At 30.3% G+C, this 72,089-nt stretch overlaps 5 protein-coding genes across 8 annotated transcripts in view; 3 read left to right on the top strand and 2 right to left on the bottom strand.

Moving 5' to 3' along the window:
* The window catches only part of SPC98 (spindle pole body component 98), a 3,548-nt gene extending 477 nt beyond the window's left edge, over positions 1 to 3,071 (bottom strand). For both annotated transcript variants that reach the window (XM_020356401.3, XM_020356400.3), the window contains exons 1-3: positions 676 to 3,071; positions 102 to 567; positions 1 to 20 (exon numbers count right to left, since the gene is read on the bottom strand). The exon at positions 1 to 20 is cut by the window's left edge. In XM_020356401.3, coding sequence (XP_020211990.1) covers positions 267 to 567; positions 676 to 2,906 — 2,532 coding nt within the window. In that variant the 5' untranslated portion in view covers positions 2,907 to 3,071 and the 3' untranslated portion in view covers positions 1 to 20; positions 102 to 266. The remainder of the gene's footprint in view (positions 21 to 101; positions 568 to 675) is intronic.
* A 12,194-nt stretch (positions 3,072 to 15,265) lies between these two features.
* LOC109796788 (E3 ubiquitin-protein ligase SINAT2) lies at positions 15,266 to 20,697 on the top strand. 2 transcript variants are annotated; one of them, XM_020356582.3, is made up of 4 exons: positions 15,266 to 15,573; positions 17,063 to 17,358; positions 19,082 to 19,468; positions 20,130 to 20,697. In XM_020356582.3, the coding sequence occupies exons 2-4, from the start codon at positions 17,137 to 17,139 to the stop codon at positions 20,448 to 20,450; spliced, it is 930 nt and encodes a 309-aa protein (XP_020212171.1). In that variant the 5' UTR covers positions 15,266 to 15,573; positions 17,063 to 17,136; the 3' UTR covers positions 20,451 to 20,697. The 2 variants fall into 2 exon arrangements, with proteins under 2 accessions (XP_020212171.1, XP_020212170.1); XM_020356581.3 differs by having other exon boundaries at positions 15,267 to 15,564.
* A 5,582-nt stretch (positions 20,698 to 26,279) lies between these two features.
* On the top strand, positions 26,280 to 29,819 carry LOC109797470 (protein CYTOSOLIC ABA RECEPTOR KINASE 4). Its single transcript, XM_020357520.3, has 8 exons — positions 26,280 to 26,689; positions 27,234 to 27,399; positions 27,901 to 28,157; positions 28,244 to 28,370; positions 28,451 to 28,724; positions 29,034 to 29,166; positions 29,248 to 29,334; positions 29,443 to 29,819. The coding sequence occupies exons 2-8, from the start codon at positions 27,300 to 27,302 to the stop codon at positions 29,569 to 29,571; spliced, it is 1,107 nt and encodes a 368-aa protein (XP_020213109.1). The 5' UTR covers positions 26,280 to 26,689; positions 27,234 to 27,299; the 3' UTR covers positions 29,572 to 29,819.
* A 9,920-nt stretch (positions 29,820 to 39,739) lies between these two features.
* LOC109796045 (uncharacterized) lies at positions 39,740 to 48,308 on the top strand. Of its 2 annotated transcripts, none has more exons than XM_020355652.3 (9): positions 39,740 to 39,915; positions 39,997 to 40,185; positions 41,628 to 41,996; positions 42,073 to 42,332; positions 44,156 to 44,297; positions 44,712 to 45,083; positions 45,208 to 45,339; positions 45,417 to 45,545; positions 45,655 to 48,308. In XM_020355652.3, exons 2-9 carry the CDS (start codon positions 40,057 to 40,059, stop codon positions 47,929 to 47,931), a joined length of 3,810 nt encoding a protein of 1,269 aa, XP_020211241.1. In that variant the 5' UTR covers positions 39,740 to 39,915; positions 39,997 to 40,056; the 3' UTR covers positions 47,932 to 48,308. The 2 variants fall into 2 exon arrangements, with proteins under 2 accessions (XP_020211241.1, XP_020211240.1); XM_020355651.3 differs by having other exon boundaries at positions 39,740 to 39,923.
* Positions 48,309 to 51,691: 3,383 nt separating this feature from the next.
* Positions 51,692 to 53,723, bottom strand: LOC109797028 (DNA-directed RNA polymerase subunit beta). Its single transcript, XM_020356915.3, has 2 exons — positions 53,064 to 53,723; positions 51,692 to 52,013 (listed from the first exon to the last, which is right to left on the bottom strand). Exons 1-2 carry the CDS (start codon positions 53,629 to 53,631, stop codon positions 51,814 to 51,816), a joined length of 768 nt encoding a protein of 255 aa, XP_020212504.1. The 5' UTR covers positions 53,632 to 53,723; the 3' UTR covers positions 51,692 to 51,813.
* Positions 53,724 to 72,089: the final 18,366 nt, after the last annotated feature.

Raw genomic sequence — 72,089 nt, 5'->3', positions numbered from 1 at the left:
AAATCACAAAATGTGACTACCTGTAGAGAAGGAAGAGGTCACATTCTCCATAGAAAACATAAGGAACAAAGAAATTGAGAATGTCAAGGTATCCTGCATACCTATGGTCAATCAATGACCCATGGAATGGTTGGTCCAAAGGAAGTTAGCAGCAATAGAATCACTCAAACACGCAATGGAAGTTAGCTGGCTGCAAAGCTTTTAATGCCTTGTCTTTTTGAAGAAACAATGCCTCAGCCTGAGCTTCAGCCTTATTCACAAATTGCCTACATGCTAGGACACAACCGCCTATAAAATTCGTTGAAATCAAGGCGGAAAAAGAGAAATTTTAGATCAACATGCTGCTGTACAGGCAACTGAGAAATGAATTCCTCTTGCAATGATGAGTACTCCTTGGCAATTGCATCCAGATCTTGTCCCATATTCCTTAGAAATTCACCAGCTCGTTGTGTTAGGGCTTTCCTCCCATCAGCAATCCAGGATCCTTGTTCTGCAGATTTATCTGTCAGTTGCTTTCGTGTTCTTGATTTATTCTGGTCTCGAGAGGATGAGGAGGACTCTGTCATTCTGAAACAGACACATGATCAAATGTCAAACGTGGCAATATATTTTTGTTTCTCAGGGGTGGGGGGATAGGTAGGGGAAGGTTTACAAATGAAAAAATAAGATCAATACCTTGCTTGCAACTCATGAATACCTTCATACAACCGATCCGCACGGCTCCGAAAACGTAATATAAGATCAAAAATTACAAATAGTGACTTGGAAAGAGACTGGGAAAGCTCTCCAAGGAGAGATTTCTCTACAATTGAATGCAGATATTTCTCATGGGCTGCAAGTAGGTCATCAAGATCCTCAGCTACTTCCATCTCACTCACAAAATTTGACCATGATACCTCCAAAACTTCAAACATTATATAATATTGCAAGTTTGAAATGAAGTGATTAATTTCGACCCAAAGAACCTGACAGCGCCTCAATGTTGAAACCAACTGCATCTTTACTGCATGCTGTAATCTGGTGAAGGAATTAGAAGTAATGCAGTTTGGTTTCATAGTCTTCCAGGTTCCAGTAAGTGCATGTTCCACTCTTCTAAGCTTCCACAGAAAATTAAAAATTCTTAAATACCTTGCCATCACAGACTCTGTGAACACAGTATCCAGTGGAACTCTTGCATCATATTCTAGTGAAAATACATCCCAGCCCCTGTCACCGCTTTCATGTGGCATCATCTTAACCCTGAGCCTATCCAAAATGTCAGGATCATCATACTGAGCATTAGATGCCCGAATTGCAGTTTCCAGCAATCCCGAGAGTTTGAAAGAGCTGATAGTGTTAGCCGGCTCAGAAAGCTCAGGCCCAACAATATCCATCAGATACTGCACAAAATCACCTTGTCCAAGCAACAAATACCGCTTAATCGCAAGACAGTGTTCTTTAAACTTGTACCTCTTGAAAATCACATCCAATAGATGCTTGTCGATCCTTTTTGCAGCTTCATCCACCAAAAACTCAAGCGTATCTGTTTCACCATATCCAAAACCACCTCTTCTCGATGCTGCTCCCTTATCATCGACAACCTCAGTAGCAGCATCCGCCCAACCACGATCCTCACAACAAACGCGAAGAAAATTAATTGACTTGCCAGTCCTCAAGATCCTCTGTGCAAGAGAAGGCGATATGAACAAAGGAAGCATCGCATCATGGAGTCTATACCCTTCTCTCCAAAGAGACTCTGCCTTCACCGGCTGCCCAACAATGAAAAACTCAGCAAAGATATCCTCCAACTCCCCTTCCAAAACCCACCTCCTCACCATCTCAAACAGCGAAGAACACACCCGCTGCAACAACCTCCTCATGAACTCATGCACCAAGGGATCACCATGCTGCGCGTGCAAATGAATCGCCCCCGCCATGGCGCCGCCGCGCAAAACCCTACACTTCTCAACCAAATCAGCCATCAGCCTCATCTTGACCATGGGCTCAGCAAGCCAAACCGCCAACCTCCGCAGGGAAAGATAGTTCCCGGAGGTGGCGGATTCAGACACCAAGGGAATGGGGTTGGAAGACTGAGCTTCAAGAACCGCCAACAACTTATAATACTCACTAAGCTCATCCTGCAAAGCAGAGCAAAAAGCCTGCCCTACAGTTCCCACATCCTCAGCGGGAAACCGATCCATGCTCTGCGAAATGTAACCACTAACATTCCTAAACAAAACCCCTAATTCACAGAGGCTGTGAACAATACTCCTAGTGGCTCTCGGAACCCTAACAGAATCGGGTACCGCGTAACGCTTACTCTCGCTCTCGAATTTGACGAACTTACCGTCGACGCCTTGGCACGCGTAGAGCACGTCCCTGACGAGAGCCTCCTCGGAGACCTCGTTCTCTTCTCTGACGAAAGCGACGAAGTCGCGAAACGCGACGTCGCGGCGGTTGTCGGGATCCTTGGAGATTAAGAGGGCGCCGTTGGTCCAGGGTTTGTGGTGGTGTGTGGCGGGTTGGGAGAAGGCGAGGTTGGGGAGGAGAGGGGGCGGTTGGTGGTGGCTGTGGTGGCGGTCTTCGGAGATGATTTTGAGGAGGTAAATGACGGCCCATTTGTTGTTGACGCTTTGGGCCTTGTGGGCGAATTTGGAGAAGAGGTCCGCGAAGGAGAGGGCCTCGGAGGAGCGGGCGTGGGCGGCGAGGCGGCGCTTGATGGAGTCGGCGATGGCGGCGGCGTCGGGGGCGACGGAGGGGGTGAGGCGGCTGGAGAGGATGCGGTGGGCGTAGCGGAGGGAGTTGATGAATTCGGGGGAGTTAGGGTTTAGGGGAGGGGAGTTTGGAGGGAGGTTTTGCGATAGTAAGCGTTGGACGAGTTCCTTCACCAGATCTGGAAGCTTCTGTTGGTCTTCTTCTTCCTCCATCGTCGCAACTCGCAACGCAACTACCACTTTTTCTTTTTCTTTTTCTTTTTTTTTTCTTCTGTTAATTGTCAATGGAGTGGAGTGAGACTGAGGAGTGCTTTTTTGATTTGGTGTGGGCGCGGAAATGATGTGCCTCGCTGAGGCCCTTCATTTTTTGAAAAGGCCTCTCTCACTGTGACTGTCTATGCAACCATCCAATTACAAATGTCCAATGCACTGCCGTTTTCACTTTTTTTTTCTTTTTTTTTTTTCTGGTGGGTGGATCTGGATCGTGTGCTTTCTTTCACTGCCTTTTTTCTCTTGCGTTCATCAAACAGGAATTAACTTGCTATTCAATTTTAATTATGGTTTTTGAATTTAATTGTAATATTTTTTGTTAAAAAAATTCACGCCGTTAATTAAATTTTTTAATTTTTATCATAATCATTGTAAGAAGACGATTGATGTGAATGAAGTTTTTTTTAGTTTTCTTTTAGAAATCATAAATAAGAAATATTTTTTTTTTATGTTTGATTTATTATTATTTAAAGAAAGTTTAATTATTTTTTATAATTAAAAAATTATTTTAATTATTATATATCCCTTTCTTTTTAGTCATTATTGTCTATTTTTATAGAGACTAAAAAAAAGTTTATACAATTATATGAATCAAAAGAAAGAAAAAAAAAGTTATACAGACTAAAAGTGGAAGATTATGTGACAATAACGACTAAAAAGAAAAGATAAAAATAATAATAATATGTTTAAGGATTAAAATGAAAAATTAATTATAGGACAAAAATATAAATAAACAATTATCCTAAAATTTTATTTCCTATATAAAAAAATTTCTTCTAAATTGTTTCTTTGTTAGATAAGAATTCAACTTTTTCAAATTGAAAGAAAACAACTACCTCGATAAAATAAAAAATAAAAATAAAAATAAAACAGTGTACTCTTAATTAAAATATATACTATGGTAAATAATTAATGTTTTCAGAAAAGTTCTATTAAAATCAAACATAAAATTTCATTTTTTTAAAAACATACATAAAAAAATATTCTCAGTAGAGGTACTGAGTTAGAATTATAGGTAAATTAGTACATTACTAATTGAATCCTATATAATTGAATGGATAAAATATTATTTAATATATTATAGTTATATATTATATTTGGTAAGAATATACACAAAAGTATTTGTGGCACAACTTGAATCCAAATTGTTATACTTTTAAGAAGAAAGTTTAAAGGATATTGATATAACTTTTACTAAGTATTATACCGCTCAATAACTTTATATTAAATGTGAATTTTATAAATTCAATCGTTAAATTGAAAATTCTTTACTCTTAGATTATATATACAAAATTTTATAGTAATTCAATATGATTTGATACTTCATTCTTATAAAACAAAATTGACATAATATATTTATTTCAAAATATACTAAAATATGAACATTTTGATTACCCTCAAGTTATTGTTCAATTTTAATAAAATTTGACATATACATATAAATTGATATGATAACTTTTAATCTAACAGTTAGATTTATAAAATTCACATTTAATATAAAATTATTGAACAGTGTAACACTTAGTAAAAGTTACATCTAGGGGTGAGCATTAAACCGACACCCGAACCGAACCCGAAAAACCCGATAAAAAATATTGTTTTTGGGTGGGTTCGGGCGGGTGTTATGGGTAAATCGGGTTAAAATTTTGATTTTATACGGGTTATATTGGGCGGGTTCGGTTTTGAATTTTTAAACCGGCCAAAAACCGAACCCAACCGAAAATGAGATAAGTTTAAATTTTTATTACTTTTGTATAACTAAATAACAATGGTCTAAACTTAAAAGTCTTTATTTCAAGTATAATATAGCCATCAATTTGTAACTTATTTTTTTCCTTTTTCTCATAACTTAGATATTTATTTTGTCTTCTCCTTCCTCATTCAACTTCTCAACACACTAGTCCATTTTTAGAGTTATCTTTTTGCTTCTTTCTTTGTCTTTCTTTTCCATCTTCTTATCTCCATTTTGAGTACATTTTGTGTGACTGTGATTTCTTATGATTTTGTAATCTAACTTTATATTTCTTTTCCATGTAACAACTATGAATTTTGTTATCTTTTATTTTTGCTTCTTTAGTTTGTAAATGTTTCAACTACGAATCTACTTACACCATCTATTGTCACCTTCATTCTATTTTTATACACTATTTTAAAAATATTTTTTATCGTTTTAAGCTTCATCTTCCTTAAGATAAATTGGTTTACAAAAAAATTCAAACACGATTATACCCACTCGCTTAAATCCGAATCCGTTTCAACCCGAACCGCCTCAAATCGAAAGCTCAGTCGGTCGGATATGGGTCACATTTTTTCAAAATCGGTTTACAATGGGTTGGACATTTTTCACCCGAACCCGACCAAACCCACCCGTTGCTCACCCCTAGTTACATCAATATCATTTGAATCTTTCTCTATTTTTAATATAGTTTTATTAAATTCTTAAATCTGAAAAACATGTTACAAGTGTGTCACGTCATTCTCGAGGTTGCAGCAGAGCACGAATTTAGAAAAGGGAGAAGAAATGCATGTCTCAATGTTGCAACACAGCTTGTGTGCGAATTTAGAAAAGGAGAATGAATCCAAAAAAAAAGTGTAACCATTTAGAAAAAAGAAAAATGAATTGTTGTTCAACTTGAACCAATCCTGGTCATCAACCCACGGTTCCCTGGTTTAATTGAAAAATCAGCTGAGTCATACCGATTTATATCGAGTTGATGACATATAGAATTCAACATGTTTAAACAGTTCGTATAATCGAGTCTTGGTCCAATCGGTTCCACCGATCGATTTGAGTTTGATTTGAGTTGATTTTTAAAATTATGATGACATCTCTACTTATTTTGTGACTACATTTTTGTCTAACTTGTTATACATTAAAAATTCAACAAAGGTTTCGAACGTGAGAAACTCGGGACATGTGTTCCTACATATTATGAGAGAACTTAACAACAATGACAAATATTTTCATCTAAGGAATGATGCATTTAAAAGAATGGGTGTTCCATCATTGCATAAATATGATAGTATAATTTTTATGTTGGCTTATGGATCAGCAACTTATATCCTATGGGAGTATGTCATCATAAGTGAAAGTATTTGAGTATAAATCGAAGACAATTTTGTCAAAGGAGTGAATGAACTATTTACGATAAAAAACTTAAGAATGCTTAACAATAATAACATTGGAGTTTTGCTAAAAATAAAAGATGTATGTGGTTGTTCATGTATGGTAGGTGGTATTGATTATAAGCATTTAGAATGAAAAAATTTGTCCCACAACGTGAAAATGACAATTTTGTCAAGGATATTGTGACAAACTCACTATCACTCTTAAAATAGTGGTGTTGCGAGACTTATGGATCTAACATGCAGTCTTAGATGTTGATTTAAATAACATCAATAATGTGCTCAACTTATGTATTTTTTTTTTTTTTTTATGTTTTAGATAAGGGAATATTGTGAAAAACATTTTACGTCAAATGGAATCACATACATTGGGTGCTATTTAGTAGATGGCATTTTATCCGACATGGGTTAAGTTTGTAAAAATTACCTCAATGTCATTAGTTAAACAAAAATGAAACACAATGTGAAAATAAAAGGAAAACGTACAAAATTATCAAAATATTTTCTCAAGTAATAAAAGTCTTATTAGATTAAAAAACGATTTTAAATTTCACGAGATATAAGTTTTTATAATAACAAACTCAAACGTTTTTCAAGAAAAAAAGTTTTTCAGATCATATTATAAGATGAATAATGATAAATGATTGGTTATTTTGACATTAAATCTCTCAGACGAATTACTTCATTTGTAATCAAATTATATTTGTTTGTGTTATTCCTTAACATATTGAAAGAAATATAAAACTTGTTCTTTGTACTCACATAACAAAAAAAAAGGTACACATACATGTGAAGACTAAAAAAAATTATTTATAACTGACACACGCAATAATTAGGGGTGGGCAAAAAAAACTGAACTGAACTGAACTGGTGGTGAACTGAACTGTACTGTACTATAAAAAATTGAACTATTTGTAAAAAAACTAAACTGAACTATTTAAAAAAAAACTGAACTGAACTGAACTGTTGGAAAGTTAACTGTACTAAACTATAAAACTGAATTGAATTATAAAAATTGAACTATTTTTATAAAAGGATAAAAATTAAATGTGTCTAACATGTTATGTCTTAATAGATTAACTTGATAGTCCAATAACCAAAACTTTAGAAGAAAAAAAAAGTGATCCAAAAAAAATTATATCAATTTTGTCGAATCTAACGGATCAATTGAGCTATGTTGGACTACTTCTTTTTAGGCTTAAAATTTACTGAGTTTGTTTGACTTAATTTTATATTTTTTTTCTTTGAAAAATTTAAATAAAATGGAAAATAAAGTAATGTTGGCAAATGTGTCCTATTTTGATAGATCAATGAGTCAAAATTGTTCAATTCAAAATATCATAACAGTTCAGTGCAGTTTAAATTGTAGTTCAGTTCAAGTTTTTATAGTATAGTTCAGTTCAGTTCAATGATACAAAAAAATAGTTCAGTTCAGTTCGTCTGAACTAATATTTAGTTTAGTTCAGTTCATGAAAACTATTTTTAAGTTCAGTACAGTTTTTATAAGTTCAGTTCAGTTCAGTTCATTTTGCCCACCCCTAGCAATAATTAATCTCTTTTGAAATCTTAAAAGGTGATAAGTAGTATTTTTTATCAGGTAAAAAGTGATGATTTTGTGAAACACATTTATTGCCCACATTTAATACACCAATGAATATTTCCCTCCAAAAAGAATGAAAATGGAGACAAATGGAACAAACTTGTTAAAGGTGCTTAAGGATTTGCAACAGTCATCTTCTTAAAACACCTATATAAAGAAGTTTGAATATTCAAAGAAAGAGAGAACAACAGTTGTAAACTTTATATGCATTCTTTTTGTAAAAGCATTATAATTAATTAGTCGTGTCACGTATTGATAGTAAGATAAAACAACAAAGTGATTTTCTAACTTTAGTATTGTGTTATTGCTTTGAGCCTAAAGAGACATAATTGTAAAATAATATTTGATTATTGAGGCTTAAAAAGGCTTTGTGTTCAAAGAATAATTTGGTAGTTGCTTAAAATGATAACTTAAAAAGCACTTAGATTTAGTCAAAAATGGATTGTGAAATAATATTTATATTTTTGTAAAAGATAATGAAACTTGATTGAGTTGATAAAAAATTATACGTAGTCTTAATGGTTGAAACGAATCAATATAAAAATATTGTATATTTTTTTCTCTTTACTCTTCAACTACACTCACAAGGCTTTGTAACTACTTCATTTTTTTCGAAAAAAAAATGTTAAGTTTTTTATTGACACTATTCAACCCTTTTTTAGTATTTTTTTTTCTCCACACGTACATTCTCAACTTAAATTCAATTTCAATATTTGAATAAAAAAAATTAATAACAATAGATAAAGTTTTGACACTTCAAAAATCATACAAATGTTTTCAAGGTCAAAATTAACTAGATTATAAAAAGACAAGTAATGTATCTCAACGAACATAACAAACTAAAAATAACTCCATTGTCTTAATGCCATGTCCTAATATAGTACAATAATAAAGACTCAACACAAATTGAGGATTAAGCCTTTTTTTCAAGTATCAATATTGAATTGATCCTTGCTTACAAGTAGTATTCAACTTAAGCACAAACAAAACAAATAAGCAATGAGTGAGATACATTTCACTCATGCTCTCGATGTGAAATAGAGGCCAACTAGTTCAAACCCTAAACATATAAACAAAAACATAAACAATTATGGTCATACACATAGTTAGATTATAACTCATGCTATACAATGTTTTTTTTAAAGGATTTAATACACTTATGTAGGTTATGCCAAATTCAAAATATCAAGTTGCTCATAAAGTAGTTTAGGAGTAGAAGATAGGTGAAATGAAACACCTCACCATGGGTGTTTGATATCACTTTCCACCATGTTGAGATAGTAGTTCATTTGGGACTTAAAGTCCTATAAGGTTACTACATCCACATGGAACTAGCATGGGCCACACAAAGATCCCAAATTAAGCTCACCTTTGAGGTCAATATCATATGATCATTAAGTGACATCCCTAATATTATATTCATAACATGTACCCCAAAAGTATTAGTTTTCAAATACTTAAGATGCACATCACATACAACAATGCTAATGCATTCTCAATTAATCTTGGTCTTCTTAATTGTTCTTGATATTCCTATGTCACGTTAATTGTTCACAAGTATCTCATGTTGTATCATATCATGTTGAGTTTGATTTTCTCAAAATGTCTCAGTATTATTAAGACATGTATCATTTCTCTAAAACAAGTTTTCTCAAAAAATGAACCTCAAATGCCTTGAGATTCTTAAGATAATTAATTATAATCTAATTGTTGTAAAGGGATTATTTCACAATTACGAGTTATACATGTCCTGAGTCTTACAGGGGGCTCACCCTTTGCCCCAATTAACCCACACTCAATGCATAAAGGACAAAGAACAATGCTTACTTTGTATGACTTTCTCACTTAGCATTGAAGCCCTCACACTACATCAAAAGCATTATGGATCTCATGCTTAGAGTGACTCATCCCACGCTTAATATCAAAATTTTTAGAACACACTGTCGTGATGGAGCTTGACAAGACTCACTCTCTCTTAGTGCCTAAACTCATAGGATTCTTACAAAAAAAAAGGAACTTAGTGATATCAAACTTGCTTAGAGTTCATTTAGAGTGATGGGGATGAAGCCTGACAAAATAATAATAATAATAATAATTCAATAGCAGAGTAATAAGTAGCGAAAATAAAATTTCACAACTTACAAAAATTATTAAAGAGTACCAATATAAATAGAGAAAAAATCACAAAATGCACAAAAATACAAAGATTTTTAATGTAAAAACCTCTTTAATATAAGATATAATCACAAGTTGATTAGACCAAGGAAATAACTTCACTATGATCAATAAAAGATACCAAAAACTTCAAGCGTGTAGTTTAGTGGTAAAGGTTGATTCACGCTTAAGCAAGGTCAGGGGTTTGAATCCTGCCTTGTGTATGCAGCCGCGTTAAATCTTGGGGCCAACTATCCCACCATTTGAGGTACCTCCAACGTAGCGATGAGATTAGCTACCACTATCGACAGTGGATACTCCAGGGAAGAAAAAAAAAATACCAAAAACTTTCCAACAAGTTCACAATTAATCTCCCACTTCAAATCTTCTTTCCCCAACTCGGTCATTGAAAATGAAAAACTACTTTTGATGTTTAATAAAAATATGGGATGACCTTTATTCTTTTATACTCTATCTAATTATTGTTGTTCTCACTAAAAATAATGAATTTCTCTCTAATTTAATATTAAATATAATATAATATATTTAATATAAAACATTATATTTTCTATACACATATCAAATCGTTTAAATAGTTTAGTAATTTTCATTTAAAAAAAAAGAAGTATTGAATTTGAACCAATTCTAAACTTTCACATTCACAATTATTTCTAGCAACTTGGTTGATATTAAAATAAATTGAAATATTTTATTTATGCATTAAAAATGAGAAGAAGAAAATTACATAATTATAATAATTAACTAGAATAAACATTTTTTTTTAATTTTTTTATTATAAATTAGCTACATCGTGAAATGCATAAAGTGCAAATGAATGAAGAAATGTGTACTGATCATGCCGTTTGCCTTTGGTGAGAAAGGGTGGTTATGATAAGGTCTATCTATAATTAAATTAGCCTTAAATGTTCAGACTTCCTTTAGAAACGAATCGAATGATATTCCATTTTAAAAATCCTACTAGTTGTCAACTTATGCGGACAAATGCAACTAATCATATTGTATTGATTCGAATTGAAATTGAGGTTAAGTATTTCTATTTTGAGGAGATTAAGACATTTTAGACGAGTATACCTTTTTCTTTTACAGATTTAGATGAATGTACTTACAAAATTTGACTTATTTATTTTTTCATTATATATATAATAGTTTATTTCTATTAAAAAAATTGATTATTTTCGAATTTACACATTAAGATATGCAATAGTTACTAATGACTAGTTGTTTTTGTTTTTGTTTTTCCTACAACAATGATAAAATAGGTTAAATTTTTTTACTCTTACTAACTATGATTTAGGATAGGGATGGCAAAAATACCCGCACCCGCGGGTATCTGTGGATAAAATCCGCTACGGATAATAAATGGATAGGCTAATTGGGTACCCGCGGATAATGGGAACGGATAATTTTTTACCTGTTTATAAATGGGGCGGGGGCGGGTGATGATATCCATACCGCGGGTACCCGTTTAATATTATTTCTTAAATATCCTAATTATCCTTGTACTACATAACCCTAAAACTACACTCTCTCATCTTATTTTCTTACAAAAGTGAGGTTGATGAAGTTATCGACATGTGTTAAGCATGTTATAAAATTATGTTGAATGTAATTTGATTAATTTTCTAGCTTTGATTGGACCAATAAGATTTATGTATTTTAAGTTGTTTATTTTCATTTGGAATTATGAGATTAAATTATTGTAGTTTTGTAACGAGACTTTAACTTACTTGTGAGATTGATGTATTTTAAGTTATTGATTATCTTGAATTTTTATTATTATTTTAACAAAATTAACGTTAAATAAAAGTTCAAAATTAACATTGAATTTTTATTTTTAATATTTCAATGACATTAAAATATAAACTTAAAATTATTTGTAATATAATTTTTTTAATTTCTTAAAAATTTATAAATATCTATGGATATCCGTGGATATCCGTGTATATTCAAGAAATTCATGGATACCCGCGCGGATATGGGGTGAGTATGAGACCAATTTTTATTCAGTGGGGCGGGGCAGGTTTACTATTACCCGCCCCCATGGGCCCCATTGCCATCCCTAATTTAAGATGAGATTTAATTTTTCTATATTTTATATTCTTAAATTTGTGTTAAAATAAAATAAGTGATTTATAATTTTCAAAGTCGTTGATTCAAGGCTTGTATGAAAATTTGTTTTATCCTAATGTAAACTTTTTTATATATATTTTTTTAAAAAATTGCCCATGTTTTTTCTTTTTTCCAATACCTTTATCTTACTGAAATGAAACAAATAAGTAAATTAAATTTTAATAAATGTATATTTGTTGTCCATTGTTGCTATCATTTTATTTGAGGAACGTTGAAAGCAATGCATCGATTAATTTATTTTTTTCCTCATTTTTTTTTTCAAACGAACACACGATTGCGAACGACCTAACCTAACACACTTATTGGCTCCTGGTTGGGAAAAAGACTTTGTCTAACTGCTGCACCATAAAGTATGAGAAAGAAAACACACACATTCACATGCTCTGTTAGTCCATTTTTTAGATGAAGTGTGAAATAATTGAAAAAAGAAAAATAAAATAAAATAATGTTGTTTAGATAAATAAAAATAAAATAAAAAATTTACTTGTTTAAAAAATTAAAATAGAGAGTATAAATAAATAAATAAATTGTATAATTCTTTTTTACCAATTAAAGAATTAAATTTAACTTTAAGTTTTTACTTTTACATATTTCTCTTAATGTAAACTGTTTATTTTTTTTTATACTTTTTTTATATTAAAAAATGCTTTATTTTCAAACAATTAAAGTAGCAAAAATAAAAATAAAAATAAAGAGCCACCAAATTCGTGAATGAAAATGTGAAGCGTTGATAAGTTAGTATCTGGAAGAAGAAATTTTGGGAAAAAGTATCTCGACATGCATTTATTAAGTTTTACTAACTAGAGGTGGACGTTAATGACATTGTTAATTAGGATTGAACATAAGTCTAAACCAATTTAATTATCTAATGAATTTCAACCAAAGGAAAAAAAAAAGTTTAAACTATTGGATTGATTGAAATTAAAAATATACAAATTTGGAAAGTTATAATTGGATCTCATTATAGTGGAGTCAATTTGATTTCAAATGAAGACTACAAAATAAAAACACTAATCCGATTAAAATTGATCGATTCAAATGAGAATAAGTTTGATAATTTTATTATTATTGACTTCATATTACTCATAACTATTTGAATATAATGTTTAAATATTTTGTCAAAGTCATTTTGATCATATAATGACTTATCGAAAATGTAAACTCGGTCATAAATATTATCGAGTTAATATATTGATATGAATTTTGGTCACATAAATTATCAATAATATTGGTATAACACATTGATCATAAGGCTTAAATAAAAAAGATAGTTCAATTATGTAATAATCACGACATGATAATCATGATAATTATCTTATGAAAAATGAGCATCTAATTACGATTTAGAAGGAAAATATGTGTAATATAATATAAGAAAAAAAAAACATGTCAAACTAATTTGATCATTGAAATCTTTTTTGTAGGTAGTAAGTACCTTCCCAACGCGGAATCAAGAGAAAAGATCATATTTTTTAACATCATATTATAAGAAGAAAAATGAGTCTTACTTAACTACCTCAATAACTAAGCTAACCCCTAATAAAAACACGTTTTTTTTTATATATAGTAATCTTTTATGGACATGATATTTAATGTGTCATATTGTCATTAGTTAATAAATCCTTAATTTCTATTATTATTCATCCAAACTTGACCAAAAAGTAAATACAAATTTAGAAATTGTTTGTATTATTGTTATAATTATTTTGCCAATTTTCCTTCTTTGAGAGATTAACTTGTTGGTACCTCACACTTTCGGTAGAAAGAAATTTTTTTATAAAAATTATTATGATAACTATAGTATTCAAATCAAGAATATTAGGTATGCTATTTCAATCTTAAAATATTTATAATACAATAAAATTAACTTTTTAACATGTATTTTTTTTCCAATACACAAAATTCAAAATTGTAACCTTATTTGTCCTATAAAATATTAAATATAGGACCATATTTAAAAAAAATTAAAATCTAACATTTCAACTATTAATTCTTAACCTTATTCGTCCTATAAACTATTAAATATAGGGCCATATTTAAAAAAAAAAATCTAATATTTTAACTATTAATTCCTATATATTAAACTTATTCATGCGAGAATTTTTTTAAGAATTTTTATTCGATGAGAAAGTCTTTAAATTTTTTTAATTTATTATCTAATTTAAATTTTATTTATCATAATTATTTATAAATTAATTTTTAATATTTTAAAATAAATCATAAATAAATAAAAATAATTTTGTGTTGCAATTTAAATTATTTATTATAAATTTAAGATATAATTTATAAATTTAAATATGTTATTTATTTGTATATATAACTTATTATGAACTAGTATTTTAATACGTGAAATGTATATATTAAAATATTATCACTTATACTTCTATATATAAGACTTAAATACTTAATTTATTAAAATTATAAAAAAATCATTAATTTAGTTAATAATAATTAATATATTTTATATTATTTTTTCAAAATTGTCTTCATCAAAATTCTTTTAATTAATATTTTTCTTTTTATTTAACTAATTAAAATGCATGTGATTATTATTTCTCTCTCATATTTAACGTTTCTTACTTTTTTAATCAATGAAAAAAATAAATAAATAAATAAATAAATATATATATATTTAAAGAGATTATAATTAATATATTCTATTACATTAAAAGAATATATTTTAATTATAAATATTTTAATATAAAAATAATTAATACATAAAGTATTATGAATTAAATAACAAATAATTGATTTGAGTCGGTCTTCTACATAGGTATGAAAGTATTAATCACCCCACAGCCTCTTAGTTCAGGTTTCACCATTTACCCTTTCAATCACAGGAAACAGGTACTACAATACAAGCAAATTCAAGAGGAGCATATTAACTAAAAGGGGGCAAGAAAAACGACCTCAACGGATAAATTCACAAGTAAAAAATTTAAAAAGGTTAAAATAGATTTATAATTCTTTATTTAAATTTAAATTTAAAAATTTCACTTCAATTCCTGAAGTATCATGTTAGAACAACTAGATCCTTTGTTAAGACACATTGAGACACATGGTGAACCAAAATTAACCCTATTAGTATAGAAACTGGGAAAAAAAACTAATTTAAGGAAGATAAACAATTTAAAGAAATGAAAGTAAAGATTTTAAAAAAAATTAAGAAAGAAAGTAAAACCAATAATTAAAAAAAGACAAGAAAAATCTATTTTAGCGGAGATAAAAAGCACCCAGAAAATGAAAAAGTGTGTGTTTTAACTTTTAAACGTCGCGTGCGGGAAGGGTCACTGGACCACCTTGTTGTCTTGGCAACGTATCGTTAGGAACGAGACCAGACAACAGAGAGGAAGACCCCAAAATATATTTTTTATTTCCCAAAACTCAAAACAATAAATAAATAAATAAATAAATAATAAACGAGAAATCAAGGAAAGGAACAGAGCACAATACAAGGGAAAATCCTGCGATTTCGAAGCAGAAGAAGGACAAGAACAAAAAGCGTTGGTATTCAGCATCCTTATGCATACCAACAAGACACGCTTTTTTGTTCAATCTCCATAGCGGGTGGTAATTCCCGTAACTCCCGGAGCCCTTTCTCCGATGCGTTTCTCGTCGCTACTTTCATTTCTATTGTGTTTTCTTATTTTCCCTATTCTGTTTTCTTATGCCCCAATTTGTTTTCTTTTTGCCACACGCACGCAATTAGGCTCGGAATTCTCAACTGGGTTTTCTTTTTTTAATTTTGTTCTATTTGTTTATTTGCGTGGTTTCAAATTTTCACATCTTGTATTTTTTGTTTCCTCCCTCTGATTGGTGATGGTTTTGAACGTATTTGTTCAGATTCGTCTGCATTTGCCCGTCATGTGCTTGATTTTTGTTGCTCTGTGGATTGGTTTTTGCATATAATAAATTGGTATATGGTTGTTGTTTGAGATGTTGCTATTATTTTTTTTCCTTTTTATAATGTTTAGTTCTGGGTTTTGATTGGATGGATTGAGTAGATAAGGTAGGCAAAGCCAACCTAACTACTTATGCAGCTTAATTCAATTTCTGGGTTCATCTTTTATATCTGTAATTTTCTGTCTTTTTTTTTATTTTATTTTTTTAATCTGTTTGATGGATAATTTAAATGAGGGAAGAGGTAAGGGACGGTGATCTCTATCATGATTCAGTTTTGTGAAAAATTTAAGGCGCAGGAACTGCAAAATGCCATTTAGCAATAGAATTCGTTTGCTTTAACAACATTGCATTAGAAAACAAAGAGCAAGATGAGGGTCAATGTTAGTGAATAGGGAGAGATGTCCAATTCTGCAACAGGTCTGCAAAGTTATCTGGGTATGGATTTTCCTAGATACGCAGTAAAATGAGCCTCCTGTGGCCTTGGGGGCTCCAAGAAGAAATTATTGTTTCTTTGTTGTATCTACTCTCCTCAAGCTCGAGCAATTTTGAGCTTTCAACATATAATTTAACAATTTCTTGTTAATTTAGCAGTTGGACTGACAGATTGTTTGGTAACAAATATATGACATACTTTTCTTCCTATAAACATGTAGTGATTTGGCATACGTTTCTTTTATGTTTTAATGACGATAAATACTGACTTCTTTTAATTTTTATAATATATGGAAATTGTCATTTATTCTTCTTATAGTGGGATAAGACTTTGTTGTTGTTGTGAAAACTGTCGTTTATTAATTAATTTATCCATGTTAGCATGTATTGCATTTGGCAGTGAAGGTCCTGTTTGCTGATATGCATTTTGGTGTAATTGTCTAACATGTTCTTTTCATGTTTTAGACATATCTTTTCTTGATTCACAAATCATGATTGATACTGCTAAAAGAAAATTACTATTTACATGATGTTTTCCAAGAATATTAAAACAGTCAAATTTGCACTTAATCTAGTTACTATTGCATGTGAAAATAGCAATCACATCTTGATTGGTCTTGCATGTTTCTTTCTCTCTCTTCTCTCCCATTTGGACTAAAGAATATCAAAGTTTGATTACAATAGTATCTACTATGCAAGTTCTTATGCATTGACCATTTAACCGTAATAACAGATGTAGCAGGCCATAAAAGTAAGAACTCTGCTTCCTTGTCATCTGGAAAGAAATACTGTATACCTGGGTTAGGAATGGCTCCTGGAAGCAGTGTTTTCAAAGAAGTTCTTGAATTTCACCTGATGTCTTCAGATTATGAGACAGGCAAGGCTAAATCTGAGGCCAAGAGTAATGGTGCATCTACAAAATCTAGCGTTGGCTTGAATGGAAAGAGCGGAGTTAATTCAAATAATGGCGTGTACGAATTACTTGGATGTCCTGTTTGCAAGAATTTAATGTATCCCCCAATTCATCAGGTGCAGTGCTTGCAATTTCTTATTTTGGGGGTCTGTGTTTGAAAAACTTTTCTTGTAATTAAGTATGAGAATTGGTTAGATCAAGCTAGACTTTGAATATAAAGGTCAGACTTATTTTATAAAATTAAAGCCTAAACTTGATTTATTATCTTTCATAGATTTTTTTTGTAAGTCTGGTTTGACATTTTTAAAAGCCTAGCTTGACCTATTAATCTATTTAAAAGTCCATTTTACATTAATAATATTAAATAGGCTAATAAATTTGATTTTAAATAACCCAACAATTATACTTTTAAATACATGTGTGATTTTTTTATTTGCATTATACAAAATAGTTTACTCTATTATTAAAATTTAGAGTTTAAAATAAAAATAGAAAACTAACTTAAGAGATGCATACCCTTGTACATTAAACATACACTCATGCATAGGCTGTAATGAAAAAAGATAGTCTTATAAAATAAAAAAAAAAACTTTCTAATTATTCTCTGTATTTCATTTGAAGTATTCTATATAACCAACTATAAGTTGAAGGAAAGTAGTGGAAATGTCAAAAATATTGATAATTTGATTTTTTGTATTACAAATTTATTAATTTAATTATATTGTTAATAATGTAATATATATATATATATATATTATTTTTTATTAGATTGCATAGATAAATAAGTTAACCTATTAGACTTAACAGACTTTTTTTTTATAAGCTCAAATCCAGTCATTTTAAATAAATAGACTTTTTTAAAAGTCTAAACTTGGACCTTTTTATTAAATAGGCTAGATCAGGTCATACTTTAAACAGACTAGGTCGTAAGCTGTTGATTAAGGTGTGACATTCTCATCACTACTTGTAACATGATGCACACATGAAATAGATATAGACATGTGAATTGTGGCATTGTGATTTTTATCTCCATAGTCCTTAGGATGATTGCATTTGAAGAGAATATCACTTGTGTACATATCTTTCACTGCAAAGGCTGCACGTTGCAGCTTAAAGCTTGTGCACTTAACTTTAGTATCCTTAACTTCCTGGACAATGTGGGATAAGTTTAATTATTGATCTCGATGGAGAGACATGATGCAGTGATCAGCATGAACAAATTTAATATCTTGAATCTTTGTGGTTGGTTGTAATTATCATAGTTATCTATTTAATTTTTTTGCAATGTGAGTTTCATGATACTTATCCATCCAAATTTGCTCTGTATGTTCTGTTGTTAATTTTCTCATTAACGTAAGTGAATATTTTGGAGTATACCAAGCAATGACTAGTAGATAAAAACCTTAAGTTTATAGCCTGTTGCAGTCACTTTCTTTTGAGTTTGATTTGGATACCCTGCCCGTCCTGCTAAAGCAAAGGTCAGGAATGAGACTTGCTGATTCTAAGCCTATATTTATAAATTACAGTTGGATGGCTTATGCTAAGGACATTTTAGTTGAGATTGACACTCAAGTGGGTAAGAACTAAGAAAGAGACGTAAGAAGACAATGTGAAAAACATTGACTTTAGGTTGTTCTAATGTAGTATTCCTCATATATTGTGCTGTCTATTCTATTGAGAGGAATGTTGGATTATTATAGATGGTTATTAAAACCTGCTGAAAGTCTGAAACTCTTTAATAATTATTTTCACTTCACATGCTTCTTGTGAATTTATCCTGTCTTGTAATTTTCTTCTAAATTTCTAATATTTCGCACATGGCTGCATTGTGTTTTTCAGTGCCCAAATGGCCATACACTCTGTTCCAATTGTAAAATTGAAGTCCATAATCTTTGCCCATCCTGCCATCATGATCTTGGGAATATAAGGTGTCTGGCTTTGGAGAAAGTTGCAGAATCTCTGGAGCTTCCTTGCAGATATCAGAGTCTAGGTTGTCATGATATATTTCCGTACTATACTAAGTTAAAGCATGAACAAAGTTGTGGATTTCGTCCATACAATTGCCCCTATGCTGGATCTGAGTGCTCTGTGATGGGTGACATTCCAACTCTTGTTGCCCATCTCAAGGATGATCACAAGGTTGACATGCATGACGGGTGCACCTTTAATCATCGATATGTCAAAGCAAACCCACATGAAGTTGAAAATGCCACATGGATGCTAACTGTAAGTTATTTAATGAATTTATAATCGCTGGACTGTATGATGATTTGATGTACTATTTCTCATGGATTGGGATTTTTATACGTTTTTTTTTTATTTAATCAGTAAAGTTTGATGTCCTATCTCCTGATGTGCAACATTTAATGTTATGTCTGCACATGGCCATGCGTTTGTTTTAAATAAGAAATCTACTCATTGACTATTTTTAATTCTCTGCAAGTAATGTTGAGAATCGGTTACTTAGTTACATTTTCTAAGAAGCAGCTCACAAAGTATAATCATGGGTCACATGACTGACACGTAAGCATATACTCTGTTGACTTTTGATGAATAATTTGAACACATGGAATTTAGTTGCCGGAAGGGATTTTTCTTCTATGATTTGTTTTTGAGCATTTCTTCAAGTCTAAGCTAATATATGGATCCACCTTTCGCTTTGTGAATACATGCACGTCTTGACAAATTTTATCGTGACCTCATGATGTTAGTTTCTAGCACATGTCTAGTTTTCTTTTATTGATAGGATTACAATGACACCAACATGGTTAAACATAAGACTCTACATACTACTACTTAAATCTCCCACCACTAAATCGACTCTAGTGGTTCAGACATGTCTAATATAATGAACCCTACTTGAAATGTCGAAGTTTCTTGCTTGCAGGTTTTTAATAGTTTTGGAAGGCATTTCTGCTTGCACTTTGAGGCGTACCAGCTTGGCACAGCTCCAGTTTACATGGCTTTCTTACGGTTCATGGGTGATGACAATGAAGCCAAGAAATTCAGCTACAGCTTGGAAGTTGGTGCAAATGGCCGGAAACTTATATGGCAAGGAATTCCAAGGAGCATTCGGGATAGTCATAGAAAAGTTCGAGATAGTCAAGATGGACTAATAATTCAGAGGAACCTAGCACTTTATTTTTCTGGTGGAGAAAAACAAGAGTTGAAGCTGAGAATCACTGGTCGTATATGGAGAGAAGATTGAGAGATGTAAATATAAAATATTAGAGAAGTAACGTTTGTTTTGAGATTTTTGCTCTCTGGCAAAGATAGCAGCACCATGTATGTCTGTCTGCTTATCTCTCAATAGTTTTCTTTTTCATCTCCGTATAGCTTGTGTCTTAGTCGTGGGGGTTACTTTCAATTTGCCTCGGCCTTCTTTTGTTCTTGGACAAAATTATGTGCTTCTGAATATTGAAAATCAAACTTACCCTGGTAAGTTTTTTATGTTACTTTGGTGCACTGAAGTTATTCTCTAGTTAATACTGAAGAGACTATTAACTTTCAAACCTAAAGGTCAATATTCCGGGAAAGAATCAAGAAATTGCGTAAAGGTGAATCAGACTAATAACTTTCTTGCATGGTTGTCAAAGTATTTTTTCTACCGAAAAAAAAAAATCAACTTTTAAAAGCTCAAGATGAAGTGGCATTGTGGTGAAGTAAAACTAGAATAAACATAACAAAATCTGATGAATGCCTCGGAGTGATTATCCGAAAAATAGTATTTTAAACTAGTATCATATATGGATAATAATGATATTAGTATAATTTACCAATATTGAAAATAATGATTAATCTTTTTGGAGAGTCTGATCGCTTATAAAGTGAGATAAATACATACTTTTACATGATTGAATTATATAATAAATAAATGATTTTGAAAATATAATTTATATTATAATTAAAATTTCTAATAAATAAGTACTTCTGAATAAAGAAATTATACTTTGAATTTATAACACATAATATACAGTTTGATATAAGGTTATTTTTGGCTACAATATACAAGGTTAATTTTATCTATTATTAATTTTAAAAAAGTTATTGAAATTTAATTTAAAAATAGACATTAAAATAGAGATTTTTTTTTACTAGTTAGCTGGATATATATGAAATGTGCTTCCAAGTAGAGAAATATACAATACCGGGAATGTATATATAAGGGAGTGAAGGATCAAAATCTCACTTTTGAAGTTATATATTCTAATTTATAATATTAAACTTTTACTGTCTTTTAAATTATATATATATATATATATAAATGATTATATTATTATTAAATACTATTTATCAATATTACGTTAAGTTAAATACTTTGGAATTATAACTAAAGAGTTGGATATAAGTGTGATTAATGTGTTATACAAAAGCTCAATTCTTGATAAAAATAATTCTTAATCAGGTTTTACTTATCTCATGATCAACCAAATTAGTTTAAAGTAAATTCTTAAGAGATCGATGCAAAATAAAAAAAAAATTTGCATCTATAATTTTATAACATTTACCATCCATCATAAATTACTTTTATATGACTTTTAAAATAAATAATAATTATAAAAGTCAATAAACCTATCAAACATAATATTATATAACACAAGTAGAAAATCTTATAAAGAGGATCTAGTAGATACTTAATTAACTTTAATCCTAACTAATCAACTCCAACTTTTGCTAATTTGAGTATTTGAGTTATTACAAATATCCTCTCTAATCTTATCTCACTTGTAAACTATCATAAAAATGATTAGTCTTTACTTGATTTACATATAGAGTTATAAGACTCAACCCAATTCAACTCAGTTACTTACCCAAATCTATCTTAATTTAATTCATAAGCTATTAACTTTATTTAGGTTTAAAGATTATTTAAGGCCTAAAAAATTGACATGATCAAAATTTAAGGTTAGGTCAAACATAACCCTATTCCAATCTCGTCCTACTTACGTTTAACTTTATACTCATTATTATGTGTGTTTAGAAGTGCATTGGAACAACGTTGAACAAATATTTTGCAATTTTCAATGTACAAGCTGAAACACATTTTATATCTTTGTAGTACTTATTAATTTCTATGTGAGTTATGAATTGAATAAAACATTTTAGTTTAGTTGGATACAACTTTAATCCAAACACCCTTTTATGTCTTTGTAGTACATTTCATTTTTTTTATGTTTTACCGAAAAACTCTAGCCTATTAATTTTTTTGCCTATATTTTCGAAATTAATGTAATTTTTTTTGTGAGATTATGAGTAACTGTCATTTAATTTTATATAATATCATGTTTAATGTTAACAAAAATAAATTATTCTTGAAATTCTAATTATGTTTAGAGAGAAACAAATTATATACTGGTAATATAAAATGATTTTACTATGTTATTTAATTACAATGATTATCTTAAAAGTCATACCAAAGATGACTTTTAATTGGTTGTTAACGTAATTTTTTTTCTTACATTATATTAATAGAAAGTGAAAATTTATATTACATATGTTTTGATTTAATCCAGTTCTATGTTAAATAGTCTCGTCCTTCTATGTTAAATAGTCTCGTCCTAGTTTAACTAATAATCATCTTATTTGAGTTGAAGGACAAATTTAAATATAAAAATAAGCCCAATCGAAATTTGGAGTTGGTTAGTGTCAAACATAACGTAACTCAACATGTTACTTGTTCACCCTTATTTGGAAGTTGGTAAAAGGCAAATGGTTCATTGTCTTCGGCCCAAATGAATAAATATACACCGATTATGTAAAATGTATGACTGTAAAAAGAATCATCATATATACACTTCCTTTTTTTTTTATAAGTACACCTTTTTTTTAATAAATTTTAAAAAATTCTTAATTTTTATTATTTTTAATTTTTTTTAATTTTACACTCCTAATATTTAATTTAACATTTTTTTACATACCTCTTTTCCTTATTTTCATATGCATTCCCTTAATTTTTCTTCATCTCCACCTATTTTGGTAGGTAATTTTAATTTTTTAAATTTTATATTATTCTTTTTCCCTTCCTCCTTCAAATTTCTCACTGATTTCACTATCTCATAGTACTCTAGAATAGTAAAAATGTCTTTTTCATAACACTAAACTTAATGTTAAGATTTTTAGAGGGGTGAAAGGAAAGAAAGTGTTGGAGGAAAAAATGTGTCTAGTTTCGAGGAAGCTACACGTACCTATAATGTTGTCGCCTACCAGTTCTATGATTTGAGTGCATGTGAAAAAGTGAAAGAGGTGAGAAAATAAGAGAGTAATTTAAAAATCGAGAGAACTAAAACTATCCACTGAAAAAGGTGAAGAATTAGAGGAAGACAAAATGGTGCATATGAAAACTGGAAAAGAGAAGGAATGAGGTGTGTGAAAAGAAAAAATAGTAAATTAAAAATTATAAATATAAAATTAAAAATTTTAAAAATAAAAAAAAATTATAGATATTTTAGGTTTTTTTTAGAAAAATAAAAGAAGAGTATTTATATGTAAAAAAAAGAGGTATATATATCATTAGCCATGTAAAAAATGGTCAAGAGCAATGAGTCCACTTGGGTTACATAAAAAAAAACTTACAAAAATAATTGAGGGCGGATGATATATACACTTCCATTTTTTTATACATACACCTCCTTTTTTAAAAAAATATTAAATTTCTAAATTATCCTTAATATTATTTGAAATAAAAAAATTATCCTGGAAATTTTTTTTCGGAGGTTTATTTGTACATAATTATGGAAAGTTCTTTCCGGAATACTAAAATTACTATTCTGGAAATAACTTTCCGTCAGAATAATTCTGGAAAGTACTTTCCGTAACACTAAAATTATTATTGTGGAAAGTTCTTTCCGGAATTATGGTAACAAATACACACACTGTTAATATTCCGGAAAGAATTTTTCGCAATAGTAATTCTAGTGTTACGGAAAGTATTTTCCATAATTATTTTGACGGAAAGTTATTTCCGGAATAGTAATTTTAGTATTCTGGAAAGTACTTTCTGTAATTATTCTGACGGAAAGTTCTTTTGGGAAGGCTCATGATATATACACCTCGTGTTTTTTTTTTATAAGTACACCTTCTTTATTTTTTTAAAAAAATTATAAAATATTATATATATATTTTTTAATTTTATACCTTTAACTTTCAATTTTTTACTTTTTTCTTTTTTTTCACACATTTTTTTTTCTCTTTCAATTTTTACATGCTACCAAAATAGGTAGGGTGAAAGAAAGATAACAAAGTGCATGTAAAAATTGAAAAAAGAAAAAAAAAAAAGAAAGATCTGTAAAAAAAAGTACTAAATTAAATGTTGTGAATGTAAAATTAAAAAAAAAAAGCAAAAAATTAAGAATATTTTAAAATTTTAATTATTTTTTTTTGAAAAGGAGGTATACTTACATGAAAAAGGAGGTGTATATATGATCAACCATAATTGAGACAATTTAACTTGGCTTAGTGGGCCGAACATGCCAATTATCTGGAGGCCCAAAGTCTTTTAGGCCTATTTAGTATTTAACCTGATTTATTTTTTTGTTTTTGTTTGTAAAAGTTAAATAAAAAAAACAAAATAAAAAGACTAGGTTTGATAATTTTAGGGGGGGTGTATTGGATTAGGATTTTAAAGGACTTTTTTAGTGAAAAAGAATCCTGCGGATTTTAAAAGACTTTGCAGGATTTTCATGACTTTTAAGATTTTGCAGGATTCTACAAGATTTAAAATCAGGATTTTAATGGATTCTACAAGACTTTTAAATCAGGATTTTAATGGATTCTGTGGGATTTTGTGGAGTTTTGACATTTGATAAGATTTAAAAAAAAAAATTCATACATTCAAATTTAAAAAGAGTCAAAGATAAAAATAATTAAAAAAAACAATAATGTCTAGATAAATAATAATAATAATTCTCCATAATATTCTATCATCTTTTTATAGCATCCATTATCAATTGTAACAATTCATCGGAATCCTCCTTGGTCCAAGCTTCATAGTTTTCTTTCTCTTTTCCTTTTTCTTTATTATTTCCATGTGAATCTCCCATTTGAATTATTAAAATAATATATGTTGAAAACCAGTTATATAAATAATTATGGATAAGAGACAAAATCAATAAAATTATCTTATTATTTTTAGAAGCACACCAATTATACAAGATCGAATATATCTTGGCTATCCAAATGGATCAAATATCTCAACCATTATAAAAAAAATGTAAAAACGAAAATATAGAAACAAAAGATAATTTTTTATATAAAAAAATTAGTATATTCGATACTGAGAAAATATTTAGATATATAATCTTTTTATATAAATGGAAGTATTTAGATATAGAGAATATATATATATATATATATTTACTTATTTATTTTAGTTATATATTATATGATAATTTTTAACGATATTTATAAATGTAAATTATTCTAACAAATATTTTAATAATATTTTATTTTTTTAAAAATAAGCTAATGAAGACAGAAACATAGAAAAAAAAAAGATGAAAAACTCACTTGAAAATTATTGAAACACTTGAAAAATCACTTCAAACAATCTTTCAAAATCCGTTGGGTTTGGATGAGATTGTTTTATGAATCTGGTATTTATAAATAACACTAGAAAGTCCTTCAAAATCCCTCTCACACAATAATCCTTTAAAATTCTTATATTTTTGAATACCAATAGATTGTTTTTAAGTTGTAAAAAATCTCAAATGAATACCAGTGGATTTTAATGGACTCTTTAAAAAATCTTGAAAATCTAGATTGAATACCACTTGATTGTTTTTAAGTGACATAAAATCCTGATTGAATACCAATGGACTTTTTTACTCAAAAAAAGTCTTTTAAAATCCTACGAAATCATAAACCAATACATCACCCTTAATGTCTTTAAGAATTAACTATAGAAAGTAGTTAAAAATTCCTGTCAAGTTTTGGCCAACATTGATATTGATAATAATAATAATAGAGTTATGGCGAGACAGGCAGGTTTGGTAAATGGAAAGCCCTGGTACGAGCAGGGTGTTACGTAGTTGCCTGCCAGCATAGGATTTGCACGTTGTTGTGTTTTGCTGTCATGTGAGAATAACAAATAGAACAATAAGCATAATAAAAGACAACACTAAAATAGTAGGTAATGAACGAAGGACGTGCATCCATCGTGGGGGCACGTACATAGCAACACAACCCTCGCAACGTTGGCGCACTCGTTCGATCGGTTACCTTCTCCTTCTTCATCTCCCAACCGATATTCCCGGCAAACACAATAACATTTCCCATTCTTCCAAAACCAAGTTTCATTGCACCAAACTTACAAACTAAAAACACACCCAAATTTCCCTCCTTCTGCATTTCCTCTCTGTTTTTTTTATTTATTTTCTCTTCCCAATGTCCTTCTTTCTCGTCCACTCATCCTCTCTGCCAACGTAATTCATCGCATATTGACTCCCCCAGGTAACAACATAGAGATTTAACGTCTTTCGTATGTTTATCCGTTTTCTTTTACTTTTAGATTTCGTTATGTTAGGAGGGTTTCATTTTTTATGTACCGTTCCTGTCCATGTCAGTAATAAAATAATGTTTTATCAGTTGCAAATGCAGATGAATCCTTGCTTGTTGATCTTATAGAAAGAATAGGTATATTGTCTCTGTCCAAAACTATAGAATTGGAGACAAAGTTATTGAGGTTTTGTATGTATAGCTGATACACATGATAATTGACCAAAGAAATAAGTAGCCTAGAGTTCACCTCATGATTTTTTTATATTTTTTTTTAATCACGTCTCTGAAACCATGAATATTATTCTTATACAAATTTACAATTGAGGTGCGTTGTCCATTTTTTCTGAGTGTGTGACTGGACTGTCTTATTTTCACGTTGTCTGCTAAGTCATTTTGAAAGACAAATTGTGGTGCTTAAAGGGTAGCTTCCCTATCACCAACATTTGTGTGAATATGCTATGTGGTGGAAAATTTTTGAGCCTTGAAATGCTTTCAGGTGATTCATTGCGATATCGTTTATTGTGAATGGATTATTGAGAGTGCAGTTAGGACTACTTGAAGTATGTTGTGCTGCGGAGGTGCAGAGGAGGAGAGTAGCGGTCCCCCTGCAAACCAATACCCCTCTGTACCACCTAGAGGGGGTAGCACATATGGTGGAGGAGGTAACATTTTCATTTTTATATATGGTTCTTTTTCTTTGTATTTGGCTTCAACTTCAACATTCACGGTGTATCTGCAGTTTTTTCTCTTATTGTCAAAAGTTTTTCATGCTCTTGGACACTCAAAGAACAATTGAAAGTCGAAGTATAATAATGGGACTGAGTCGTCATTTAGAAAGTTTGTAACGAATGTGTTTTCCTTGTGTGGAATTTTGTGGAGAATATGTAACCTAAATTCCACCAAAATGCAAAATGCAGAGAATGAGTATAAGATTATGGTATTCTAGAACACAAAATTGTCCCGCAAACCATTGTAACAAAAGCTAACATGTTTTAAGATTTACTTATTTTTGTTACTCGTTTTTATGTCATACATCATAATAGTGAACTGGAATCCAATCATTGGCACAAACTTCTTTTCTCTTCAATTAACTATATACTCTATAATACCTTTCCTCTGCAAGGTTATGGGTAATAATTTGCAGTAACCCTCTATGAATATAGGCAATGATAGAGGAGAGCCTAGGGGCAATATGGCAAAGAGTGGTGCTCCGCAGAAAGCATTGCCAATTGAGATACCCTCTATGCCATTGGATGAGTTAAATAGGTTAACAGGAAACTTTGGTACAAAGGCTTTTATTGGTGAAGGTTCCTATGGACGAGTTTACTACGCAAAACTGAGTGATGGTACTGATGCTGCAATTAAGAAGCTGGATACAAGTTCTTCCCCAGAACCTGACAACAGCGATTTCGCAGCTCAGGTAAGATTTTGATTTGAGATTGTATATCCATTGAAGCAATTTTTTGGTTTATGGTATTGTCACACATGTCACTATGGATTGCGCAGTTATCAGTTGTTTCAAGATTGAAGCACGACAATTTTGTGGAGTTGATTGGATATTGTCTAGAGGCAGAAAACAGAATTTTGGTTTATCAACATGCAAGTCTTGGTTCTTTGCACGACGTGTTACACGGTAGACTTAGCAATATAACTATTCAATTAAGAAACTAGCTCTGATTTTTTGTCTGAGCGCTAGGATTTTGCTATTGCCAGGAAGGAAGGGTGTGCAAGGGGCTGAACCTGGTCCTGTTTTAAGCTGGAGCCAGAGAGCAAAAATTGCATTTGGTGCAGCAAAAGGACTCGAGTTTCTTCACGAAAAGGTTCAGCCTTCTATTGTTCATCGCGATGTTAGATCCAGTAATGTCTTACTGTTCAATGACTATGAGGCCAAGATAGCTGATTTCAGCTTGACAAACCAGTCTTCTGACACAGCTGCTCGGCTACATTCAACAAGAGTCTTGGGAACATTTGGCTATCATGCTCCAGAGTATGTCCTTAAAGAAACCTCCCTCGTAGTTTAATTTGAGAGATCCAATTATTGTAAATTGTGCTTGGTTGAAAAAAGGATTTGAGTTGAATCACTTGATATATAATTTATAGCTTATATTATTTTTTTATTAACATGGAGTAGGCTTAATAATTGTCATATAACTAATCATAGCCATAACCTTATATATACAAATTGAAAAATATTTGTATGTAGGTATTTGAAACACTATCATTTGTGTATTAGAAATAAGTTCATGTTAACGTAAGTTTTGATTAATTTTTTAAAATTGTTACTTTCATCTTCCAGGTATGCCATGACTGGGCAGATAACACAGAAAAGTGATGTTTACAGTTTTGGGGTTGTGCTTTTAGAACTCTTGACAGGAAGAAAGCCTGTAGATCACACAATGCCCAAAGGGCAACAAAGTCTTGTGACTTGGGTATGTGTTTGATGACCTTAATCAGTTTACTTTTCCGTTATGATCCACTATTCTGATAATTTGTTTTTTTAACTATTTCAGGCAACTCCAAGGCTGAGTGAGGACAAAGTGAAACAGTGTGTGGATCCTAAGCTAAACAATGATTATCCACCAAAGGCTATTGCTAAGGTTGGCTCCCTTATAATTATATTCTTTCACTAAAGTTGAACTATATAACTTCCAAGATACTTTAAGACCAGTGACTGATTATTTGACGTGGATATAATATATATGTAGTTGGCTGCTGTGGCAGCACTTTGTGTTCAGTATGAAGCTGACTTCAGACCAAACATGACAATTGTTGTCAAAGCCCTCCAGCCACTTCTCAATGCAAAACCGGCTGGTCCTGAGCCTCCTCCTGCTTGATATTGAGATCTCATTTCATTACGAGGACTAATAGATTTTTGTGCAATTTGTAACACAATGACGAAGTTGATTTGGTTTCACTGTTGTAGATATTGTATTATGCTAAGCCAAAGTTGATTTTCTTTGCCTGTTCTCCTATTTAGTTGGAAACATGTATTTGTACGCATAATGAATGATGGAGACCAAAATTTGGCCTATGAGAATCGAAGTTGAGAAAAAGGAAATTCAAAAACCTTATGTTAGTTGAATTTTTTTTTTACTTTTTTCTTTTATGCTAGTAATTTAGTACTTAATAATTATACCAATAATTTATAGAGAAAATAGTGTGTTATTTTTTAATAATTATTTATTAGTATTTCTATTTGGCACTTATGTGGTTTCACCATCTGAATACAAAATTTAAGTGGTGGAAACGAAACAGAAAAGGAAATTATGGTAGAAAAAGTGAAAGCTCAGCATCTAAAAAAAAAGTGATTCTCACTATCATTATTTGTTTCGGACAAGAATTGATCCTTTTACAATCAAAAAGTTGTGTTGAGGTTGTGGAGGACTTAACTGATAACAAACTTTAGCACAATGAAGGAGTCATGCGAGATTGTAAATGACTTAAATAATAATTGACTCTAGTACGATCAAAAAGTCATATTGAAATTACAAACAAATTAAATAATAACTAACCCTAGTATGATAAAAAAGTAATGACCTAGATAATAATCAATCCCAATAAAACCAAAGAGTTGTGACTTGTATAATAACTAACCATAGTAAAATATAATTGTGTTGAGGTTGCAAACTACTTGGATAATAGTCAACCCTTGTACAATGATAGAGTCATGTTGATGTTATGAACCTACTCAAATAATACTTTACTCTAGTACGATCAAATAGTTGGGTTGAGGTTGCGAACTACTCTAAGAATAAATCAACCATAGTGCAATTAAAGAGTCATGTTGAGGTTGTGAACTACTTGGATAATAGCCAACCTTAGTGCAATTAAAGAGTCATGTTGAGGTTGTGAACTACTTGGATAATAACGAATCCCATTACCATCTAAGAATCATGTTGAAGTTGCAAATGACTCAATTTTAAAAATTATATACTTTATGATTTTATATAGCAAGTTCGAATTGATATCAAATTTTATATGGTACATGAGTTTAGCTGATTTTTACCCTTATTAAAATATATCTTGATCACCGTTTTTTTATGCGACAAATGATTCTAAGTTTGGGAAATTTGTTAAGGGTCTTGAAGAGTGAGTATTTGAGATGGTAGGGACTGATAGAGGTTAGGCAACATCTGAAACTCAATTGTTGTTGGCAGGTCAACTTTGAGTAGAGTTAAGTCGAAGTGAAGAAAGATTAAGATGAATGAAGCAAGTGCCCAGTCTTGACTCTTACAAAAAATTGTTTCCTTTTTATTTTTATCTAAAATATTGGAGAATAGCCATTTGAAATCAATTCAAATAAAAAAAATAGATATACCTACTCAAAGAAATCCTTTGACGCTAAAGGTGAAATTTCTCTAGTGGGCTTTTGTTGGCTCTCAGTTTGGCAAGCAAAGTCTTGGGTCAAATTGGACATTACAAAGTGAACAATGATGCTTGGTTTGAGGATCTCCAACATGTCATTGACTTTGAGAGAAACCATGTGTAGAAGGCTTGGCAAATTCATCTATTTAGCTTCCTACATCCTCCAATCTTCATCCATGGCTCCAGATTGAAGAGAGACAAACAAATATTGTAGAGAAAACTATGGTTTCGGTGTGCTATCTTCAAGGAGAAGTGATGATCTTTCATAAAGAGAAATTCCTTAATGAAAGATTTTAAGGAGTGAAAGTCCTCAGAGAGAATAAGACTTTGAAAAGAGAATTTTGGAAGCTCAAATCCCAATTTTGCTTGAAGTTACATCTAATATATAAGGGGAAGCTATATATAGACTAAGCTAGCATAGGGAACAAGTTAATTAACCAAGGTTAGAAAAGAACCCGACATTGGATTAACCATGGTGATTTGCACGCCTATTTGAATTTGCATTAAGATAATGGCACCAAACCCTTGGCTCTAAAAGCCATGTTCTTCCATGTGCCATGTACTCCATGTGCTCTAAATCTAAACCAACCTATAAGAGTTTTCCATATAGCAAGTGTGAAGAATTTGGATCCTCTCCTGCAATTTTCTCTCTCCAGCCTCTCTCCTGCAACATTAATAGCCATAGGATATATCTAATGGTTCAAATTTAATCTTATAATTAATGTAGCTTCTTAAATGATTAAATTTAAGTCATTAGATATATCTAATGGCTATTAATGTTGCAGGAGAGAGGTTGGAGAGAGAAAATTGCAGGAGAGGATCCAAATTCCAAGTGTGAATGGGATGACTGTCGCAACCCGAAAATTTTCGTTCTCGCGACCTATGGTTTAGACATCCTTTTAAAAATCTCATCAATTAAGGAATGTACGGACACCAGACTAATCCTTAATTAATGGTTTTGAAAATAGGTTCATGGAGTCGCCACCAATGTTTTACTCAAAATATTGAGAAAAAAAAGGTTTTTAAAGTTCCAATAACGACCTTGATAACCAAAATTGGGTTCGGGGGTCGATTACGTGTAGGAAAGGTATTAAGCACCCCTACAACGCCCTTAATCGGTACCCTTATGATGAAATTAACATAGTAAGAATTAATAATTTAAATATTTTATCCCCTTTATGAATTACTATTTACATGCTTAAAATTTAAATTGCACAATTAACCTTAAAATATCTACATGATTGCTTTTGTTATAACAATGTCTATTAGAGATGAAAAATAAAAGATAGGGAAGAAGATAAAGATAAGAAATAAAAGATAGAGAAGAAGATTGATTGAAATACCTCGTAACAAGCTTTGTTAGATCTTCACATATAAACAATCAAGGTGCTTTGTGACAACCTTTCACACTATAATTGCCTTACCGAATCTCAAGAAAGAAATACAATAGGAGAGAGAGAAATAAGAAATTTTCGTGCTCAAAGGAGTCTTATTCGAAATTTTCCTCTCTCTCGAGAATTGTGCCTGAGTCTTCTATTTATAGGCACCAGAAAGGGGCCAGAACGGCCCGTTCCAGATTTGGAACGGCCTATTTTGGGGTAGTCCGTTATGGGTAAAATAAGAATCTAGAACGGCCCGTTCCAAAAGTGGAACGGCCCGTTCTGGGTTCAAATTTTACTTACTATAAGCTATTCCGGAATGACCTTATCCAAACTAGGGTTTTAGGCCCATTTGATGATTTGGAACAACCCGTTTCAGTTTTAGAACGGTCTGTTCTGGGCAAGTCTATTATGGGTAAAATAAGAATCTGGAACGGCCCGCTCCTAAAGCGGCACGACCCGTTCTAGGTGCAAATCTTGCTTATAACAACCTGTTCTAGAACGGGCCGTTCCGTTTTGGGAACAGCCCGTTTTGGTCTTGGGAAAGGCCGATTCTGGTCTTGGAATAGCCCGTTCTGGGCTACTAAAACCAGCTTATTTAGGCTTTAGGTCTTCTTGATATCATGTCCTGTTGTTTCCATGCTTCGAGAGCTCCTTTCCTTGATAATAGACGTCTATTAATTTCATTGCTTTTGTGAGCCCGGACGAAATTGGGTGTCTACAATGACTAGTAACACGGAAATGAAAATTTAGTAAAAGGAACTTATTGTTCTTCTTCCATTAACTAAGAATTTGTTATATACTTTATAAAGTAAAATAATATAATTGTAATTGTATAACATACGACTAATGTAATTGCATAACCTACTAGACCAAGAAATTGGTTGTGTAGAAACTAATTGTATGGATGCATGTCCTCTAATACTCCCCACAAGCCATAGAATGGATATCAAGCACTCCCAGCTTGTACAGAAAGTTAGTGAACAATTGAGGATCTAAAGGTTTAGTGAGTATATATGCTAACTAAGCAAAGCTACGAACAAGTAGCAAATGGAAAATTTTAGCTTGTAATTGTTCTCAAGCAACATGACAATCAATGTCTATGTGCTTGATTCATTCATGAAAACTAGCATTGGCTGCAATATGATGAACAAATTGACTATCACAACATAATAGTTGATAATTGTGTGATTTACTTAATCACAACAATTATCTTTCTTTTCCTTTATTTCTAGTGTTGTCAACCTCTTTTTGGTATAAATTCTTTAAGTTTACAATTCTTTGTACTTTTTAGGAATCTTGGCTTAAATATCAAAAATGGAACTCTTTTTGCAAAGAAGTTGAAGATGAATAAAGTTGAAAACTCCAACACTTAAAGAATCAATAAGAAAATTGGGAGTTAAAGTTGGATTTTTGCTTAACGAGCCAATCTAGTTACTGAGCAAAAATTTTATGATGGAGAGCCACAAAGAAGTCTGTTTACTCAGCAAAATGTGGTCATTGAATGAGAATTTGATAACTACCACAAATCAAATGGCTTGCTCAACGAGTCCTTTTTAGCTTAGCGAGATTGAATCACAAAAAAGTTTATCTCGTTGAGCGAGACATGGGCACTATGTGAGACAACCCTAGAGCAACAATGTTCGGATTTTTAATAGGCAAGCGCACCCAAGTCTCTGTAGTAAAAATAAAAGGTTGTCGAACCTCAGGGACTTGTGAGATAACTTAGATTTCTATTATATTAGTTGATGCTTATAAATTTAAAACTGGAATAGTTACACATATTCAAATTTGAGATATATGATTTTCCAACTTCAAGAAACCAAAGAGTAATTTGATTTAAAGAAAACAGATATAAGAAACAGTTGGGATTTGACTTCATCAATCTCCCTCCTATGCATTCCTATTGATTCTTTTCAAAAGTTCCATTACCCATTGTCATTAAGTTCACTAAATTCATTCCAACCCAATCCCTTGGCATAAGAAATTCTAAGATATCTAACTTAATGAATGATCCCTCACTTCATTTAGTTAAACATCCCGCATTAAGAACTAGAACTTGAAATAACTATTAATCTCAAGACCATTCCTGGATCTCAAAACTAATAGGTGATTCGTTCCAAGTCTAGGCTTGCAAAACGTCTTCCGACTGAATCCCAAACCCCAAAAGCATGGATAAGTGATCAGTTTATCAAAGCATTAAGAACAGGAAGAAATCACTAACATCAAGTAATGGATGATATATATATATTGAATCAAAGAGAATACATAGGAGTTTGATGATTACATCTATCCCAACCCTGGAGATTAGCTCTCCATATTACAAGAAATCACCAAAACCCAGGTTGAGAGGTAGAAGAAGAAGAAGATCCCTTGAAGATTCGCGTTCCCACGAGCTCCAGAGCACTCTGTTTCTCTCCCCCTCTGTTTCTTTTCTTTCGTGCCGCCTCCTTTTTCCCCTTTTCTCTCTCCTCCTTTTAATATATATGAAAACAGGGTAACACTAAAAAGATAAATCCGCTCAGCGCCTTGGAACGGCTGAGCGGATTGGGAATTCTTCACCCTGAAGAAATCTCAATGGCTGAGCGCCTTAGATCCGCTGAGCGCTTTAGAGGCAGAGAGCACCCCTTGTTCCTGGATGAAATCCGCTGAGCGGATTTGAGTGGCTGAGCGGATTTGAGGCAGAGAGCACTCCTTCTCCAGCACAAGCTAATCCGCTGGGCGCTTTAGAATGGCTGAGCCAGTCTTCTCCAGGTTCCAAAACCTACAAAATGCACACCAAAATGGATCAAAAGCTTCATCATTCCATGTACTTGCACAATCAAAATACCTCTTTGATTCTAAGCATATATAGATCAAAATAATGTTGATATGTACACAAAATGTGCTAGATAAGTGTCTCAAATGGTTGTTAAATCAAGCTTAATTAGACACTTATCAAGCAACAAAGATGTTTTCTAGCTCAACGAGCGAACTTGGTCACTAAGTGAAAGTTAGCGGACACCTGGACCTATGAGACAAAGAGAATGTTCTCTAATAAGGTTGTTCTAGGGATTCAAAGGCATTATTGCAAACATTGTTGACAAGACTTTTGGAGGCTAGGAATATCTTAGGAGAGTTGCATTTCCTCACTTCTTCAATCCTTCATCATTTTTAGTGATTCCAATTTTGTAGCTAAATTCCCACTCAATGGAATTGGATGTAACTAGTTGAACATCATGTATTAACTTTATTTCTTTAATCTATGTTTCATTATATTCATTAGTGTTTTCACTCTTCTCTTAATGCTCTCTTGATTTATTGTATTTTGAGTGATTTATTGTTTTAGTTGTTATTAGAAAATACTTCTTCAACTACGTGGGAGTTAAGGCACACATTGAAAGTCATATTAAGGAATGAATATGAAGCTTAATGCATATTTATGCACTACCTATTTTTAATGCTTGTATTTCAATCAAGTTAGCCAAAGGATTAGAGATTTGAGTGAAATACATGGTTTCGAGCTCCTAAGGAATTAAGGTTTAGGGACCTTTTGTGGTTTTGTTAATGTTGAGATGGAAGATAGAGGAAAATCTTTTACAAACTAATACATGATGGTGGTCTAGTGAAATCCAATCCTAATAATTCTCTTCATTTGATTTTACTTAAGTATTGTCTCATGTGTTTGACAACAATCCCAAATGAAAAGTTATTGTTATTACTTATGTTGTTACTTTAGAGTTCATTTATATAAAAACCCAACTTCAGAAAATTACAATTTCATTCTTTTGGGTTATAGTATAGTGTGTTGAGTTACATTTGTCATATATTGCACAAGTTATCTTGAGATATGATCTTATTTTAAAAATACTATGCACAATTGATATGTTTGCCAATTGTCCAACAATTGTTTTGGTGAAATGAAGGGAAGATGAAGATCATGAAGTAAATAAGTCATCCATTATAATCACAAATAGTAGAAGCAAGTGTGTGGTACTCTATCTTAGAAAAAGGATCTTGAAACAATGTTTTGCTTCTTGGAATGCTAAGAAATAAGAGAATCTCTAAGGAAAATCGATCACTGACCTTCTAATATCAATGTTGTTGAGTCAAAGGACAATATTCGATCTCTTGAGTTTAGAGTTTTAAGGCTAACAAACAAAAAGTTTTTATAAGAAAAAATATCTTCAAAAATGTCTTTGAAAAATATCTTTGGAAATACTTATCAAATGAAGTGTAAGACACAGATCAATAAGATGATGAAAATCAAATGAAACATATAGTTTATCTCATATACATTAAATGTTTATTATTTATTGACACTAACGACAAAAACTTCTTGAATGCTTTATTTCTTAACAAATCAAAATAGAAGATTATCTTGAAACTCACAAATCTGGTAAAGAAAACAAGATCATATATTTTTTGTCAAGATCAAGGTCATAAATCTCTATAATCACGGAGAAAAATAGAAAAAGTCATTAATGTTGTTGCACTGCGCTGATATTACTTCTACAAGTTTGGTTTAATATGAAAAGTTAGTAAGTAGTCTTCTTAATCAAATAAGAGGTACTATTTGGTAAAATACAATTAATACTCTCATTCCACATAACTTATTGACATCCTCTTTGCAAATTATGCTCTTAACAATCTCTAAAGATAAATTTATTATAATCCAAGAGAGCACCATGACATTACACCTTTCCCATGCCTCATAAAGAGGATCATCACTTGCTAGAGGAGATATCTTGCCATTAACAAACTTCAATTTGTTCTTAGTCAGCAAGACTTGTTTCATGCTTCTACTCCAAAAATAATAATTAGTCTCATCTAATGATGGAGACACTAAAAAAGGATCTTGGTTTATTCTTGTTGAGGTTGAAATTCCTTCCATTGTAGAATTTTAGGATTGTGAAGCAAAATTGTACCAAACTGATTGCTCTAATACCACAACACAAAGATGAAAATTTAGTAAAAAAAAAAACTTATTATTCTTCTTTTATTAATTGAGAATTTGTTATATACATCATACATAACTTATTTTATTCTCTCATTAAATGAGAATTTGTTATATACGTAATACAGTAAAAGAAAATAACTGTAATGTAACTGCTTAACCCCTACACTAAGAAACTGTCTATGTAGAAACTAACCATATAGATGCAAATCCCCTAATAATTAGTGGGTGTTGCATGTGACTAATTAGATTTGTGTAACTTATAAGGTGTAGGAAATATTATGTGGAGGTCCCACCTCTGTGGATAGGTGTCACTCCATAGGCCCAAATACAAAGTCAATCAGCTCCATGTATTACATATTAGTTATACTCCCAATCTATTAATTACACTCCAAAATGAAATATAAAGTAAATAAATTCTTAAACTATTTGATCTAAAATAAATGTCAAAACTAAAGAAGTATTACAAGAAAATATTAACAAGAAAAAAATGGACTAAAAGATAAATAGTCCAAAGCTTAATCATAAACTTAGGTTTTCTACTTTCAAGTCTATCTCACTTCTTTTAAATTTGACTTTTGAGTATGATTCTATCACACTCTTTGTTTGATGTTATGATATATCATTTTCTATCTATCATTTTATGGATAAAAAAAATATAAACGAGTGATTTATATATATATATATAAATAAAATGATGTCTTAAATATGAACAATTATGTACGTGAGTATTTCATCAAATTATTATTTGACGGAAACATTTTTATGGATTCTATTAACTTCTTTTATAATTTTTTTAATTTATCATATTTATTTATGAATTACATTTTAATATTTTAAAAATAAATTATTAATAATTTAAATAATCTTGTACTATAATATAAATTATTTATCTTATAAGTAAAATATAATTTATATATTTCAAAATATCTAATTATAAATTTTTTAATATAATTTATATATTCAAATGTAATATTCATTTATATATATATATATATAATTTTATATAAATTTTTATTATACATAATATATATTTAACTTGTGAAATATAAATGCTAAAATACTAGTTTGTATAATGCAACAAATTCAACTATCATTTATTTCATAGTTTAAATTTATATTTTTGAGAATATTAAAACAAGTATATATATATATATATATATATATATATATATATATATATATATATATGTTACACTTATTTTTGTTTCATATTTTAAAAATAGATAATAACTGTTTTAAATATATAATATTATTTTTACTAATTTATTTATTTATTTATGTGCATATGTATAAATGAGATTAGTCTTTGGCTGTTAGATGAAGATCTCAGAAAAAATAAAATTATTACGTGAAAATGAGTGCATTAGACATTTAAATCATTTTTTCATAGAATAATTAAAATCCTACAAAATAGATAGTATTTAACAAGAATTTATTCTTCTTCTTTATTTTAAATACTTGTACTACACAAAATATATATATATATATATATATATATATATATATATATATATATATATATATATTTAAAAGATATATTTTTACTTGAGCCTAATAAAATCATTATGAATAAAGACAGCAATTATCATTTTTAAAGTATTTAATAAGCTTTATATTTATAATTTAAATTCAAATTACCGATTTATTTAAAATAAAAATATACATTTTTTTTAAATTTTGAAGTCGTGTGTTAAAACACATTTTTTTTTTTAAATTCAAGTCGTATTTTAAAACATAAATTCTTATTTTTAATTTTTAACTACTTTTTTTAAACATATTTTCTATAATTAGTTAATTTTAAATTAAATTCATAAAGAAAAAAAATTAGAAGAAGTCTACTTATTAAAAGAAAGTAATGTCAAATTTTAAACACAACTTTTTATAAAAAAAACAATCGTATTTAAAACACGAGTTTCATATTTTATATCGTATTTCTAAACTACTATTTATTCAGTTTTAAATTTTTTTTTAAGAGTACCCATCAATTTCTTAAAATAATCGTCCCATTTGTATAAATAACCAAAATAAAGACAACTTAACCATTACTGAATAAATAGAATAGAAAAAAATCACCATATTTCAAACATTAAATTATTTTTTCACCATCAACAACTTTATGAGTTACTTTTCTGAAAAAAAAAATCATGAATTACAATCACCTAATTAAATTATATTTATTTGACATTACTATCTTATTTACCATATTTTTTTGGTTGTTGGGGGCTAAATCCTTGGTGATAGATAAATAACAAATATTGGGCTTCTTTGTTGCTTTTTGAGTTTTTAACCGCGCCTTATAAATGTACGAGCATTTCCAATTACCAATACACCAAAATACCAAATCCTCATTTTCTTTTCTTTTTCTCCACAAAATATAATTCATTCACACACGCAGTCGCTCACATCTCATCGTCGTCTCAATCCTCATCGAAAAACCCTCGACTCGCATCTCTCACACACACTTAATTTCTCGCATCTCTTCAATCGTCACTCCGGTTCGCTGGTTCTGTTTCAATCCGATTGTATTTTAATTATTTTTGTTTGATTTTATTTCATCTGATTCGTGGAAATTTCAGAATCCATTAAAATTGATATGACTGGGAGCATTGGTGAATGAATCTCGCGGAGTTTTGAAAATGCCAGGAATAGCGCAAAGGAATGAACAACTCACTAATGGCTCGGCGGTGTCTACGACGTGTTCAGTTTCTGCAAATGGATTTTGGTCGAAGAATTCCGATGATGTTAGCTACAATCAGCTTCAGAAGGCACTGAATTCTTCTTCTTTTGATTGTTTATTTTCATATTGGTTGTGGCTGGATCACTGTTTTGAATTGATTGTTGTGATAATAGAGATGGTTTGATTGACTTTATATTGGATCTTACAGTTGACACACTTGTTTGATTGCTTTTGTGGAGTTTGAATTCATGATTTCAGTATTTTTCTGATTGATAAATGTCATTTAGTGATAGTTTCTAGTATTTCTTGTTACTTGTTCTTTTGTTGTCTTATTGAACAATATTTACCAATTTCTCAAGGTTAATATAGATGATACTTTTATGAATCATCAACAATGAATCACACAAACTTCAAAATGGTTTTAAAAGTACAGGGGTCGGACACCAACAGATACTCATTCAGTGATAGTTTCTGATATTTCTTGTTAATTGTTCTTTTGTTGTTCATTGAACAATTTTAAATTCAAGGTTAACATTGATGATACTTTTATATGGGACAATGAATCGCAGAAGCTTCAAAATGGTTATAAAAGTACAGGGTTGGACCCTAATATATACTTCTACTTGTATCCTACCATTTTTAACTTACTATTTATTTTTTTAATTTTTATACCAGTGCGGGTGGTACACTGCTGCAATAATGGGACATATAATATTATTTTATTGTGTCTATAATGATTAAAATGTTGACTTTTGAAACATTAATGTCCCTATTTTAATTTAGGAATTCAGATTTAATTTTGTCTTAATATCATATTTTTTTATGTTACACCCTTGCTATGTGTCATCTCATCCTGTGATTTTAAATATTTGTCTTATTCCCTTGTTTATTTCAAAATTTAGAAAATGGTCCACAACTGGAATTGTAGCTGCAACATCAAGGCTTTTAGGGCCTTTGTAATTGCATTACGGCCACAATTACCAAAGCATCAACCACATTTATCTGCAATTTTTTGCAATATAAAGAAATGCAAAAAAATCGCTACCGAGTTTGCGACTTAAAACTTTGTTCTATTTTGTATTTGTATGTGTCATATCCATGCTTCCTAGCTAATCAATGATAGTGAACAACAATTAAAATTGTGGTTAATGTGGCTGGGTGGTTGTGTTGTGATTAACAAAATTTTAGGAATTGTAAATCTAGTCAATGTGGTTGCAAAGACCTTGAAAATGTAGCTAACCAATGATAATGAGCAACTATCAAAATTGTGGTTGAGGTCACAATGTGGTTGTGGTGTGATTAGCAAAATTTTAGGAAATTGTGGGTAAATGTAGTCAATGTGGTTGCAAAGACCTTAAAAACTGCAATATGGCAGCCACAATTGTGCTTGCTATCTGCAATTTAAAACCATATTTCACTGGGATTGAGTTTTGACCTAGGTCATTTTTATCTTGTTCTCTTGATAAAAATGCAACTAGTGACATGCTTGCCTTGTCTCTTATTGGTTTTTTTTCCATTTTTTCTATTCAGTTCTGGAGTGAGCTGTCGCTGCAAGCTCGGCAAAAACTCTTGAGGATAGACAAGCAATCCCTTTTTGAGCAAGCTCGTAAAAATTTGTACTGCTCCAGGTGCAATGGGTTGCTTCTTGAAGGTTTTCTGCAGATTGCAATGTACGGAAAATCTTTGCAAAAGGAAGGGGTGGATGCTCACTTTCCTTGCAACAGATCCGGAGGCTTGAGAAAGCTAAATAATGATGGATCAAGCATTATCAATGGATGCCAAGATGAAATTCATGACCCATCTATCCATCCTTGGGGAGGTCTGACTACAGCACGTGATGGTTCGTTAACACTTATGACCTGCTACCTGTATTCAAAGTCTCTGAAAGGACTGCAAATTGTAAGTGTGGTTCATTTATATTGGATCCTCATGCCATCATTTTCACTGTTAGTAGCTAAACTTTTTCACTTGTTAGGTCTTTGATGGGGCACGTGCCAGGGAGCGGGAAAGAGAACTGCTTTATCCTGATGCTTGTGGTGGGGGAGGCCGTGGTTGGATAAGCCAAGGAATAGTGAGTTATGGAAGAGGACATGGGACAAGAGAAACATGTGCCCTGCATACTGCCAGACTTTCATGTGATACACTAGTTGATTTTTGGTCAGCACTGGGAGAGGAGACTCGGCTTTCTCTTCTAAGGATGAAGGAAGAAGATTTTATTGAGAGGCTTATGTACAGGTGTCTATCTATTTTAACATTCCTTACACTGTTAAGATTAGATAAACGAGGATTGTTATTTGTTACTACTAATGATATAATTTCTAACACAACAATCAGTCATACAGTTGAAATTGACATGCAAAGAATGAGAATCTGTAACATGCCTCTGAAAGGTTTAAAATAAATTTATTGAATATGGCTATCTTTGTAAGGATCCAAGTTATCTATTTTGCATCCCTTAGAAGAGTCAGGTAGAATAACATGAGATTTGTAGCCAACTAACTATCTGTTGGAATCTAGGACAATTGAGCTGCTGTTTGATGCTTAAAAAGGTGAACAGGAAACTCATTATATGGGGAGAGTTGCTTATTATGTCTGGAGTAATGTGATGTTCTTCAGTTGTTTTTTGAATGTGTATTTCCTGTCTCCTTTTATATTGCCCTAGAGCCTTTTTACCCAGGATCAACCTAAGGATGAATCTATTAATTGTATTTCTTGGCAGAGCCCATTTAATATTGAAACTATTACCCAAAAGTAGTTGTAGTTTGTGCTAGAATTATTATAATGTAAACATCTGGAGAAGCAGAATGGTTTAGGCTGTTATAGAACAGCCATCATTTATGACATAGTGCAAGGTTTAGGAAATTGGATACTTGGGACTTGCGGACTGTATACACAAGTAGTTTAGGAAGAGTTATAAGGTGGTCTGGTGGTTTGGGGGAGAGGGATATAGGGTTGGAGTGATAAGGAGGGTGTGGGTTTGAATCCCCTCACTAACATGACAACTAACAATTAACATTTGTCGATAAAAAAGAAAGGTAGTTTAGGAAGGGATGATTTTGATGGAGACAATTGGGTACTTTGGGATTTTGTGGACTGTAGATATGGACTATTAGATAAAAACTGATGACGCTATTCAAGAGTTATCATGCAATTATTCAGAAGATAAATCAACAGATGAGCTGTTGTTAAAATTGAAACTGACATCATTCTCTCTAAATGGTGTGGTGATTACTGATTTTCACTAAGGTTTTAGGCAATAATTTGGCTAACGCATTAATGCCTACTGACCTTTTTGTGACGGTGACCTTGTTTTTAGGAGATTTGTTGAAAGGTAACACAGGTGGAGTGAGTATGATGAGATCCTTAATTAATGAAACTTGAGTAAAGAAAGACAAAGAAACAGAAAAAAATTTAATGAACAGTCTATATGATATAAATAATCAACAAGGCAGCTTCTGCACCTTCAGAATGATATTGACTTAGGCATCTTGGTAGATTAGAATGTTAACTTAATGTTTCTGCTATAAATAGGAAAAACTTTATCTAATATAGATTCACTCCATTATTTTCTTTTTGCATGTTATTACTAATTCATTTAACATTTTCTATTGAGTGTTTGTCTCCGGAGTATCATGATCTGCCAGCAAAAGATATTAAGTGAAGCTTTATGTTCCCTTCTGTTTGTTTAAAATTTCCAACGTTGTCTGGTGTTGTACTGGATCAGAGAACTTGCTGCTTCCTATAATCAAATGGGTCTTTGTGCTATTAGAGTTAGACTATAGCAAGGATTTTTTTAATTCTTTAGTCATTTCTCTTAAACATTTTGTTCTAATGCTCATTTGAATGCATAAAAGCAATGCCTACTTGTTCATTCCTGGCATGATTTTAATCTATTTTGTCATCAGTTGAAACTTGAAGCTATATGAAACTATGCTTCAAAGCTGTAGTATAGTATTTGGTGATATCACTTTTTCTCTATGACAATAATATTCATATTATAAGTTTTTAAGAATGCTCTATGCTTTTGGGTTTTACTAATGTGTTACCATATCTATCAGGTTTGATAGCAAGAGATTTTGCAGAGATTGTAGAAGAAATGTTATTCGAGAATTCAAGGAACTAAAAGAACTGAAGCGCATGCGTAGAGAACCTCGTTGCACCAGCTGGTTTTGTGTTGCTGACTCCGCCTTTCAATATGAGGTGTGACTTTCACATTCCTATCCTGTAAAATTATGATGATTGAGATTTCAGTGGAAGAGTCTACACAGAGTATGTTAGGAACCAATAATAGGAATGAGGAAGAAAACAAAGATTTTATTGAATAGGTTGAGAAGACAAGGAATAGGAGGGAAATCTCTCCTCCAAGAGATTCCCCTTCACAAAGAGCTGATGCACAATTTACAAATAGCAATCAATCTCCTCAATTCCCTCCCCTCAAGTCCTATTTATTTATGTCACAAACTCTAATTCACTAATATTTTAACTATTCTAACTAACTCCCTCTTCCCAATAGTCTTAACATAGTTCTATGAAAAAATTGTTTTATCAAGCGGCCATCTACAACTATAATAGAAGTTCCTACTAACACAATATCTATCCATTTGATTTTATTAGGTATCTGATGACTCAGTTCAAGCTGATTGGCGTCAGACATTTGCTGATGCATCGGGAACCTATCATCACTTTGAGTGGGCCGTGGGGACAACTGAAGGAAAATCTGACATTTTGGAATTTGAAAATGTTGGATTAAATGGATGTGTTCGAGCCAGTGGCCTGGATCTTGGTGGTTTGACTGCATGTTTCATCACTCTGCGAGCTTGGAGATTAGATGGACGCTGTTCTGAACTTTCTGTTAAAGCTCATTCGTTGAAGGGTCAACAGTGTGTACATTGCAGGTTAATTGTAGGAGATGGTTATGTTACAATCACAAAGGGGGAAAATATCAGAAGATTCTTTGAGCATGCTGAAGAGGCCGAGGAAGAAGAGGTAATGGAAGTTTCACTAAGAAAATAAACCTCGTTAATTATCCATCATTCATTTGATTTTGATAATTATTCATGAGGAATTATTTTTCAGATTAAGTTTCATGTTGTATAATGTATGCTTTTAGGATGATGATTCAATTGACAAGGATGGCAACGAGCTTGATGGAGAATGCTCTCGTCCCCAAAAGCATGCAAAAAGTCCTGAACTTGCTCGAGAATTTCTGCTAGATGCTGCCACTGTTATTTTCAAAGAACAGGCAGGTTTTGCTTTGCGTTAACATTATTTTTTGTGCCTGTGTCTTGTTCAACCACTGACTTTGTCTTATCCTTTCAGGTTGAAAAGGCCTTCAGAGAAGGAACAGCACGCCAAAATGCACACAGCATATTCGTCTGCCTTGCACTAAAACTGCTGGAGGATCGAGTGCATGTAGCATGCAAAGAAATCATTACACTGGAAAAGCAGGTCTTAGTTATTATGCTTTTAGGAAAAAGGCTGTTGGGGGCGGGAAAAGAATTCTGTTTCGATTTTGAAATCACTTTTCTAAATCTCAGTTGTATGATTTTGTCTACAGATGAAACTTCTTGAAGAAGAAGAAAAGGAAAAACGTGAAGAAGAAGAACGCAAGGAGAGGAGAAGGACAAAGGAAAGGGAGAAAAAGCTTAGGAGGAAGGAAAGACTAAAAGGAAAAGAAAAAGAAAAAAGGTGTTCTGAATTAAGTGATGCTCTTGGGTCTCCTGAAATCTCAAAGGAAAAATTGTCTGCAGTTGCCGATTTGGAGGAAAATAATCCTATTAGCTGTAGCAATTCGGTTATTGAAACAGATGAAACCAATCTATTGAGGGAAGATTCTCCTAACATCCAAGATGAAGAATTCTCTAGTGAGTGTAGTACTTTGAAACCACAAGACCTATCTTATGATGATTGTGAGGAAGAAATTTCAAATGCAAAAGCCGAGATAGGACAGTGTACAATTGAACAATCAATGCCTTCTCATCGAAGACTAAGATGCAGGAAAGAATTTCAACTGGATGTGCCTATGAAGTGGTCTGATAGACGGCGATATGCAGTTGTTTCAGAAAATAGTGCAATGGTTGGCAGATCTGAGCCAAGACAGTATGGAGAGAGTTTTGTGGCATCATCCAGGGCAATGAATGGGTTCAATAGGCAATCAAGAATAAATGTCCCAACAAAGTCCAATGGTCGAAATGTTGGTCCTCCCAAGTATAATGAGAAGTTCTATAGCTCAAAGAACCGGACAAATGATAGATGTGATATTCATTCGTGCAGTTGTAGCTTGAACAATGAGTATAAGACAAGGATTGAGCAGCATTCTCCTATGACTAGAGTTAGCTGGGAGACAAAACCTACCAGTCAGTTTGAATCTGCAGGAGATACATCCAAGCAATTTTATCGTGGTAGTAAGAATAATCAAGTAGACTATGTGCATGAGAGTAATGGAAGACCCAAAAGCAAAATCATCTTGGGGAACTATACGAGCAGGGATTTGTTTCAATCGAAGAAAGTTTGGGAACCTACAGAATCTCAGAAGAAATATCCTCGCAGTAATTCTGACTCTGATGTTATTTTGAGGTCTACTAAAGTTCAAGGAGCTCAGTCCGATTTGATCAAGTCGTCTATTGAAGAAGCTGTTGATTCGGGTGAAAATGATGGTGAGGAATGTAATTCAAAAAGATTTAATGGAGTTGATGAAAGGTGTCAAAATGATTTTCGTGTAGGTGAAGGTTCTTGTAGCTTTACGGAAATTGCTTTGGAGGAACCTGGATTATGCTCGTCCGGAGACTTTGCCTTGAACAATTCTTCTGATCCCACTCAAAGTAGCACTTTTAGTTCTGATAACTGCTCATCATGTCTAAGTGAGGGTGATAATAATACAACCTCGTCAAACCATGAAAATACAGAATCCTCAACCACATCAGATTCAGAAGATGTTACCCGGCAGTCTGAAGTAAGAAATAATTCGGATTGCATGGAAAATGTGCTGTCTGATTGTCATGAAGTTGTTATACAGAATAACCAGAATGCAAATGGTGAGGGTTTGACAAGAAGTTCAAGTTCACCGATTGGTCCGTCCTTGGATGGTACAAGAAATGATGCATTGGGAAATCATGTAGTGGAAATTGCCCAAAGTTTTGAAAATTGTTTTTCCACCGCTAATGTGTGTTCTCAACCTCAAAGTATGCTTCCGCCAGTGTCAAACCAAAATATACAATTTCCAGTGTTTCAAGCTCCTTCTACAATGGGTTATTTGCATCAAAATCCAGTTTCATGGCCAGCAGCTCCCACCAATGGATTGATGGCCTTCCCGCATTCAAATCACTATCTCTATGCTGGCCCTCTTGGATATGGCTTAAATGAGGATCCACGCTTCTGCTTGCAGTATGGAGCCTTACAGCAACCAACGCCCATATTCAACCCTGCTGTTCCAGTTTATCAGCCAGTTGCCAGAGCTAATGTCTTAAATTCAGAGGGGAGGACTCGAGTTTCCCAGCCAGCTTCTTTGTTAGAGCATCCTAATGGATCTTTTGCAGGAAGGGCCGTTTCAGCTGGAGCGATTTCCACAAGACCAGTTTGGTGTGATAATTCTGCCAAGTCACTAGAGAATAACAATGATTTTTCCTTGTTTCATTTTGGTGGACCTGTAGACCTTTCAACAGGTTGTAAATCAGCACTCGCGTCTTTGAATGGTGATACTGTTGGCGATTTTAGCTCAAAAAGTTCACCAGATCATGTCGAAAAGGTCCACAATTGCAATAAGAAAGAGACTCCTGCCATGGAGGAATACAACTTATTTGCAGCAAGTAATAACTTAAGGTTTTCAATTTTCTAAAATGATAAAGTGAGAAGTATAAGGTGGCTGTTGTGGAATCCAGTCCCTATCTTCACATATGGTAATGGAGGTTTGAGTATCTTGTAATTTGGTGAACAATAAGCTTCCTTTCAGCAATTTCCAATTTAGCCTATAGCTTGATTAGTTAATTGTTGCCCAATTGTCTCTCTTTTTTTTTTTTGGTGTAGAGAAAGATTGAGTGTTGGTATTTTAAAGGTTTTTTTCGTGTGAGGTCATAATCACCTTAAAGTTTCAATTAAGCATTTGTTCTTCGTAATTCTTTGTCATACTGAAACCAAAGCAGTCTTTATAGTGAAAGCTGTACTGGAGTTTTTGAGCTGACATTGTTATAATGATTAAAGCATTTGTTTGACTCAGGTTGATTTCTTTTCCTCTGGTGTTTTTGGTTGAATTCAAATTTAGATCCTTTCATGTGAATCTGACACTACTGTTATATAGACACATGCAAAATTTGCAAGTAATGTTAAGTCCGTTGGAAGTGGTATAGGTATAAATCATTTTTTTATGAGTGAATATAGGGTATCCTCTGTTGAAAGGCAAGACTAATTTCTTGAGCTAATATGATTCATTCAAGATTTTTTTTAACAGATTTTTTTTCCATATGCACAAACTTGGAAATTAAATTTCTAATTACTTATTTTAAGTGACAAGATTATTTATCAATTTTTCCATACTAGGTTAAAAATATAAACTATAGCACCTTTTAAAATGATCCAATAGGAGTCTTTTTCAGCCACATTTGCTCATCTTTGATGCTTTCGTTATTCTGAGGTGAAAATTCTAGGGTATTCTTAAAAGTAATACGAGATTAGAAGCTTGATTTAAAACTTATCTGAAAAAGAAACATATGTATTGATAATAATGTATTATCTTTTATATGATTATCTAATTACAAATACAAACCATCAAGTATATTAAAATTGTTCACTTTAATAATAACTATCCTAAAAGTTACACCAAATTTTTTAATTGGTTAACATTTTATATCTATTAAACTCGTATAAATGGTTTTTACATTACTATTTAAATGCATTTTTACAGTTATTTAAATGCAAATTTTCATATATATAATAATTTGTTGACTTTTATAATAATTATTTAAAAGTCATACTTAATTTTTATTAGTTAACATATTTTTCATTGCAAAAAAATAAACTTAATTATTAAGTTCTAGAGTTTGATGGAAAATTATTTTAATTAACAACTTTCTTCTTATTATGACTTTCAAGATAACTATCATAAAAATTAATTAGTTTATTACATATAAAAAATATGTAATTGGATGACAATATAAAAAAGAGAAAATAGGATATCTATTGACATTAATAATATGAAATAATTTTATATTATATTCAATCACAGATCATTATATATGATAAACTTATTAAATTTTACAACAAATTAGTATATTAACATATGAATTACCATGGATCCTTTGTTGTGGCCTTCTCTTGCAAGATTGGTTTGTGTTTAGTATACTATGACCTCAAGTTTGCATATGATATCGAAATATCTGGAGACTTATTTGTTGAGTCAGATTTTGCTATAACTGTTAATTTCTTGAATGATGGGTGCAACATGCATCATCCTTGTTATTCTTTGTGTAACAAAGTAGTTAGTATAGCTCATACTATATCTTTTGTTAATTGTAGGCATGTGTTTAGAGAGGCCAATCAAGTGGCTGATGTTTTAGCCAAGAGAGGGTTGACAGTGTTAGAGGGTATCCAAATTTTCCATACCCCTCCTGCCCGGTTACAGTTAGCTCTGTTAGCGGATGCTTTCGTAGTGCACTTTTTTTGTGGCTTTTAGTTTGGGCGGTTAGCCCCTTTCAATACCAAAAAAAAAAAAAAATGCAATACAATATATATGTTTATTTATATAATTATAATTTATATGTTCACAAATATTTTTTTTACGAATTTTAATGATAATATAATATACATATTCAAAAGTATTTATTTAGATATGTTGAGTTGTTGATTGTTGTTTGGACTATCTTCTTATAATGCAACTCCTTTTCGTGTGGCCTCCCTCCTTTTCACATGTTTACAAATAGTTATATGCTATTAAACATTATATATGTAAAGAGTAAAGTTGTCAAAGTGAGTTTTAATCCGTCGGTCAACCCGTCTCACCTTAAAAATAGGTTGGGTCGAGCAAAAAAATGAGAAAAAAATATAATAGGTAAAAAAATCCAACTTGATTCACTTTTGACCTGACCCACCTAACTTGAACTTGTGGTGGACCGGATTGCCCACCAAACCCATTTACACCCCCATAAACCCCACCATCAATAACTCACTTAATCATTTATTATTATATATGTATTATTTTAACAAGATACCATTTTTTGTTGTAGATAAAGATAAAGTTAATATTAAACAATATGAAATTGCTATAAATTTATTTATTCAATCCTCCAATGAAGTTTAATATTGATTAACAATCACTCTCATAAAAGAATTTTTTTTATTTTGATTATTTAAATTTATACTTTTTAAAATTAAATTTAATATTATATGCATGATACTTAATTTGACAATTTTTATTTTAGATTAGAGATTATTTTAGATTAAAATTTATTTTAAATTATTTTTTAAAATTAAGTAGATTGGTGAGTCAACCCATTTAGTCCACTAACTCGTGGTGGAGCAAGCCGGATTAAAAAATTTTGAACATTAAAGATGGTGAATCCAACTAGACCAATCCACTTAAAAAGTGAGTTGAGAGATACCAGGTCAAAGGGTCATATTGTCCCATTTTAACAGCACTAGCAAAGTGTAGTACTTTTGAGTACAATACATGTTTAAAGAAGGGAATTGATGTGCAAATTGACTAGGCCATATGGTCTCTAGAAGTTCTGAAGAACTTGATTTTAATAGATAGCTGCTTCCTTTTCTCATTTTGGTTTTCTTTAGATCTTTTAACAAAAAAGATTCCCTTATTCTATTTATATTACGTTCAGTATAGTATATATGCATTATATAATAGTTTGAATAAATTTTCAAAGTCCTTAATGATTTACATTACTTTGGAGCAATTAAGATTACATATTTAATTTTAACAAATTACAAATTTCAGCCACATTAAAAACAATAAACTCATTAGAAACCTACCATCCTCAGAGCCCCAAATCAATCAAACCAAGATCTTTGCTCGACGTCAAACTAGAGGCAACACTAGCATAAAACCAGTCTGCATCATCTAGCCCTAACTACTAGAGGTGTATTTGTTTTAATAATTAGAAGCCACAAACACTAGTTGAATTCAAAGCTCTAAAACACATGAATTGGTTTGAAGGTATATGGGAAAGTGTGCTCACAGCAAAAACAACACACTAGAGCTAGTTGCCAGTTGACCTCATTCGTAATGCACCCCTACCCTAGGTCTAGCAAGCTACAATATCTTGGTCAATGTTGATGGCAGACCAGCAACTTCTGATGTTGACTTTTGTCATTGGTGATTGTGGTGCTTGACGATGAACCTTGTTGGTTTGCTTTGGACCGAATGGAGAAGGGTGGTCTTGGTTGAGCTTGTGAGACTATTGAAATGTTTGAACTTTGAGATGAACCTTGTTGGTTTGCTTTGGACTGAATGGAGAAGGGTGGTCTTGGTTGAGCTTTTGAGACTATTGAAATGTTTGAACTTTGAAATGAGGCTTTTTACGAGATGGAGGAATTTGACTTGGACAAACATTCCAAGAGCCATGCAAGATTTTAAAAGTGAGGAAAAGCTCACATATCAAACAAATTATATTATTTTATCATTTTTAATCCAAAAATTCAAACTATTAGTCAAAAAGAAAAACAGCATATACATAGTTCAATCAAATTGTGTATTGAAATGTATCCACTCTAGTTTTTAAGCTCTCGAGCAGATTAAAACAGCTAAATACATGTCAGGTTCATCCACAAATTCAGCCACATCAAAAGAATGAGCAGTTGCAACACTGTGTAAATGTGTTTTGTCAGGTAGGTCAGAAACTACTATTTCTGGGTACTGTTGTCTCTGCTGTTCTAATACTTCTCTCCCTTTGGGATGACTGATAATCACTCTTCCCCCTACAGGTCAATTCCAAAAATTATATACAAGAAAACAACATGGGAGCACTGAGCTAAACTTCAAATGAGGCAAGAATCTTGAGCTAAGAAAAAGAAAAACAACATAAGGAGCATTAAGAAAATCCATCAAATTTACTCCATAATAGAATCAAATTAACATACAAACAGTAAAATAAACACATTCATAAATTATTATCTTATTAAAACCTAGTAATAAACAAATTAAGATCCTAGTAATAATATCTGTAAGAAATTCAGCATTTCAGGAATGTTTTCTATGAATCAATTTCTTGTCTCTCCTCCTGAGACACAAAATTACTCAAACCTTCATGAAAACATTTACAAGAAAAGATTACTTAATGCTTCATGAAATATGAATGACAAACTTTTGAGACACATATGTGATGCACATATGTGATGCTTGTATCTTAGGAGTAAAAGAATGGTTGATAGCTTATGTTTAGCAACTAAATTGGGGATGAAGAGCAGCTCCTTTCATAATATTGTATACCAATAACAAGGCAAAAATACTTTCTTTTCCGACAAAACCCGAGAAAATTCTTTTTGACTCCAACAAGACCACTATGAACAATAAAGCTTTCCCTTCGAATATTTAATGCAATTATATACCTAAGATTTGAATTCAGGATCTCTGATTAAGCTAAAACAATTTCGTATTAGCTGATCAACGCAATAGGTAGTCCTCTACTACACTCTTCGATAATCATACTCTATGATTTGGACTCAAGAATTCTGATTAAGCTAAAACAATCTTGTTTCAGTTGATCTAGGCCTTTGGTAGTCCTCTACTACACTTCCTACCATAATTAAAGTTCATTGGAAACTAAAAAAGGAGTGATACCTACCAAGAATTGTGATTTTCAATAAATTTCAGCTAATAACAAAGGACATGTTAAGTCAAAGTGTGTGTAGCTAGCATTTCTCAACCTTCAAACAAGCGAAGCAACTTTGCTGGGTTTCCTATCATACAACAAACAGTAAATTTGCCATTACAAGAAGAAAGCAATTACATAGTTCTCTAAAACTCACCCGGCGCACATTTCCCAGCCAAAGACCCCAGAACTTGGTCGAGTCCGAAAGGCAACGCAGGTAGAAAATAAAGAAACACAACATCAAAAGGAGCCCACTTTTCTGGAACATACAAAACCTCCCCTTGCCAACACTTAACCTTGTCATACTTTTCCTTAACACAAGCCAATATGAGAAGAGAATCATGAACAACGAACAGAGAGCGAGTCAACCCCACCAAGCAATCCACAAAGTCTTCAGACCCAGTCGAAACCAAAACCCTGGAACCCTCTTCAACCCTCGCAGCAGCCACAATGCGCTCAATGCTCCCCTTTTCCGAACCGGGTTCGGCGCAATCGAGGAGCGACCAGTCCTTCTCGATGATTTCGGCGATGGGGACGGGGAGGGAGACGGGGGCGTCGAGGTTGGAGTCGGTGGCTCGCGGCGGAGAGGGTTTTGGGGTGAGAGAGATGGGAGAGAGGGTGAGGAGAGTGTTAAATGTGGGTTGGTGTTTGGTTTGCAGAAAGGGGCGGAACTTGCATGGTGGTGGGGGTGTGAGGACGAAGGAAGCTAGAGATGCTGAATTCATGGGAGGAACAAGGGGCACACTGCAGAGTGCAGAGGATAGAAATACCCTACAGCAACAACAACACTCAAGAGTAACTTTGAGTTTTCTATTTTAAATTTTATATATCTTATCTATAAATAGGAAAGAAGTAAAATAAAATGCTTTTAATGATAAGATTAAAAAAATAAAACTTATAAAAGTATAGATACCATATGGGTATTTCAATCAAAATTAATTTTGTATCATGTGATTATGCTATATGGAGTATTATCAAGCTGAGTAGATTTGGTTCTCATATTTCTCATTTTTCTTTGCAAGATGATTTTCTCTTTGGTGAAACTAATATGGACCAAATAAATACTATGAGTTAATCCCTTATATATTATTAGAGTAAATTTTTTTTACATTGACAATCAATCAGATCTGTTAATAGTGTCATGTCATTTATTTATTTAATTAAATTAAAATAAAAAAGGTACTATCAATAGATCTGATTAATTGTTAGTATAAATTTTTACACTGATAATTTATAGGTGATTAACTCAAATACTATTAACAGGTGTCTCGACGTGCTTTGTTCTTCATATGGGCGGGCAAAAAGGTCTTGGTGGCTAAATAAGACTTTTTGCATCCAAGAATGCTCATTCTTCTCGAGTTGGGGAAGTATAGGTTTTATTGAGTTTTTCTCTTATCTCGGTAAGAATCTTGTACCCCCTCTATTGCATGGTGCCAAAAAAAGGGTGATTTATTCTTATTTGTTGGAAAAGACTCAAAGATGTTTAGGATGTTCGAATTAGTTCAAATTTTTTAAGTGAAAATCTAATTTAAATTAATTAAATTTAATTATTTTAGATTGATTTTGATTTCATAATTTTTTTACTTAATTCAAATTGAATCAATTTGATATTAATTTGATTGGTTCAATTTAGATTATTTAGATATTTAATGAATTTTTAAAAAAAATTAAATTAAAAATATTTTTTTTAAGTAAATAGGTTTTTAACATAAACTAAATTAAAATATTATAAAAATTAACTAAATTGATAGATTTACAATATAACTTCTTTTCTTAATTTACTTAATAATTTTAAATACACCGAGAAAATAATACTCGATATATTGTAATATTATTCTTTTTTATTTCTTTAATTATTTGAAAAAAAAAACATATTGTAATACAAAATATCTTTAAAATAATCAAAATAACACATACATATTAATTATTAACTAAATAAAAAATAAAAAATAAAAATATATAAATTAATTAATTTAATTTAGATTGATTCAAATTTTAAATGTGTAAATTTTATATACGAACCAATTAATATCAAGTTTAATTAGCTTGGTTTGAGTTAGACCTAAACAAAAAAAAATTTAAACAATTTAATTGATTTGGTTGAAATGGTTAGATTTATCGAATTAATTTGATTCGATGAACACGCTAGACATTTGAGTAATTGGATGACAAATACTTCATCTTTGCCGCCTCTCATGTTGTACACTTCTATAAATTACCTATATTTTAGGATGAATGAGTTCTTACACTTACAAATCTTAAATTTAATAATAAAAAAATTCAAATAAAAAATGTTATTGGCACATTTTTTTTTCAAAAAAAAAATTATATAACTAATTTTCTATTATACTTGAAAATACATAAGAATATGAGACCACTCTTATTGAGTTAAATAAATAATATTAATATTTTTTTTCTATAATACTAATAAGAAAATTTAATCTTCATCTTCATAAGGGATAAACAAATGTTCATAAATGAAAAATATATATCATATTTAATTTCAAAATAAATTTTGGATGAGATAAGTATTTTAAAAATAATAAATAATTTACGTACTTAATTAAAGATAATTATTTTAAGATGAATATTGTAAGGTGTTAATATTTTTCTATGCATAATTAACTATTGAACTTAAAATTTAGTTTCTAACGGTTAAATTTACAAAATTCATATTTAATATAAAGTTATTGAACGGTATAATACTTGTTAAAAATTACACTATGTTATTATAATCCTCTTCGTATATATATATATATATATATATATATATATATATATATATATATATATATATATATATATATATATATATATATATATATATTCTCACATTCCTCTAGATGTATAATGTATCTGTACTATCCATGTATATATATATGAATCATGCATCCGTACTGCATTTCCGGTAGCTATTTTAAGGCTGAGAGTATCCAGCGCTCAGAGACAGAGATTTTAGATTCAGCTGTAAATGGCTATATGACCCACTCCTCACAAATTTTTAAAGCCCACAAGGCTTGTTCTAATGAATAGTCCATCTTTGCTGCTGATAATAATCTTCTCCTTATTTACCTACTCATTAAAACCCTTGACTGCTTTCTTATTTTTAATTCACGTGCATTTCATGAAAGGTCACCAGGTCGGGGACAATGATTGGATTTTGATATGCTAAGGAACAGAAAGGACTACGATTATCTTGAGAGGAACAGTCTTTTCCCTCCGAAAAAAAAAAATTCTACCTTGATTTTATTAGGATACAAACAAACTTCCACAAATATCTAAATGCTGATAATAATTAGGGAAAAAATGCAGACAATACGATTGGTTATGATTAAATAATGTATGACGTGACTTAATAATGATTAAATCCTACATTCATACCCAATTAGTGAAGGAAGTGATTAACACCAACTTGAAAGGGGAAAGATAATAAAAGTGTTGTTGAAATTTGAGTATCTATTTATTCATTGATGATTTCATTGAATCAATGTGCACGGTTTGAATAAATTTAATTTTTAAGCTGATGGTAAGAATTTTCATATCTGTGTTGCAATGTGAAATCTCTCTCTTTAGTTATTTATATATACACACTGGCCTTAATTTTATTCAGCTCGCAAGTTGTCTTAGTTTGAAATGGCCTTTGGTTTTGCAGAGGATTCTGCAATGCTGCTGATGTTGAAGCATTTACTGAAGAGAAGAAACAGTCTTTTGCCAAACGTCAAGGAAAGGCTGGCGAATTTGCTCGTGCAGTGAACGAGTTTATTGAAATTTATGAAAAATTGAAGAGAGAATACAAATGATGACACTAGTCACTAGCTCTGGTGAAGTTGCTATTGTGCCTACTGTCAACATAAAAAACATATGGGGGCAATGAACTAGATTCTTCCTTGAAATTACTATGTTAGTTGATTAATTAATTTGTAGCATATTTTGTAGTTTAGATTTTATATCATAATGTTAGATGTTCTAAGTTGGTAGATGTAATGATTATCCGTTGAGAACTCATTGATATATGGTCTAAAATTGTAAATAAACTGTTTAGTATATATATTATTATTGCATTTGCAGGTATGGAAATATCCTAAAATAAATTTGTTATTTAAAAAAGTTGCAAATACAACATCGGCACGGTGAGAATAACGTTTAAGATTAATGTATAAAAAATATTTCCCTCTTTAATTTTTTACATAAAAATAGGATAAGGTTTATTTCCCTCTTTAATTTTGAATAATATTTTTAAGATGTATGTATAAAGAAAATGAGAAATAAAAAATAATTATACAGAATATCAAATAACATATTAATTATTTAAAGTTTAAAGCGACTCCTTTTTATAAACCTAGATCCGTGTACAAACGTATAGTTCCTCTTCAGCTAAGACTAATAAACGATACCGGCATGTTATTCACTCATACAATTTTCATGTAATAACTCAAAGTCTCAAACCAGTCATAGTGCTGATGTAAAGTATTTGCATGATCCGTTTATCAAACATTCATAGGCTATCTTCGCCTTCATCATTTAACTTTCAAACTTGAGAGCTGACTTTGAAGAATTGAAGTTTGAAAATGAAGATAAATATTTTCTTTCTCCCCAAACTTACTACTGTACACGCGTTGTCATGTGAACGTACGAGACTACGAGTGGCTTTTTTTCAGATCAACGAGTCCAATTATCTTATGTCAAAATTCAAGCTGTTATGGTGAGAAAATGGGTTCAATATTTATTGTATGCCCACCAAAGAATAAAACAATTTTTGTTAGAGAGGAGGCTTTACGGATTTACTGCATGTTATTAAAATGAAGAAATTTTTTAGCTTAAAGTTTTGCAAAAACGGAAGAGCTGTGAATGACTATTTATTTAAATTTTACCTATGATGGAATCATGATCCACAAGGAATAGCCCTTTTCCCAATGCCCATTTGTCCAAGCTCAGGTAACGTCTGATGCTTGGCTTGCATTATCTTGTGACACTGACATAGTTAAGCTGTGGCTTAACCATAGCAGCGCAAATGGCAGCAACCTGTCACAGGTTTAAGCCTCGAAGTTTCCTTCTCCAACTCAAACATTCTTAGAATAGTGAATTTAAGAACTCAATCCTACAAAACTGGCTTATAAAATGAAGGTTGCTTTCCACTTATCTTGTGAATAAGAGCCCTCATGCCCATGGTGCATATATCAATGAATGGTAGGTAACCCATTTTTAAGAATCTAGGATAGTTCCATCTTAGAATAATGAATTTGAGCCTAACTCAACCCTACAAAACCGGCTTGTAAGGTAAGGGTTATTTTTCACTTATATATTATTTAATTACCTAATCTCTAATCGATGTGGGACTTGAGTTTTTCCCAATACATCCTCTCACGTCCAACACTATTGGACATGGTACATAAATATATAAATGGCAAGTGACCCTTTTTAATGATCTAGGATTGGCGGGACTTGAGTTTTTCTCGATAAACATATCCAATCATTCTACTTTTATATTTCCTAGAAATAAAAGATATCTAGGTGACAGAAGAAAACGTTGTATTATATATGTAATTGGAGTTTAACTGAATAATAATAATAATATATAATTATTGCAAGACATGCATGTTTGAATCTCATATAAAAGCATCAACAAGTTCAGAAGTTGAGGGCCAAGTTCTTTCGTTTTGTTTGGTGGTTTTCTATTTTATTTTATTTTATTTTTACCTGAGTTAATTTCCGGGTTGCACTTAGTGAATATGGAAAGTGATCTGGATAAGTTAAAAGCACCGTTTTTGTCAAGTAATAATGGCGAGCACAGCGAAGTCACTAGTCTGAAATGTGATTTTTTTCTCCAAATTACCTGATAAGGTTCGGTGTGGTCTAGATCCTGAGCTCTCATTTCACGTTGACTTCTCAAAGGCCACGGGCTTAAACGAAAGGTATTGTTGAGTTTTCCTTCTACATGCAATTTAGAATTACAGTTTTAGTTTGTTCGTGTGGTTATATTCTTCCATAAGATGTTTTTTTCTGCTTGATCAGTGCTGAATAAGATGGTTACGCAATTCATGTTTCTGTTAGCCTCAACAGAGTGAGTTAGTATATCTATTAACCCTGTTCTAGATGAAAGCGGCAACTGCTGGAGTTTGATTAGTTCAAACTGTAAAAGATTTTATTCGAATCTAGCTAATAGATCTGTAACTTTAGTCTGGTCATTTACCTCAAGTTCTAATTTGGTTTTTTGTTTTTTTAATCATGACAACGTTAGTTTCCAACTTTATATAAATATAAATATAAATATATATATATATATATATATAATATTAATGATACCAAATTAGAATATTAATCATTAATATTTTCATAAACAACTGAGGTTCTTACTTTATCCTCTAAATTTTAGAGAAGACAAATCTAACATTATTATACATCATACTAATAAAGTATTAATAACAATAATAGTGAGAAAGTTCACTTTAAAGAATACCTAACAATAATAGTTTCTAGAGGATAAAATAGTTTGTGTTGTGTAGCCAGTAATTTCATATATGTTTTATACTTTTTATTTATTATTTTGGATTTAAATTTAGATAAATTGTTTTTTAGTTTTATAATTAAAATTTTAAAATGTTTTTAATTGAACTAATATATATGTTTTTAATTACTTTATTTTATTAATTTTGCACGATGATTTTATTGTTAGTGTGATATTTCTATTTTATTATTTTATCAAATAAATATTTTAAAATATATTTTATTTAATTAAAATGTATAGAAAAGACCAAATATCTAAATATGTAATTACCCATTAATTATAAATAGGGTTACAAAAATTATCATACTCTAATTTTTTATTTTTATGAGCCTAGCTTTATCACTGTTTTCTAATTTTATTACTTGTTATTTTTAGTGTTATGTCTCTTCTATCACTCAAAAGTTTTTTTTTAATAGATTTCTCCAAAAGAATTTTCACCTTTTATTTGTTATGATGCATTGAGTAATAGAAGGGACATAAATCTTAAAACAACATAAAAATAATTTTAGTAACCTTATTTTAAAAATAGCATATTTTAGTCTCAAATTACCTTTTTTAATTAATTTATTTAAAATATTATTTTTAATTTATGTATAAGTTAATATTATTTTTATAAAAAGATTGTTTTTTTCTCTTAAGTATTTTTAGAGAAATTTATTCAAAAATACCAATAATCACCTTTTATTTGCTATGAGTAATTAAACATGAACCTTTTGGCCATTATACTCAAATTTCATTTTGTTTCTTCGTGTGGTAGGGGAGAAAGAGTATTATGAAAGGCAATTTGCCCATAGTATGTTTGGATGAGTAATTTAAATAGAGTAATTCATTTATTTGAAAAATTTTAAATTCTTTGAGGTAAAATACTTTGTTTGGATAGAGAGTTTATAAAAAATTTGAAATCTAAGTATTTGTGAAATTCCTTAAAATAGTAGAATTTCAAATTCTCCAAAAAAAGTAAGAATTTGAAATTCCTCATATTTTTTTCCTTATTTTACTTATATATTTTATCTTATTTCTTCATATTTTTAATTATTGAATATTCAAAAATACTTTAAAATTATTAAATATTATTTAATATTAATTTTTTAAATTATTAAATATTTAAAAATTGGCTAATATTTATTTTTATAAAATTTTATTTAAAAATCTCAACATATAAATATATTTTTAAAATCAATTTTACTATGGTAGAATCAAATTATCATATCCAAATTAACAATTTAAAATTTTAAAAAAATTGAATTGATTTATCCAAACAAAATATTTTAAGAATGATAGAAATTGAAATCAAAATAATTTAAATACCAAAAATTTTAAATTCCTTAAATTTATAAAATTCTTTATCCAAACACACCATAAAGTCTTTTGAGCAGGTTGCTTCAATTGAATCATTAAATGCCATTGAGGACTACGGGTCAGTGCATGCTCAACAACTGCAATCTGAAAGGGCAACGAAAATATCCAATTGGGCAAACGTTCTTTTACTAGCTTTTAAGGTAATTTAATATATTTTTGATAGAAAAACAATGAGTTATATTTTCACTTATAAAATACTACTACAAGAAAGTTACACAAAAGATAATATATTGATATCTCATAGGTTAACAAAAATACATATTTATAACCTAATAATTATTAAAGATGACCCTATCAATATTATCATCTTATTTTATAAAATATAAAATAACATAACTAAAAAATAATATAATAATATTTGAATTCCATCTCATAAAAGTTTTTAATCATTTAATTTTTCTTCTTTTTAAGTTTATGTAAACCCATCCTATTATTTTCACCTGGTTGAAAAAGAACCTTGTCCATAAAGTTTTGGAAACAAGGATAAGTCACAAATCCCCCAGTCTATACTAAGGGGCAAGAGTAGCCTGGACTCTCTTTCTAATGTCAATGTTCCTATCGTAAGTTCGCTCGCTCATCCAAGGTATTGTTCGCTTTGGCTCGTTGGACCATCACGATTTTATCCTTTTTAAAAAGCGTCTCGGTGAATTAAGGAGAAAGAGTGTTTATAAACTACTCTTAGTCTCGACTTCTAAGCGATGTGGGACTTTTAGGCATACCGGACCGGTCACCATGATAATATTGGGTGGCTAGCTTGGAATTTGGTTGCAACAATTGTAGTTAAAATGAGAACAGGTGTTGGTGTATGTGAAAAAATTAAAGGCATGAAACAAAAATTTCATGCATGGCCCACCGTGAAGTCAAGAGACCAAAGTTAAAAGTGACATATGCTGGATTACTGAATGATGTTAATCCCAGTTGCTGAAGCGTGGCTGAAAATTTGTGTGCCCTAAAAATAGAATTGGATGGAAAAGCATGGACAAGAGTGAGAATATTCAACGATTTAGAGTGCATCATGTAGGGAATAAGCACGCCAATTAAAGATAATTCTGTTATCATCTTATTTTAGAGTAACATAACATTAAAAAATAAATATAATAATAATTTAACTTCATTTTATAAAAGCTTTCATTTCTTCTTTTGCTATCAATTTCTCTCGTTTTTGATAAAACTATATAATATCTATGTTGTACTTGCCAATTCATTGTCCTTGTTCGTTGCATCAATGTCGACAAGTTTTTTTTGTTACACCACATATAACATTGTACCGAAGAAAAAAGCAGCCCAAGTCCCAAACGACATTCCAAAAAGTGAAGAAAAAAAAGAACAGGGAATAACTTTTTTATGTGTAGTATATATATATATATATATATATATATAGTTAATCACTTATACACTGTTAGTGTAAAAATTTTACATTGACAACTAATTATATCTTTTAGTTGTGTCATGTCACTATAAATACATTTACTTTTAACAGTGACATGATACAATTAAAAGATATAATTGGTTGCTAGTGTAAAAAAATTTTACACTGACAATGTATAGGTGATTAACTCATATATATATATATATATATATATATATATATATATATATATATATATATATATATATATATATATATATATATATATATGAATAAGTCTACCTAGACTTACTCCGTTCAATAACTCATGTTCTACATCAAATTTTAACGATCCAACCGTTCAATTTCAAGTTCTTAATGCATAGATCAAATCTGCAAATTTTTAAAAATATTGCAAATCATTTGATACTTCGTTTCATTAATTCAAATCAATATATAAAAGGATTTTATGATTACCCGTCAAATTGAATTAATGAAATGAAGTATCAAATAATTTTTAAATTTTTTAAAAATTAGTAGACTTGATTTATGCATTAAGAATTTTTAATTCAACGATTGGATTGTTGAAATTTGATGTAGAACATGAGTTATTGAATGAAGTAAGTTTAGATAAACTTACTCCTGGAATAAATGAATCCATCTTTATATAAAAATAAAAAATAGGGAAGATGTATATAGCAAAATTCATTTTAATTTAATATCATAATCTATATTCAAGGGAAGTCTTAAAAATCCAAAACATAAAAAAGAGTGGCCAGAAAAAATAGAAAGCATAAAAAAATGATAAGTGATTGGTTGGATACAAAAGAAAGGGAAAAGAAGGAGTAAAATAATGAAAAGAAATCTGAAGAGTTTTAAACACAAGAAAATAGTATAAACCTGAACAATAATATATGTATAAACCTAAAGTGTATTATATATTATATTTTATACATAAAATATTTCATAACGTTTTCAAATTTAATTATATATATTTAAATACAATTATTAATAGTATATAAGGGGAAAATTATTTATTATATATTTGTGGGTGTTTTAATATATTATATTTAATAAATAAAATAATTGATAGGTGTTAAAAATACTTTTTAGTATCTATAATTTTACTTATTTTACTTTTAGTTCTTATAATTTTAAAAATATATTTTAATGTCTATATTTATTTTTTTCAATCATTTTAAGTCCTTATAATTTAATATAGATTTTTAAATTTTTATATTTATAATTTTTTTAAATCTTTTTAATTCCTATAATTATTTTTTTTATTATCTATTTTATTTTGATGTGGTAAATATCTCTAATTTTGTGAGAGTAAAAAAATGTGTCTCAGTAATGGACGTTGCAAGAGATACTAAGTGTTATAATTTTAGCAAAAATAAATTCAATATCAAATATACTAATTTAGATTAATACTTATGTCATATAGACAAGAAAGAGACAATATCACAAAAGAAAATTAATAGTAATCAAAGGGATGAAAAATATTACAAATATAGAGATTAATTTTTTTTAATCTTAAACTATAAGAATTAAAAAAGACTGAATAGGATAAACACAAAGACAAAAATATTTATTTTAAATTATAAGAACTAAAATATAAAATACATAAAAAAATATAGAAAAAAAAAACTTTAATCTAATTGATATTATACAAGAAAAAGTCTATCCATTTATATATATATATATATATATATATATATATATATAATTTTTGCTTATAATCAACAAATATTTATTTATATATTCAACAGGTATATTTACACATTTCAAGACAATTTTATTATTAAACAGGAATTATAATTTTTAATATATAAATCAATTATCCTAAATCTTGGACTCCCATGTATATAAATTTCACTTTTTTTTTCATTATTTTAATGAACATGATTAGGCAGTGTGAGACCCGGTTTCCTTTTTCCTTTTCCCTGAACCCTCAACTCTCACTCTCTTTTACTCATACTCTCGATTCTTCTCTTCTCACTTTTGCTTATCTTCTTTCTCTCTTGGCTTTGGGGTGATCTTGGTGGTTGTAGGTGGGGGTGGTGAGTAGCTGATTTCCTTCCCGGAGTGCCGATTCCTCGAGCTTGTCTTCTTCCCCACTCAAACATTTTTCTTCCTTCTTCTCCTCTCTTCTTCCCGGAAGCTGGGATCTTCGATTAGGGGTAAGGGAAGTTAGTTTGGTATTGATTTCTAGTTGAGAATGAATCGTTGTAAGCTCATTAGCTGTTGAGATTGGTTGGTGTTTGATGATTTTTGTTGGATTTCTGAAATCGGAAGTTTTGGGGTTTTTTGTGGGTTTTGACAAATTTTGGGTCTTTTGATGATTTTATGGTTGCATGTGAGAAAGGTTGATGTTTTCGAGCTGCTGGTGGAAAATGGAGTAACTTGAATGGTTTGCATGTTGGATTTCTGTTGAGTTGTGTAGGTTTTGGTTAAAATTTTCGAAAATGGAGTGTTGCTGCTGAGCTTCGCGCTGAGCGCTGTTCATCGCGCTGGGCGCGTGGCCAACAGGGGACCCCATTTGACCAAGCTCGCCGGGCGCAATGATGAGTGCGCTGGGCGCGCTTGAGAATGTGGGTCTCTGGTTGGCCCGCGCTGAGCATGACTTGGACCGCGCTGGGCGCGATACTCGTTATAACTTGCTTTTGGATTCTTGAGGCTGCGCTGAGCGCGACCCTTGTCGCGCTGGGCATGAGACTCCTTGGGAGTCTCTGCCTTGTGGGCGCTGGGCGCAATTTAAATTGCGCCTGGGCGCGAGACCAAGGGGAGGTCTCTGCCTTCCCCGCGCTGGGCGCTGGGTTAGGTACGCCGGGCGCGTGAGACTCCTTGGAGTCTCTGCCTGGCCAGCGCTGGGCGCAATTGTTATTGCGCTAGGCGCGAGGGAGCCTTGGGCTCTCTGGCTGAGTCCCGCCGGGCGCAGGCACACCTGCGCTGGGCGCGCTGGCCCCCTGGTGCTCTCTGGTTGTACTGCGCTGGGCGCAACTACGAGGCGCCGGGCGCGGAGATGAGAATTTACTATGTACTGATTTATGCTGCTTTATGTTGAGTTGAGTTAAAATGGATGAATGTGGTGTGTTGATTTGTAGATAACGTTGTTTGATTGATGTTGAGTTGAAATCAGGTGTATATTGTTGCAAGTTGATGTTGAGTTGTACAGTTGAGTTGTGTTGTAAGTTGATATGATGAGTTGTAAGAAGTTGTGTTGTGCTGTATGTTGATGTGAGTTGTGGTAGGCCATATGGGCTGAGTTGTTGTAGGCCTTAAGGGCTGAGTTGTTGTAAGCCTAAAGGGCTGAGTTGTTGTAGGCCTAAGGACTGAGTTGTTGTAGGCCTAAACGGCTGAGTTGTTGTAGGCCTAAAGGGCTGAGTTGTTGTAGGAGATCTCCGAGGCGATATGCGTGACGACGCATTAATATCTAATTGCTGGTTGGTTGTATAAATTGATGGAAAGTAGAAAGTTTGATGTGTTGACGGTTGAAGTTGTTCTAATTACTTGAATCTTGCTATACTTTGTTCTTTTATACTAGCTTACCCTTTGTTGTTTCCTTGTGGTTGGACTGCTATGATCGTATTATGTACGGGAACAGAACAAGAATAGGTGTATGGCTTGTGGTGAGTCAGCAGCTGGCAGGCGGAGCTGACTATGTTTTATTGTTGTTTTGTTGTAGTAGCTACTAGGTGTAGCGGTTGGCGATGTATTTTGTTTTGGTTTGGTTGTTTTTGGCACACTCTAACTCTAGTCAGATTAGGACTTTGTATATATTTATATTCTAGAACCTATACTTATATACTTGTTCTTTCTGCCTAATATTTCTGGTGTACAGTAGTTTATGTGGAACTTGCCGGGTCGTTATAGGCAGTATCACAAAATTGAAAGAACTAATTTAGTTTCGAAGAATAAGATTTGTCAAGTATTATTTTAATGCTGACAAGAAACGATTAAGTACAAAAATTTTCTTTGCAATAATACATTTAATATTTTTTTCCAGTTTTATGAAAATTTATTAATCATCATAAAATTTCCGTTTACGATAACATTTTTTAAAAATTAATTTAATTTTAATGATGAAATTTTAGTTTTGATTAACTCTTAACATTTTCTTTTTCATATCTCTAATAATACTTATTCATTTAAAAAAATAAATAGATATTTTAATTTCCTCTTCAAAATTTGACCAACATAAATATTATACAATTAATTAAATATAATTCATACCGAAGATTAAATATCATCTTTCACTACACATGGCGGTAGAATGGCTGTACAAGTGGGTAATGTTAAATTTTTGTGGTTTAAATACGTCTTAAATTCTGGTAAACATGTTTTTATTTCGTTTTAATTATGAAAAAGAATTGTCAATTTTAGATATTTAATATTTTTAAGTGTGTGTGTTTTTTTTATAAATATTATTATTAATATTTGTTAGTTTAGTGTTGACATGACTAAATAAATAATATTAAGATAATTAAAGTAATAAAAAATATTTTAAATTAAATAATAAACTTATTTTTATGTTATAATTTAATTAAATAATATATTTTATAAGTTAATTGAAATATTTTAATAAGTTTTTATTTTTTATATTTATTAATTTATTTTAAATTCTTTTTTACTATTTATAATTTAAAAATATTTTTACTTATATGTTATTATTTTACTTTGATTATTAAATAATTAAATATATTTTTCTACATTAATCAATGAATTTTATCAATTACTTTCCATTCAATTAAATTAGTTAGTTTATATAAATTTCTAGTTTTTCATCTCGAAGTTATAATAGTTTATAAGTTTTTAATTAACTTATAAGTTAATTTTATCAAATACTGCAGAAACTTAAAATATATTTAGGTTAATTTTAAAATTTTAAATTGTATTTATTGCACCAATTCACAAAATTTCAAGTCCTATACATTATTTAATGCTTATATTAATCCCTTTTTAAACTCTTATTATCCAATATATACGAGTTTGAATTGATTTACTTTGATTAAATTATTATATTGAAAATATGATAATATTCCAAAAAAGGAGGAAAATCCTTTTGAAAAAAAGAAGTCAATAGACTAATATTAATATTATTAAAGTGAAATAGAATAATTTATTACAAATTAATGATTATGTGATTTATTTTATTTCATTATTTACTATATTATTTGTATTTATTTTTCATATATGTTAAATTATTTTATATTAATATTTTAAAACTTTGTGAATCATGTAATTAGTATACTATCCTTAATCCTTTTGTGGTATATTTGTTATTTATTTATTTATTATTAGAGCACAAGAATCTTATGCAAATAAATATTTTTTTTGACTCGCTCAAAACTATTATAAGTCATAAAAGTCCACTTTTAAGTCTTTGAGACTTTGTGTATTTGAAGCAGTTACATGGCTAATGTTTAATTTAATATCACTATTTAGAATAAATTTTTATGAAGTTGAATCACAATTATATACACTTTGATGGTAGAATTTTTTATATATTTATTTTAAGTTTAAATATAATTTTAGTTCATTTAATAGTAACAAATTTTAATTTTAGTCACGTAATTTTTTTCTTTTGTTCTTCATCCATTAGAATTTAGAAATATATATTATTTTTAGTCTTATTATTATGTGATAATTTTTAAACTACTTACTTGTTTATTAAAAACTTAAATAATCATTTTAGGTATTACTTATAATTATTAGTTATATTATGTTAGTATATGATATTTCTTAAATTTTCTTTTATAAATTCTTGAATCAAATGTTACTTATCTATTTTAAAATCATTGTTAGAGATCAAAATTAATGATCTTATATTTTAGAGGAATGAAAATATAAAAAAAATATTTTACAAAGATCAAAAATGATATTTATAATTGAAGATTTTTATAAAAATAAAAATCAATATTTACTCATTTTTAATGACTAAATACATATTTAAATCTTTATTTTAATTATTTATTAACTTTTTATCACTTCATAATTAACTGTCATTAATATACATTATTTTTAAAATACTTTTTTCTCAGGGGTAACAATTAACAGTCAACTGTTATCAATACCTTCTAAGATAATTTTATGAGTATTAAATATGAGTTATATCTTTTTTATTATTATATAAAATTATTACTGTAAAAATATCACCCCACATATATAAAATTCCTTTACGAAAACACATTTTTTTTTTATTATATTGTCCGTTTTTTGACACATGACTTGACCATCATTTAATATTTAATTTTTCATTTTTATGAAATTCTTAAACTATTAATCATTTTGAAATTTCATTTTATTTTAAGATTTTGAATTATCAATTTTTAGTTTTAACTAATTTTAAAATTTATCTTTTTATGTTAACATTTTTTTTCATCTCTGATGTAAATTGCTTGTATATTTTGCAATTTTACTGTAAAAAAATTTCTCTTCCTTAATTTTGACCAACTTAAGTTTTACATTTAAATTTAAAATTACACATAGGATTAATAAAGTATACTCCCTGATGAAAATTAAAAGTTCCGCTACTATCTCGTGAATTTTTATCACTGAAAATGATTTGTTACATCGCTGGGTTGGCAGTGTAGGTTAGTAATAAATTCTTAAATTGCAATTACATTAACTATACTATTTCACTAATTTTAAGTTTTATTTATTTATTACTTAATGCTTTTTAAGTAAGTCTATTGGGAGGAATACCTACATTTAATATTATGATAATATTAATTACATTTTACTAAAGTGCTTTCTCACATAACAATTAATTGTCATAAATATTTTTAAAGGCAATTTTATTATTAAATAATTTTTTCATTTCATAATAAGTGTTGTCTCAAATTATTTTAAAAAAACTAATACATAAATGAAAGAAAATAATAATTCTACAAAATTAATCTTTTTATAAATCTTTCTTTCTAGAAATATGCAACACAGCAACTTTTAAAAAAATACTATTAAATAAAGATATAAAAAGAAAAAATAATCTCTCTATTTTATAATAAATATCATCTTAAATTATTTTACACAGACAAAAAATAATAAATAGATGAAAGATAATAATAATTTTATAAAATTAATCTTATGATTAATCTTCTTTAATTTGCTAAAAATGATGCAATACAATAACCATATTCTAAAGAATATTATGAAGGTATAAATGAAAAGATGTATTCCCTCCATTCCTTTTTTATTTTTCATTTTTTTAATAAAAATTTGTTTCAATTTTATTTATTTATCATTTTTAAATTTTAAGATAATATTAATTATTGTGTTATCAATTATATCACTATATTTCACCTAACTTTTAATTAATGTACACATGACAACTAATATATATTTATTATAAAACAAAAATAAAATAAGGTATGACAAGAAACACCAAAATCATTTTATAAAAAATAAGAAAAATTTATTGCATTTCTTAATTTGTTAATACAACTTTAAACGATTATTATAAAAAAAAACAGAGATAATAATTAATATTATATTGAAAAATTAACATAACATTTATATATTTTTCAAACATAACTCTTATTATAAGATAAAAGAAGTAATTAATACTACATTGAAAAACAAAAATATTGCTTATTTTGTGATTTATATTTTTCTCTTAAACAACACTTATTATGGGAGAGAAAATAATTAAGAAAGCTGGTTAATTAGTTAATAACATTAAATTTATCCTAAATTTATATTTTTTCGACACTATTCCTAACATTTATTTATCCTATACTTACTCCACTGAATACACATTAAATTTTTTAAAAAGTAATTTCAATTAAAATTATTTTTATAAAAAAAATTAATGTAAGAGACAATATTTTAAAATTGCTCTTAAAAAAAAACTAAACAACATTTTTTATTTGATCTTATTAAAGGGATAGGAGAGGGATTATAAATTACTCCTTATTTTATAATAGAAATTACTTGCCGTTAAAAATGGACCACCACATATATAATTTTCCTTTATAAGAAATGAATTAGCGTATGACGTATAAACTTCAATTTATAAATGAAAATTTATAAATAAAAAAATACACATGTAAGATTTGATATATTAATACCATGAAATGGTAAGTTTTTATCTAATTGTTTGGTATATTTAATAACTGTATTTTCAAATCGAACTTTATAAATTAAAATATATATTACTTTAATATATATATTTTTAATTAAAGATATTTTTAGGGAATATAAAATGTTTCATATTATAAATTCAAGTCTTTATTTTTAAAATAGGATATCTGTGCATGTAGCCTCATATTTATCATTTTATAATATATATTTTTATGAACTTTTGTATCAAATTAAGATCAATATTTTATACTTATTTGTTCAATTAAGTAACTTTTTATTTTTTAAAATTATTTAATCTAAACTCAATTTTTTTAATAAATATTAAGCATATATATTGGGTAATATAAAAATTAGATTAATTTTTAATATTTTCAAATTAAATGTTTCAAAATTTTATATTTTAATTTATTTTCTTAAAAATAGTAAAATATAAGTTTGTTTTAAAAAAATTAAACTATTTTTTTTTCACATTTTACGTGTATTTGTAAATGCATATAATATTTGTTATTTTCTTATTATACAGTGTTCCGTGGATGAATAATCATCATGAAGAGGAAAACATAGGTGCATGCATATATGTCAAATCTAAAATGATTAAAATTCCAAGTTTTTATTTAATTTTTAATAATCCCATTATATAAAAGACTGTAATGCTTATGGATTCAAATGATAAAATAATATATCTTTAAGCAAATTCTTGAGATATGAGGATAGATTAGATATATGAAGTTAATTAACTAAATAATGTTTGGATGAGATTATTTTTGAAGTCTATATATTCTGATTAATTAAAAAAGAAAGTGTTTCATTATGCATGCTATTTTTAACAAAAGCTTGAGTTACCGTAAGAGGAAAGTAGGGAATATTCGAATAGATTATGCATGACCCTGAGAAGACGTGTTGGCCTATACATTGACCTCTCTTTCTTTATACAGTTAATCTATAAAATGTATAAATTAGTGTCTATTTAGTAAGTCAACCCTATAGAACCAGATAGATTCGATATGTTTATATGTCAATATACGTAATATGGAAATGTTTATTTACTTAATTGCATCTTCTCTCTTTTCATATATTCTATCTTTCCAATTCTTCTCATGCAATAATTCTGAAATTCATCCGCTATAGTAAACTTTTCGTCGTTATATTATGTTGCGAAATACATGAGACTAGAGTGCATGTTCGAAATAAGAACCACGTGGATGCAAATATGTAATATGTAAGATAGTGTGTATTTGATTATTATGTAGTGTGGCGGCAAGCAAACTGATGATCATAAAACATTACAAATATTGTACGTTCAATAATAATTAAAAAAAACTCACATTCTTAGCAACATGTGCATTGCTTAACTTATTTACATATATGATATGATAATTATTGTTTTCTCTTTTTCATAATTAGTCAAATGTACACACAAATTAAATAATTAATTAATGAAGCATTATACTGTTTTTATACATGATTATTGTACAATGTGTCAGCAGCCTTCACCATATCTACGTTCTTTTTACAAATGCACCCCATTTGTTAGAAAATGAATTATTAGTCTATAATATTAACTGGGAGAGCGTTGAACGCAAAAATTAATTAATTAATTAATTAAATAAATAAAATACCATTTTCTTTCTCTGGCACCATAAAACAAAAATTACATTTTTTTACGGAGGCTTTTCGGCATGGCTCTTGTTTGGCTGCTAGAATCCAAAATCCTAATACATCAATTAATAACATGCCTATTTTATTAGTATTCTGTCTTGATTAAAAGTTAAAATAAAAATATTTCAAATATAAGAACACGTAGAACCGGTGAACATCCCTCTTTATCCCAACACATGTCCAAATCCTCACTAGAAAACCACCTCTTCCAGTCATAGTCCCAAGTC

Source organism: Cajanus cajan, chromosome 6 (assembly GCF_000230855.2).
Source record: "Cajanus cajan strain Asha chromosome 6, NIPB_CcT2T_4, whole genome shotgun sequence".
NCBI lineage: Eukaryota > Viridiplantae > Streptophyta > Magnoliopsida > Fabales > Fabaceae > Cajanus > Cajanus cajan.
The sequence above is the reverse complement of the archived record's forward strand: the minus strand, read 5'-3'. Positions and strand labels throughout refer to the sequence as shown.

Coding starts and splice junctions, on each gene's coding strand:
- LOC109796788 (XM_020356582.3), top strand. CDS start 17,137: ATGGCTCCTGGAAGCAGTGTTTTCAAAGAAGTTCTTGAATTTCACCTG. Junction 17,359..19,081: donor TGTATCCCCCAATTCATCAG/GTGCAGTGCTTG, acceptor TGTGTTTTTCAG/TGCCCAAATGGCCATACACT. Junction 19,469..20,129: donor ATGCCACATGGATGCTAACT/GTAAGTTATTTA, acceptor TCTTGCTTGCAG/GTTTTTAATAGTTTTGGAAG.
- LOC109797470 (XM_020357520.3), top strand. CDS start 27,300: ATGTTGTGCTGCGGAGGTGCAGAGGAGGAGAGTAGCGGTCCCCCTGCA. Junction 28,158..28,243: donor ACAGCGATTTCGCAGCTCAG/GTAAGATTTTGA, acceptor TGGATTGCGCAG/TTATCAGTTGTTTCAAGATT. Junction 29,335..29,442: donor CACCAAAGGCTATTGCTAAG/GTTGGCTCCCTT, acceptor ATATATATGTAG/TTGGCTGCTGTGGCAGCACT.
- LOC109796045 (XM_020355652.3), top strand. CDS start 40,057: ATGCCAGGAATAGCGCAAAGGAATGAACAACTCACTAATGGCTCGGCG. Junction 41,997..42,072: donor CTCTGAAAGGACTGCAAATT/GTAAGTGTGGTT, acceptor TTCACTTGTTAG/GTCTTTGATGGGGCACGTGC. Junction 44,298..44,711: donor ACTCCGCCTTTCAATATGAG/GTGTGACTTTCA, acceptor TGATTTTATTAG/GTATCTGATGACTCAGTTCA.
- LOC109797028 (XM_020356915.3), bottom strand. CDS start 53,631: ATGAATTCAGCATCTCTAGCTTCCTTCGTCCTCACACCCCCACCACCA. Junction 52,014..53,063: donor GGCTGGGAAATGTGCGCCGG/GTGAGTTTTAGA, acceptor ATTGACCTGTAG/GGGGAAGAGTGATTATCAGT.